The sequence below is a fragment of the Lonchura striata genome, chromosome 2, assembly GCF_050655825.1.
Source record: "Lonchura striata isolate lonStrDom1 chromosome 2, ASM5065582v1, whole genome shotgun sequence".
Taxonomy (NCBI): Eukaryota; Metazoa; Chordata; class Aves; order Passeriformes; family Estrildidae; genus Lonchura; species Lonchura striata.
In genome coordinates this window covers 75,739,009-75,811,097 of record NC_140704.1, presented here as the reverse complement: position 1 = coordinate 75,811,097, position 72,089 = coordinate 75,739,009, and positions in this window count along the sequence as shown.

Genomic DNA, 72,089 nt, shown 5'->3' with positions numbered 1-72,089 from the left:
GCCTGCGGAGTTTTTCTTTGGAAGCACGGGTTGGAGGAGGAATTTCACCACCACATGTGGCCCCAAAACAAGGCTGGGGTTCCCACAGACTGTTACCAGTCTTTCGGTTCTCATTAAAATGACCCGTTGAAAGGTGTCAAATCACATCTCTTCCTGCAGCTGACAAAGGAAAGCAGTTGTTGAGATTATGGTCTTTCCAAGGACTGGTAGTTCTCTTAGTTCCCTTGAAAAAACACTGACAATTGTACACCTTCAGTTCACATCAGTTAGGCATTTTAAGGGCGGTGTCCATACTCAGTGCTAATTCTTTGTGCATGAACAGTGTGTCTGGGTAATAGGTATCTAAGGCTGTTTATAGGCATTATTAGGATAGTTATGCAGGATGTTCAGCTGGGGCAGCTGAAGCTCTTTACCTGTCAAGTGTTCAAGTTCCATACTGATATAATACTCAGTATTTAAAAGTGTGCACCTATAGTTTGAATGAGAGCAAGTTCATTTTTTAAGTTGTGCTTTTAGAGTTTAATTAGTTTTATGTTAATTTAACTGGGATTTTTTGCTTCTTTGTCCTTCAGTGTTGAAAAGACCACTATAATAAAACTAAACTTAAAGACAAAAGTAGATTTGAAGGGAAAAGTATATTAGAAAGAATTAATTGCCTTGGTTATATGTACAGGTCTCTTAAAAAAAATAAAATTAAACCTACTCTAAAAGTTCAAAACTTGCTTTATATTTATTAGACAATTTTCCTAAGAAAAGTCATATATCATATTTTGGAAAATATAGCCACTTTCAGAAATTAACTGATTTAAAGAGTACAAATATGTCAAATGTACCTTTTGAAATTAATTGTACAGATTTGCACAGATAATATTGAAAAAACCCTCTGTCTTACTATATCCTTCTTTGGTACTATGAATTGATTACATGTCAGATAGACATACAGAACAGTCATGAAAATTTACAGCTCCTTAAATATTTTTATGTGCTGAAACAACACTTGATTTCCTTGCTGTTTTACTATTGTTCTCACCAAAGGGAGACACGGTGTTTTTGCTCATTATGTCAATAGAGCTGTAACTGTTTCTGTGCAGTTGGTGTCCTCTCATGTTTTTTGAAAGTAGCGGAAATCTTTAAAATCCTTTAGTTGGCTTGATTAGACAGTGACCATTTGCCTGTCATTGATTTCAGGATCTAGAGTTTATTAGCAGGTCACCAGGGTATGTTTTTCCCCTTTGTTTTGTTGGCCATTACTTAATTTAAACAACTAAATAATAAGCCAAATCAGAACCATTGTTGTCCTCTTTATAAGGTTTCAGGTTTGTTTTTTTTTCCTTTGTATAGTTACAGAATTTTCATGTATATACTAGTACTTTAATATATTTGACATGCTTATGTGCTAATTCTAGAATTCTTATTGATTTTTAAATAAAGGAATGCATGTGAAAAATAAATGATGACTCAGTATGGATTTCAGTTAAAGGTTAATCCATATTAAAGGCTTTTAATGAAAAACGAAACCCAAGTCCCAAAACAAACTAAAAACAAACCAGATGGAAAAAGCCCAATAAGACATCATTAAAGTAAAACTCATTAAGTAATTTGCAGCATACCATATCCCTCCTTTCTGAAAACAGAAGCAGAATGATAGATTTTCTGTATAGTACTTACACGGAAAGAGCATTCAGTGACTAAAGTGCAGAGGAAAAAAGGTTACAGTCTGCAGATTGGTGGCTGTAGCGTGGTTGTGCATAAAGCATTGATGGAAGTCATTGGAAGCAGAGCATCTAACTGTGTAAACAACAGAATAAAATGGATACTGTCCAGCACAGCTTTCAATACCTCCTCTTTCAGTGCAGTTTGCATACTCGCTAAATGCACCTGCTATTCCATCATTATGGAGCGTGCAAGTAGTGAATAGTAAAGAATTATGGTCCAATATCCGTATGGTCCAAAATCCACACTTAATCCATTATTTGTAGTTTTGACTGTGATGTTCAGTAGGCTACTCTCTGAACAGTTTCCTGATAAGTTCTGCATGCATTTGATTGACACTGCAGTCAGGTTCTGGTCCCCTAACCTGCTCATGAATATCACATGAAAGAGCATCCCAGTCTTTACTTGTGTAAAACATTGTATATGTGAAACATTTTCTTTATTCATAAAAGTCAATGCATTGTAGAAGGTGGAATATTGGACAGACAGAGAAATATCTTCACCAGCTGAGTTTTGGCTGATAAAAATAAGATGTAAGACTATTTTCTTCAAAGTTCTGCTGTGAATTGCACCTCAAATGATTGATACCAGCTGATTGAGTATTTTGAGTGTTTTTGTTTGCTTGTTTCAGACAGGCAAAACCATAGAAAGATAGAATGGTTTGAGTTGGAAGGGACATTTAAAAGTCATCTAGTTCCAGTGCTCTTCCAATCGGCAGGGACATCTTCCACTAGATCAGGTTGCTTAGAGCCCTGTCCACCCTGCCTATGAACATGTCCAGGGATAGGGCATCTACGACATATAGACAACATACCCCAGTGTCTCACCACCCTGAATATCTAATTCAAATTGATCCTATTTCAGTTTAAAACCACTACCTCTTATCTTAACACAGCAAGTCCTGCTGAAATTTTGTCTCTTTGTTTCTTTAAAGCCACTCTCAAATCTGAAAGGCCACAAAAAATCTCCCAGGTACTTTCCCTTCTCCAGGATGAGAAACCCCAACTGCCCCAGCCTATCCTTATAAGAAGTTTTCCATTCCCTTAATAATTTTTTTCACTCTCCTCTAGACCTGCCCCAAGAGGTTCTCATCTTCCCTTGCATTAAAGGACCCCAGAGCTGGATGCAGTATTCCAGGTGAGATCATACAAGAGTGGAGCAGAGGGGAAGAATCCTCCCCATCGCCCTGCTGGTCATGCTGGTTTGGATGCAGCCTAGGACACCAATGCTTTCTGGGCTGCAAAAAGACATAATTGACTCATTTCCATCCTTTCATCCACCAGCACTGCTAAGTCTCTCTCAACAGGACTGCTGTGAATTTGTCCATCCCCCAGCTGAACTATTTCTAGTTTTCTGAGATATTATTTACCTTATATTGATTTTAAAATAGAAATTAATATTTAGTACCATTAGTTGTGTAAGAGCTTTATCTCATAAATGTAGTCAGTGAATTTCCTAATAAATATTCTGACAAAGCAGTTACTTTGATTTTTGTCCTAATGTGCATGCTATCCTGTATTGTAAATTCAGGTGAACCCGATGGGAAGAAATTATGGTCTCTGACTCTAGTTCAGAAGGCTGAATGATTTCTTTATTATAACGATGATATAATACATTAAAATACTATATAAAGGAAGATTCTAAGTCTACATACATACTTGTTCTAACTACAATATCTCCCCAGGTAAACAATTCTCCAAACACATTCCACATGAGAAAGACAAGGAGAAGAAAGAGAAATTCTTTTCTCTTTCTTTCTCTCTGTGCACCCCTATGAAAAATCCTGAGAGAGAGAAAAATGTGCTTACCACAAACCTACAGAGTTTATTCTTAGTAGACGTGATTATCCACTTTGTAAGTTGTCTGTAGACATCTGAAGTTCATGAAAAAACATCTTATCTCTCATTAGGGCTCCCATATTTCTTTCAAAAGGGGTACTTTGAAGCTGTGCTTTTAATATAGTTTCTTCAAGAAATTCTTGGTTGTTTTTGATAATTTTTCACTCTAGAATAGTTTTATTTATTCTGAGGAACTTTTCAAAAATCTCTTTTTTTTATTCTGGACTTTCATGCAAAAGGGAATACACCTGAGCAGCTCTGACTACCACCCCTGCAGCCTATCTTCAACTACAAAAATCTTGCAATGTAAGATAAATACACAGATTCTTATCTGTTGCTTTTGATGAATAAATTGACAACACTGTTCTCTGCACTTTTTCTTTCTTATTTAAAGTTTTCATCTCTAAATGGGAGAAAGCAATAAACTCATTTGATTTTTTCAACAATTCATGTAATATTTACATTATGTTATGAATATTATTTTAATTTGTCATCAATAATGAAAAAAATTTTTAACAGTTACAGTTTTTCTATATTATAATTGTTTTTCTTTCCTGTCCTGGAGAAATATAAATTATATTTTCCTACACTCATTTCTCCAATTCATTTCAAAACATACATTCTTTTTCATTTATTGAGGGAATTGTTTTGACACATATCTTAAATTATGAGGTAAGAATTGTAATTTTGAAACATACTTCTTTCTTTTTTTTTTCATTTGGTTAAATTATCTGGGGCAAAAAGGAAAATATTTTATCAAAAAAGACTACATTTGTTTATAATTCCTCTGGTAAAAGCATTCATCATACCTCCCTGTTCTCTCCCATCTTTTCATCCTGAGCTATAATCCCATCATTTGCTTGACTGTCTTGCTTGAACTTTGACCTCACTTTTAGTCGTGCAGTGTGAAAACTATTAATCTGGCACATGCATACAGGTGTGCTCTGCTTGCCTATGCAGTCATAGCTTCCCTACCTCTCATTTGTCATAAAAATACAGCTAGAAGCATGAAGAAGCCCAGTCTTGTTTCAGACCAAATTTTCTTGTTAGAGGCAGAAGGGAACCATTTCAATGTTAGATATCTTCATGACATTATCTATCTGTATACTTTCCCCCTCCACTGCAAGTTCTTCTGTCTAAATTATCACTGGTTTTAATTAATATCCCCTCTATCTTTCTTTGAGTCAGTGAGCCAGCAATAACCTATGATGTGTCATTTTCTGTTAAGTTATACTATTTGTATGCTAATATTTGAGCATGGCATTAGATCCCACTCTGCAGCTGAAGACCTACTGTTTATTGTTATAGACCATTGAAAAGATAGTCAGAGTATTACGTTCTAATTTTTTTTTCTTAAATGTGGCATATTTTTTGAAGAAAATACCAATTAAATTACTAAGCAGTTTATTATTCATATTAGTGCTGAATTCACAATATAAAATGATAATACATATAGATCCTAGTAGCAACAGGATATGATCCCTAATTGCACTACAAAAAGTTGAATTTCAGATGATTTTTTTCATTAACATAGTAGAATGGGGGGATACATTCTTTAATTTTATTAAGATTCAGATTAAAATATAAGGAATCTTGGCAAGAAACATGATTGGAAGTGGATGAGAAATCTTTTCCAGCACTGGTCATTCTTTTTATAATTTAAATGGTGTCTTTTTTTTTTTTTTCCCTGCATTTTTCATAGCTCATAGCCTGCTTCCAACCTTGCTTTCAGAAGACAAACCTTTTCTCTTGTCCTGGTTTTGGCCAGATCAGCAGGAGGGGGGTGTGGCCAAGACTGTAATGTTATTCAGTAGAGAGGATGTTCAGAATGATGTAAAGTCCTTGCTTCCTCAGAGACTTACGATGGGGACACTAAATCTAAAAAAAATCAGTACTGAAAACCTTAACCATGGTTGATTTCAAGACAAATTATAAAGCTTCTTTAGAATTGATTAAAATTTAAAACTGATATTTACTTGATTAACGCAAGAGAGTTAACAAATTAGTTGTCATATTGTAAGTCAAATGTTTAATTTTTGAATTATTCATTAATTATTATTCATGAGTTATAATGTCAAGAATTTTTGAAGCTTTTGCTGATTGCCAGATATATCTCTGACATATGACTGGTTTTGTTTAGCTATTTCTATCATTTGCTGTTTGAGAAAGCATGAATGTGTCTATTCTACTAAAGGATTCCTTCCCATATCAGATTAAGCATCTATGTAAAAGCATTATACAGTCATAAATCTATGCAAAATATTAGTGCTGTTTTATTTCTCAGGCTGAAGAAAGCAGTGTAAGTTCAGAAAACTATGAACTTCACTGAACACAGGCAAACACCTGATTGATCCAGTCTCACCATCACTGCATAGTTGGAATTTTTGTTTTCATCTAAAAGAGCAAAAGGCAGCTGTGTAGCAACACAGTACCAAATTCTGACTAAAAAATCACTTCCATAAACACAGTCAGACCTGCAGATTAGATTTTTATCTGAAGAGAGAACTTTTCATGCAGGTAGGCAGAGAATTCTCATTTCACCTTTAGTGCTGAAAAACTAATAGGTCATTGTTTCTGCTTAATGAAAACATTTTTGGCTTGTGCAGTTAAGCATAGATGAATAAATAATATAATTTTTAAAAGTTATTTATATGTTTTACATAAACTTATGTCTTGCATTTAATAGGCTATAATGCATGGATAATCAAACTACTTGTAGGACTGGACTATTATGTTTTGAGAATACTTCTGGAAATACTTTATGTTGCACAGCCTGAATAATTTGAACTTACATAAATATAGTGCAGTAGCATTTAAAGAAACTCCCTATATCTTATAAACTTAGTGAAATCACAAAGAGCTCAATATATATTAGGTGGATAAAAATACTTTTGTCCTTTTGACATACCCACATTTTGGTAGACTTCAGTTTCTAAACTGTTACTGATTGAGTTTTCCCTGAGTTATCTAAAATACTTACTTTAGGACTATCTACCATTACTATATGTATTATTTCTGCTACAGTGATTTGCCATTCAAAACCAGGTGACAAGATAGTTTTTAAGAACTGATCAATTGAACCATTATTTTGTTCAGCTTCCAGCACAGCTAGTTAAACAAAAAGAAGTAAAAATAAATTTTAAAAGCATCTTTTGTAATATGAACAGTTATTAAATCTCCAGCAGAGGCAATGGAGACTTTAATTTAATTTAAATAGAAAGTGGATGGTAGTGATGGAGAGGATAAAACAATATGAAGAGGTAAAATCTGCAGCAGTACCTCTGTCACACAAAGATGATGAAGTCTCCTCCAGGAGGAAGAAAGGGGAGCTGATCAGCTGAACAGGAAAGATAAAGTACAACGCTTCTCCCTTAGACAAAAGCATTCACCTCCTCTTGCTTCTCACCCTGCATTGTGGTCTACCAGCTAGATCCCCTCTTTCCTTTTCGGACTACCACAAACAGTTTGACACGTCTTTTGGACACATCTGTTGCTTCAGTTATCACTGGACACGGATTGGTCTGCTGTCATCTATTTCATCAAAATTAATGTTAAATAGTAAGTATAGTTCTATAGTAAGACCAATTGTACCTGCAAAAGCTGACATATTTTCTGTTTCTTATTTAACATAGCAAATTAAATCCTTTCCTAAGGAGCCAGATAGGAGCACTGGCTCACCATTGCAGGATATGCATCTGGTCAAACCTAGAGTCTGTGTCTGGGATGAGAGCTGAACAGTTTTACTCAAATAAAATTTAGTACTACACTTGCCTTTTTCTCTAAATTCCAAAAGTTTGCACTAATTTCTAATAAGTTATTCTGCAACATGAACACTATGTCATGCTTTCTATATTATGCTAAGTGCATTTATTTAAATATCATCAGCTCAAGTGAAGCTGTATGTGTGACAGATATACTGAACTGATCAGAGATGCTTCCCTGGAATAAGGTCAAATTAATGATGCAAGTGTAAAAAATGTCTCATAAGTTGATTTACAGATGATGTAGGTATACGTCTATGCTGTAAATTATGCAAAGAATTATCAGAAAATAAATGCATGGTACTTGTAAAAGTTTCTGAAGCACTATAGAAAGTAGTGTTTTCTAAAAATTCATAAAATGTTCACTTGGCTATCCAAATCAAGTCTGAAATTTGTTGCTTTTTTCAAAAGTAAGGAATAAACAAGCCAGCTGAATTGATGATATTTCAAAGAAAATATGTAACCCCAGAAGCTCTTTTTAAAGTTAATATTTGTGAATGTTTTGCTGTTTGTTCTTCTTTATTATAGTGAAGTGCTTTTCATACTGTTATCTAAAGCTACAAATATCACATGTGAAATACAGGCACATATATATGCATACAGGCTGTAGTGGCATGTCATTCTTTTCACTTATAAAACTGAAAATTAATAAAAACATTGCAATTTTATACACTTGTTTTTATACACAGAAGCATACTTTTGAAGGGTAAAAGTTCTTAATTTGCCAGTCATCCATTCTTTTCTAGGAATACACTTTCTAGAAGTGTGAAATATATTAGCTTAATACTTTGCTGTAGCCCAGAAATCATAATAAAATAGAAATAAATTCAGCAGTTTGCATATATTCACTAGAGATTAAATGTTCTAATCTATGAGACCGTGCAAGTGTTGGCATTATTAACTGGAGTAATGACCTGAACCTGTGGGCAAAGAGAATTTAGATATAGAACTACAGATACTGCTAGCATCATTCCTTCCTTAATAACTAATTTCAATGTAAAAATATGTGAAAAGGGTCTAGTCGTAGAAAAGGGATTTTACCCTTCTGTAGTTCTCATTCTTACTACAGATTCTTCATTACTCATGCCTTTACAAATTCTCTGCCTTCAGAGTAATTGCTCAGTGATCTGTCTTGGATGCCTGGTGTTTTGTGTCTTACTAGTTTTCTGTCATCTTGTATTTTACAAAACTGTTTTCCAAAAACCCAGGTAGTTTTTGTCACATGAACCATTTTTACCAAACTTGTTTGGGTTCATACCTCCATTAATACCACAAAGTAGTTAAACAACATCTCTAAGATTTTTAGAAATGCTTCCTCTTCTTACTTGGTCCTCCATCTTTTCAGTGCTTTTTGAACTAAAGATACAACCATCAATATTTCAAAAGAAACAAAAAAAAAACCAAAAAAAACCAAAACAGACAAAAAAATCAGAAAAAACCTTCTGTCTAAATTCCATGTACTTTCAGATTTAAGAAATGCATATCTCAACAATGGCTTCTTTCTAGGAGCTAGAAAGTCAGAGAAAGAACCTATTTAGAGAGTTAATATTTGCATTATTCCAGAGATGCAATATGTATAGGTAAACCCAAGGCATAGACAAACTTTCCATTTAGTTATTTCAATCTTTTCTTCTCTTGGAGACATCTGTTTTTGTGAGATTCTCAGATACTATGTTATATCTACATTAGTCTCTAAGAAAGATTTCTGGATGTGTACAGGCAAAAGAGATGAGCAAATGGTCTTGGTGCTTTGGTTGTCACTATTAATTTTCCTGAACTTGTTTGCTTACTATTAATTATGCATCCACTAGAAAAGATGTTATGAATGTCAGACCAGTTTTGCTAAAATGGTAAGTAAAGTTGTAACAAACTCAAAGGAATGAAAACACTGAACAAGTAAAAGGTTGTTATTCATAATAGATGGGCTTTCTTAAGTGTTATTGATTTAGAAAAGGCTCACTTGACAAGAAATATCACTATGCTTTTAACAGGCATTAGTCACCAGATGGCAGGGGCCTTTTAGAAAATGTTTATTTGATTATATTATTACTAAAGTCCAGATGATGGTATGATACATTATACTCAAATTAAGTATTTGCAGAAACTTTCCAGAACATTAATGCTTCCCCTATAATGGTAATTCCCACCAAAGACTATGGGTAAATCTCAATTTCTTTAGACAGTTTCATCCACTTGTTTTTAATTTTTTGGACAGAATATCATGTATTACTAGCAGAACACAAGTCTGAGTGAATTCAAATGAAATTTCTTCCCTGAAACTCTGTACTCTATGGGAAAGTGACAAACATATTAGAGTAAACTTGATGTCTGGAATTGTCTTGATTTGTTTTAATATTTTATTGCACTAGCTATGAAATATTTGTGTGGCTAAAGTTTACTCGAAAAACAAAATGGTGTTTGCTGTTAAACTACAGACCTTGTTCAATATTATTAATCTCTGCACTTATTCAAACTTGTTTTATTAAATGGTTTTATCCAATGCTTAATTATTTGAGCTAATGCAAACCAATAGCATATATGACAGTACTTTCCTGTACCATTTCTCTAAGGCCCAGCATGCAATGATAAGAAAACCATTTTTGCACTCTATAATTGCAGACCAGATGGAAAAGATGCATATTGACAAACACCAATATAAAAAAGAAGAAAAAAATCTAAAATTTTGAAGATGACCTGAAGAAGTTTTCTCTGTAAACATGGAGCTAGCATACCATTATGGATTCCATGTACCTGCCTAATAAGGGGTCATGAAACTATTTGCAACCAAACAGTGAGAAAGAAGTTCAGGTTATAGTGACATCTGTAAAGTACACTACTAATAATTTAACTGTGTGATTAATTTCCCCTCTCATTTTGGTTAAACAATTTTGCTTACTGGTGTGTTGTGTGGGTATAGCTTTGCCAGGGAGGGTAATGACTTCTGCCGCATATCAATATGAGCCATAATAATACCAGTGGTATCACCGGTAAATCCATAGTTCTGCATATGAGATATGCTTTTATTTTGCTCATAACACACTTTTGGACATAAATCCATGGAGCATGGAGGAAATACCTAGCATTTTGAAAGTCTGGAATACCTCAGAGGACTAGGAGGAGGAAGAGGAGATGACATGTTTTCTCTAAGCTACTTGGCAGAATACCTTAACCCCCTTTACTGTCTGAATGTTCAGAAGTCAGTCATATATATTCATATATGTCATTAGATGTTTTCACCTATGTGTGCTAATGTGCAACAATCTCATTCTGATTTTACTGTTCGTATCTTGCTGAGGGAAAGATCCAAAATTTAAAACTCCCCACAACCCAATATATTTGCAAAAGTGATTTTTTTCCACGTAAAGAAACATATAATATCTGGGAATAATCTTCTCTTCAAGATTTTTAATAACAAAAATGTTATTAGAGTTATAGCCTCCCTGAGGCTGAGGTTTTATTGTTTAGCTTTTGTCCTAAAAATCATCTCATCCAAGATTTATGCACTGGTTCTTAGTCTATGTAAATAGACCTGGATGGTGATTAGTCATTCTGTTCTTTCTCCTTTCTCTGCTTTTTTTTTTTTTTATTTTTCTTATAAATTATTGTATTAGGACTCATCTCAATAAGTACTAGTCTCCCCTGCTTTTTCTAATTATTAAAAATTCTTCCTTGTGTTGCTTCTCATATTATCCTTCCCAGCTTTTAAAAACAGACTTTTTCATATTATTCTACTACACACTTGTATACACAAAATATATATATAATATACATGTATACACACACACATACACATACATATATATATATATATATATATGTATGCAGAAAATCACAAATGCTTCTAGACAAAGTTCAACAATGATACATAGTCCTAAGCTTTGTCTGGAAATGAAAAAACAAATGGGTAGGTTCCCTAATGATGAACACCAATGCAGATCAGAATTTAATTTCACTCAGTTCTCACCACTTTTTCATACTTACTTAAGCAGGGGAACTTCAGCTGAGAGGTGACTGCATCATCTAAAACAGTAATGTTCTAGCATGATGTTTCTGCACTATAAGTTAATAGGTTTGACTCAACTTTTTCCTGGGTGGCAGTGGGGGGATTATCTTGCCTTTCCTTCTGGGCTGATTTTCTGCTAGACCACAGCTTTTGGCCTTTTGGCATACTGGAGGTGAAAGCAGTGAAATTCCCATCACTATCCATGTGTACCTGCTGTGTACTTCTAAAAAACTCTCAAGCCCTAAGTAAGATAGAAGGATAAAAGTCCTTCCATTGATTTCAGTTCACTGGTTGAAAGATAGAAACCAACACAAAATTCTGAACAGCTCCATCTGCATCATGTAACCACCTGCAAGTTATGCTCTAATAGGAGCAGATCAAACAGGATAAAAGAAAAAATATGCTTATGGGATTGTTCAACCGTAAAATACTTCTCTGTTTCAATTTTGTCATGATTACCAAGTACAAGAATTAAACATTGTTCTGGTTTAAAAGCAAAGCCAGCGAGACACTCCAAGTCAGAAATCCAATTTATTGGGAAAAGGGAAAAAGACAAAAATACATGCAATGATATAAAAGGAAGACTACTGACAAAGTCAGAATATAACCTGACACCACTCTGGCCAGTGTGCTGGTAGCAGTCCAAATTAGAGGGGCAACTGCTACTCGGATGGTAATAGGAAACATTTTGGTACTTCAGTCTTGGACATTATCCACCCCTTTTCCTATTTCCATCTGCATCATGATGAAATCTTACACATGGTTGTCATTTAAGACATACGTTCCTTGTGGTACACAATGGGTTTTCTCATCCTTCTGCATTACCCACTAAGTATAAACAGGTCCTTGAGCAAAAACAATCCCATGGATGGGTTTGTCTTTGCATGGGGTGGGACTAATTTAAACATTCTTTCATAAAATACCTTTCATATGTACCACAGGGACTTTATCTACATCCACTGTGTGCAAGGGTTCAGATTGGGCAGGACCAGCTCAATTGATGGACCCCCGGGTGTTGACTATCCAAATACCTTTTGCCAAGTTCAATTCTGAATTCTTGAAGGTTCCCCCACTGACTGCTTAAGACCACCCCACCAAGTGCGGGTGTTCTTAAGCAGTCCATTGCATCGTTCAACTTTCCCAGCATATGGTGCATGATAGGGGATATAATATATATCCATTCAATGCCATGTTCTCTGGCCCAGGTGTTGATAAGGCCGTTCTTGAAATGTGTTCCATTGTCCAACTCAATTCTCTCAGGGGTGCCGTGTCTCCACAAGACCTGCTTTTCTAGGCTTAGTGGCATGAGGCACAGGGTAGGTTTCCAACTATGCTGCGGTTGCTTCTACCATGGTCAGTACATAGCGTTTGCCTTGGTGGGTTTGGGAAAGAGTGATATAGTCAACTTGCCAGGCTTCCCCATATCTGTATTTCAACCATCGCCCCCTGTACCAAAGAGGCTTCATCTGTTTGGCCTGTTTGCAGCACAGGTCTTGCAGTCGTGCATGACCTGTGAGATGTTGTCTATAGTAAGGTCCACCCCTCGGTCATGGGCTCATCGGTATGTTGTGTCTCTCCCCTGATGACCAGAAGCATCATGGGCCCAAAAAGCTAGGAATAATTCTCCCTTATGCTGCCAATCTAGGTCTATTTGTGATATTTTCACTTTGGCAGCTTGGTCTACCTGTTCGTTATTGTGATGCTCTTCAGTAGCCCGACTCTTGGGTATGTATGCATCCGCGTATCAAATCTTTATGGTCAGCTTCTCTACTCGAGTGGCAATGTCCTGCCAGATCTCGGCGGCCCAGATGGGTTTCCCTCTGTGCTGCCAGTTAGCCTTTTTTTAGCGACTCTGCCATCTCCACAGAGCATCAGCTACTATCTATGAGTCAGTGTAGAGATAGAGCCTCGGCCACTTTCCTCGTTCAGTAGTATGTAAAGCCAGCTGGATGGCTTTAAGCTCTGCAAGCTGACTCAATCCACCTTGTCCCTCAGTAGCTTGTGCCACTTGTCATGTGGGGCTCCACACTGCAGCTTTCTATTTCTGGTTAGTGCTTATGATTTGGCAGGAACTATCTGTAAAAAGGTTATACTGTCTTTTAGTTTCTGGTAGCTCATTATATGGTTGGGCCTCCTTGGCACACGCCACTTGCTCTTCTTCTTCAGAAGACAATCCAAAAGTCTCCCCCTCAGGCTAGTTTGTTATAATTTCCAGAATCCTAGGGCAATTCAGATTTCCAATACGGCGCACTGAGTGATAAGGGGAATTTATTTACTCCATGTGGTGTCTGTGGCATGATGTGTGGAAGGAAACATTTCTTTAAACATCCACTCTAGCACTGGTAGCTGGGGTGCCAGAAGCAGTGCTAATTACTCCTGAGGCAGCTTGGACTCTTTCATAGGTAGCCAAGATTTCTTTTTCTGTGGGAGTGAAGTTTGCTTCAGAGCCTTTGTAGCTCTGGCTCCAGAATCCTAGTGGTCGACCTCAACCTCGAGTCTCCCCAGGCACCTTCTGCCAAAGGCTCCAGGATAGACCATGATTCCCAGCTGCAGAGTAGAGCACATTCTTTACTTCTGGTCCCATCCTGATGGGGCCAAGGGCTGCCGCATGAGCGATCTCCTGCTTGATCTGGGTGAAAGCTTGTTGCTATTCAGGGCCCCAGCGGAAATCATTCTTTTTGTGGGTGACCAGGTAGACAGGGTTCACATTCTGGCTGTACTTGGGAATGTGCATCCTCTAAAAGCCTATGGCACTTAGGAAAGCTTGTGTCTCCTTGTTGGTAGGTGGAGACATAGCAGTGATCTTGTCAATTACTTCTGTCAGGATCTGATGACGACTATCTTGCCACTTGACTCTTAGAAACTGAATTTCTTGAACTGGTCCCTTAACTTTGCTTTGCTTAATGGCAAAACCAGGTTTCAGCAGAATCTAGATAATGCTTTCTCTTTTTTTGAAGACTTCCCCTGCTGTGCTCCCCCACACAATGGTGTCATCGATATACTGTAGATGTTTGGGAGCCTCGCTGTTTTCCAGTGCAGCCTGGATCAGTCCATGGCAGATGGTGGGACTGTGCTTCTACCCCTGGGGAAGTCAGTTCCAGGTCTACTGCACTCCCTTCTAGGCAAAAGCAAACTGAGGTCTGCATTTTGCTGGCAAAAGAATGGAGAAGAAGGCATTTGCAATATTGATGGTCGCATACTACTTTGCAGCATTGGACTCCAGCTCTTACTGAAGCTCGAACATGTCTGGCACAGCAGCTCTTAGTGGTGGTGTGTCATGGTTTGACACTGGCACAATGTCAGTGCCCCCATGAAAATGCAGTCTCCCAATAGAATGCTGTGAAATGCAATTGAGAACAGAGCAAATCAGGCCCAAGCTTAATAACAAGGAGAAAAAACTTTATTAAGTTACTACTACTATACTAGTATAAAAGGAAAAAGGAAGGAAAAAAAACACACACAAAATTCAAAATTAAAACCTTCCAAAGCATTCCTCCTCCCACCACCCAACTCCAACAAACCACAGTGAGACACAACCTGGACCCCAATCAGGTTCCCACCCTCCAGACAATCGATACTCAGTCCATCAAGGGAGAAAGGAGCCCCCCCTGTGCCACAGACCCCCCAAGAAACACAGATGCCACGTCCTGTGCTTCCATGTCACACATAGCACTGCCCAAAGAAAAAAAATTTGCCATGGTGACCCTCTCCTTTCCATGCACAGTGCTCTCACCACCAATGCATGGGTGGACAGACTACTCTTAGGATTTTTCCTTTCAAGGATGCCCTGTCAAGAGGGGAAAAAAAAACAACAGTTCAGTTTTGCATTTTTGGGACTGCAGTCCCCCCCATTTTCCCTTGGGGCCGAGGGTCCAAGAACAGAGATCTTCTTCTTCTCTGAAGACAGGGGGCACCACCACAAACCTCCTAACTTTTCTCTGTTCGCTCCACTTCTGTATTTTCCCAGCTGAAGCATGGTCTCTTTGGCTCACCAGCATCCTCCTTAAAATACAGTCTCTCTTGGAGGAGAAGGTCGGTTCAGTCTGTGGCTACCAAGGAAAAGTCCAGCCAAAAGCCACTTCAACATCCCCTCCCACCTAGAATTTCTCCTTCTAACATCCTAGGGTCCAAGCTGTCTCTCTTCCTCTCTTTCAAACCAAGGAGGAGAAAAATTTCACAAAGCCTTCATTTCTCAAGGAAGGGTTAAAAGTCTTGACTCCCAAGGATGGCTCACTGCCCAGGGTCCAGCTCCCACAGGCAGCTGGACACTTTGCGCCCCCCCCCACCCCCCGCAGCTCTTCTCTTTCCCCGCAGTGAACTGCTGAAAAACTGCTGCTGTCTCTCTCTCTCTCTCTCTCCCTCTCTCTCTCTCTCAAATCTGGGGGAGGGGAACGGAGACATCCCAGATTTCTCCACCTTTCAGATTGAGGGTTCCTGAAATAACTGAAAAATCCTGACTACTACTATCAATTCTACAATTTGTGGTGAATCCTGTACCATTTTGATATTTGATTCTCATTTCCCCGTTTTTGGATTTTTCCATGTGATCACTGATTTGAGTTTTCCCTGAACCATCAGTGAACACTGTCACCCTTTCCACTGGTTCCTGACTTAGTTTTGGTTTTTCTTTAAAACTTAGTTTTGCATTTAACATTCTGTGAGCTGGAAAGTGAACTGTGCAAAATTCTGGATACCCTAAAAATGTGATTGGAAAATCTTGTGACTTTGCATAGTCCACTCAAAATATTTTTTCTTTAAAGGTAAATGAATGATTGAGAAATCTTTGCCTGACATTGTCAGCAACCTGGTTATTGCCTTAATAATGATCTGAGCTATCATCTCTAAATTATTTTTGAGGGTCTGTAAGCTAAAAAAAAAACAAAACAAAACAAAAAACCAACACTTTCAACTCCTGTGAAAACATTAACACAATCCTTGCCCAGAGTTATTAATATGAATGATTTTTTAAATTTGATCTGTCCAGTGTCTGGGACTCTCCTCACATTTCTCTCAATGATCAGCAAAATCAGGTCTACAAAAGAATTATTTCAAAAGATTAAAATATACATAATCTTCATCCTCATTCCAGCCTTATTTCAGTCACTTCTTCACTCCTTTTCCTTTTTCTTTCTTTCTCTTCTTCCCTTTTGAAACAGGAAGGTTGAAATATAAAACAGAATATAAAATAAGACAAAATACCTCAGTGATAAAATGCATAAAACCTATCAAAATCGATAACAATTTAAGAAAGTTCAAAAGAAAGAGATTCTAAATAACATATATAAAACTGAACAAAGCATGATCATTAGAAACACTGTGCCAGCATTTCAGAGTCTGCAGACAACTGAAACATTTGTTTCCAGTGAAAATTGGCATCCCTTCCCAGGCAGGGCTTGACAAGTTTCACCTCAAAGCTGTGTCAGCTGTCACATTTGTAGGATCGAATTGGTAGATCAAAGTGATCTACATATCATTAATTTTTGTGCAAAACCTCTGGATTTTGCTGGCAAAACTCATCCATCCAAGTTGAAATCAGGGCCTGGCCAGTACCCAAACTTTAAATTGGAGTGATGTCCTTTAACATATTATCTTAAACAAAGCTTATATCAACAATACATATATGATACTTAAAACATAACAATTCATTATAACATTTTCACATAAAATAAACACTTGAAGTTCAAGCTGATAAATTGATCAAATGACACAAGGATTCATTTTTCTTGAAACTTCTTTGAGGGAAAAGGATGTCAATTAGAAGAAATTATAAGATTAACAGTGACAAAAAGTTGTCAGAATGCTTTAGGCATCTCTCTCTGAGATCTTCTGAAAATCATTTGAGAATGATAAAAAATAGAAATGCAATAATTCCATTCACAAGAGATATAAAAACAAACCAGAAATTCCACCTAGAAAAATGCACAATATAGTTAAAATCCAAAATGAGGCTTCAGAATGGCATGCAACATGGATAAGATTATATGAACAACAATAAAACATATGAAAATTTGCTATGAAGAAACAAAGCACAAAGCTTCACCTGATAACATGATAAAATTTCTTAACAATAACATTTATAAAACACTTAAATAGTTAAAAATAAAATAAAAGATTCGAAAACAAACACCCTTTGGATCATTATACAAAGAAATAACAGACTATAAAACTGACTATTAAACAACTAAATCAATCTCAGAAAACTTAAAATAAATTCCTTTAAAACTCTTATATACTGATAAACTTATAATAAAACAGAAAAGACTAAAACTAAACCAAGGATCCAACAAATTGTGTCTGCTCCTTAAATCAATGGTCATTATTATTTCATGAGCTCTCTCAGTCAAAACCTTCACATCCTTAAAATAAAAACAAATAAACTTTGTTAGCTAAATAAACTTGACCTTTGAAAAACTTAAAATAAATTTTGAATCAAACAGTATTTAAACTAAATATATAAAAAATCTTGGTAAAGAATCCCTAAATTATGTTAACTTTATGAAATCCATATGTATAAAATGAAAAATATATAAATCCATTATCAATTAAACCTTTATAAACTTAACTTCTTCAGGGCCCAAACCTAAAATAAACTTAAAGTGATATACTCTAATTAAACAATACTTAAATTAAACTCAAACCAAACTATATAAAAATCAACTCTGTCATTAATAGAATGTTAAAATGCAACCTAACTTAAACCTTAATATAAGAAATTATTAAAATTTTATGCTATTTAATTTTCTATTTTAATTTTCATTATGATAAGATGTCTCTTTGTCACATTGTGTTCCACACAATCATAACCTATTACGACACCAGCTGGGTGTGTCTGCTTATCAGGTTCTGTGACTTAACTGAAAAGTCTGGGGTTAGTGTTTAGAAACATTGGAGAAGTTTGGAGAAACTCTTATGTTGCAATGATTTCAAAGGGCGACTTGACTGAGCCTCAGTTTTGGGGTGAATAGGAGAATGACTTCATGGTATATGTTTTACAGCATTGAATAAGTAAGAAGGCAAGAGTGAGAAAACATTCTCAAATTTATTAAACTGAGAAACACAGGGAAAATTCAAAAAATTCATATTTATTAAATAATTTTTGTTTTTTTTAAAGAATAACCTAAAAAAAGGATAAGCTTGGAATGTCTTCTAAATCTTGGAGCCTTTACATTGCAGTATAGTAGCAAAGCACCAATTTCAGATTACGTTCCACTCATCACATTGCATCCTGAAGGACTACTTGAGCACTTTTTACTGAAAACACCTAAAAGTCACTGCTTTGGTGCTTTCTGGCAGATAGGACCTTTGATAGATTTCCAAAACCAAGCAAATTGTTGTGTTCTGATGTGTGTTCAGTACCTATTAATTGCAAGCAGGACAAGTAGATTTTAATGGCTTTTCCTACTATTATTAACATTTAGCAGTAATCCAATTATATCACATTCTCCATTTTTTTTGCCAGACTTTCTGGGTATTTTTTTTTTTTTTCACCTGGATGCAGCATTCATTCCTTCACTTCAAGAAACATGTTGTCCCAAGTACCACTGTTCCCAGTTCACATTTGGCCTACTGTGTGCACAATAGAAACTATGTACTACTGACGTATTGAGGAGAAGAGGAAAAGGCTTATGCAGGAGCAAGATGTACAAGATGTGTACTGCTCATCTCTTGACACAGGGCTCTACCACAACCCAGGGATAAGAACAAGGCTTTCTCTCGGTTTTTCCCTGTCTGAAATTCCTTTCATGTATGTCTGATTTCATCATATATAATATTATTTTTAAAGAAATTTCCAAATGTTTATCAAAATATCCACACAGACCTTGTAAACTGACACTTTACCATCAGCAAATGGGTAAGTATTCCTCCTCTGGCCTTGATTCCTTGAGAGACTACTTATAACAGAGATTAGACAGAGTTAAAGAATAAAGTAGACATTTATTAAAAGGCCTTCAAAGGATACAACTTGGGCAGTACAAGACCCTGGTCGATGCTACACACAAGATGGATGATAGATCACACGTTTTCACATTTTAATAAGATTTGGTTTGTTTACATATTTGGGTTAATTTTCCAATTACAGCTTCAGGTTATGAAGTCCCATCCTCCCAGTATGGTCTGCTCAAATTGTCATTGTTTATACTTTTTGGGCCTGGAGCAGCAATGGTTGTCAGGCTGGCAAAGGATTGTTTTGTCTAACTAAACTGTGAAGAGAACTTGCTAACACTTTATATGAAGTTCAGACTTATATACAAATGCAGTACAGAATTTGGAAAATATGAAATCTAAATCTTAATAAGCCTACCTATAGTGTCTACCTGTGTACTTTCCTCTGGGACATTATTTCTCTCTCCTACTGGAAACTCAATCTTAGTGTCATCCTGTTAGAATCTTTTCTGTGTTATGTCTGGTATTTTGTTGCCGCCTTACCAAGAATGTTACCTTCCTTATTTCTTTCCCTTTCCCTTTCCCTTTCCCTTTCCCTTTCCCTTTCCCTTTCCCTTTCCCTTCCCCTTTCCCTTTCCCTTTCCTTCCATTTTACCATAGCCATCTCCTTGTTTGGACTGCTCTTTTTGCTTCAAAGACTACTCATTAGAGTGGCTTTAAGGACATGTTCAAATGTTGTATTACAAAAATGCCTGAACAAACCCTGCGTGAGATTCAAAAGCCATGTAGTGAGTCTGGCTCTCTTTGGCCACAGGTTGGAGGTTTGCTGGCAGCTGTCCTGCTTGTGGCCACAGGGGCCACAGGCGAGCGGCCGCCCTGAGTCTCTGCCGAGACTGTTACAGGTGGCAGTGATCGCTGCAGTGTGGGCAACAGAGCAGAGGCACAGAGCACGAGGAAATCGAGGCAAAGGAATAAGGGAAATACACTTGTCTGAGTCTCCAAAGATTTAATCTCAAAGCGGAGAGGCAGAGCAAGTGACAAATCTGAACATGAAGGGGCTACTTTTAAAGAGTAGGAGGAACATGGGGAGGACACAACCTTTGACCAATAGGAGGGCATTAGGGGAGGGGTGCAGGGTAAGGGCTTCCCAAAAGAAGCGAACAGGGAGAGGGTGCAAACCTCACAATCCAATTCTGCTTTGAGGAAAGGATGAAAGACAGGGAACACTCCAGAACCAAAGAAGTGTGCTATCTTTGACAGGCAGGGGTAAGACAAGGGAACAAGGGAGGCATGCAGGTGGATTGACATATAGATTGACATACATTTTGGCGGGGAAAACTGTGGTAAGCAACTCAGGACTGAACCATTAGGGAAGCCAAATGGGCTACTAGACTGAACGATTACAAACTTATATCAAGGAATATTAAAATCTACTACAGAAGAACAAACTGTAAAATAACAGACTACCACAATATAGACTGGCATTTAATCTAAGGTAGTATTGCTGAGAGTCAAGGATTTCGGCAATCAGTCCTTTCTTCTGTTCGGAGTCCCATAGTTTGATGAGATTTCTATTCTTGGCAATGAGGTAGAACAATTCAATGTCCAGAGTTGGTGAATCCCTTGATGACATTTACAGGAACACTGCATTCACATGTATCTGTCTGGAGCATTTCCATCATATCCCTCTTGGGTTGTTCACATGATGATCAGCGCCTGGACATCCCATATTGCTTCAGATATAGCCCATCTCCTGATGAGCCACATCCTTTTACGTGTAAATTGGGTTTCAACATACACCAGGTTGTTGCTTCTCTTTCGACCGCCACTTTGCTCTCGGGGGTTTCTCGCCGCTGTCCCCTGTCCCTCCCCGGCCCCCCGGGACCCTCCGGCTAGCTGTCCCCTCCGGGGCCGGGGTTTTCTGCGGTCCCGCTGCCCTGGGCTTACCAGGCAGCGTCTGGGTTAGCACGGTCCGAGCTGCGGCGCTGCCTCAGTCACCGCTAGGGTTCGAGATAAAGAGACCAAGAGAGACCAATGGTATGCTTGTCCAGATAGATTGTATTGCCTGAAGCGTTGCAGTGACCAAAGGCCCTGGGCTATTGCCCAGATACAGTTTTATACAGCAAAATTAAGAGATAAGGTCTTAAACAATAGAGACAGTGTTCAGCTAAGGCACATCAGAACCACCCCAGGGGCCAGGTCCAATGGGAACTGCTCAGGGGTGGGGAGAAGGGGGTCTACAGAGGAATGCTGAAGCGGGACTTTCCCGAAACAGTGGAGCATACATAAATGTATCTTTTACCTCGGTTTACCATTCCCAAGGCCTTTCTAATATAATGGGGCATACATGAATGTATCCTTTTCCTCAGTTTACCATTCCCAAGGCCTTTCTAAAACCTTCCTCCACGCTACCATGCCAGCATGACTGCAACACCAGGTTTCGCCTGCAAGGGTAGGGGGGGGACTCCTAATATAAACCAAACAAATATTAAATATCACATATATCATACTAGAAATGGCACTAATTATATCTACTACACATAACACTATCTTACTAATGATGTGTATGTCAATTCCCTGCTCATATATATTCATTGCAGTTATGCATGGAAAAAGGCAGTAGCAACAAAATTAGTAAAATTTTTATGAACATTTATTTGAGGAAAGCCTGCACTGGCTAAATGTCTTCAGCATGGTAGGTGGATTTGGAGTATTTATTAGATATCAAAAAAGGCAACATCATAGAGAAGATCAGTAAGGAATACTTTATATAAAAAAAAATCTATAAGGTTTGTTTCCCCACTTTCAGCTTAGTCTAAACTGATTTGAAAAAGTACTAAACACATACATGAAGGAGAGACCTAACAGTGAATTTTGAAAATAAAACTCTAGGTAAAATTCAAATCTCTAGGAGACCCCAAACTAGAAGTTAGAAAGATAAAGCAGAAGGGTATTTCTTTAACTAACCAAAATTGTTCACTCTCACATGTATGAAACTGGGTAAGCTGCAACTTTTAGTCTGATCATGCAGACTTTTCATCTGTCACATACTGTTTATTAAGGTGAAACCAAATAATTTGTCTAACATAATACATACTCAAAAAGCATAAAGAGGAAAAAACCCTGGGAAAACATACTTGTTTTCTTCTTTTGTATTTTATCACCTCCATTCTATATTTACAGTGTCACTGACTGAAAAAAATTTCAATCAAACAAGCAGAGAAGTTATTTCCAATACAGCTAACAAACTATTTCCACTAATCAGAAACTTTTGATAAAATAATCCCAAATTTTATGTTGGAATAAAACTAGAGGATTTTTGTATTCTTTAAGAGTACATTCTGTTAGTCGAGTGACTGTATAACAGAGAATAATACTTACTCAACAGTTTGCAGCTATAAGTTGAAATAAAATAACAAGGTCTTGCTGAATTTGACTTTCTAAGCCCTCTTGAGGAAATACAGATTAGAACAGATATATAAAAACTGAAGTAATTCTTAAGCTTTATGTCATATATTTCTGGGAAATTAAGTTCAACTTCCATAATACTTTTATAAGCAAATTATTTAAAAAATTCTAGCATTCTAAAAAAATCTGCATCAATAGTTGTAGCAATAATCATATTTCCAGTTACAAGAATAAGTCTGATACACTTAGTCCACTTTATTAGGGCATCATGTGGAAAAGGAAATAAAAGTTTTAGGAAAATCCACCCAACCACTGTTTTTCCTTCGCCCCACTCATATTTCCCATGTAACCTTCTTCCCATGTAAAAAATTGACACCCTCCATCTTAAAGACATGGTAATTTACTGATTTTTTATCATGAGTGTGGTTAATCCATTTCAGGATACATTTATATTCCTGAACTTAATAACCTTTGTTAGGAGGAAAAAGGGACATGTAGATATAGTGGCTGTATTTTAAATTTAAATGAGCTATATATTCCGGCTCTTGACTATTTAATAGATAGAATGGGAAGCAGAACTTCTATGCATATGCAAAAGAGTATTGCCAAAAATATTAGTTGGCCAAATAGCTTAGCATTTCAAAAATCAGTTTTCTTATACTGTGTCTGTAGAACAGATATGGTGGTGTGAACCTTTTATTCTGCAATCTAATTTTTTTATTATGATTTGTCACAATAAAATTTAAGATTGTGTTTTGTAACATTTCTTGTAGGATTTTTTACAAAATGTTTAGTTGCTTCAAGAAATCTGTCTGCACACTCCCCTCTAATGAAAACCTGAGAAGCTTTTGAAAAAAAGTAGCTGAGGATGTGAAATTGTGTCTACTGTTTTTAAACATATTATTTAAAGAAATAAGGATAATTGCTGACATTCATGCAGACAACTGCTTATAAGGAAAGAAAAATGCAAAACCTAAGAACAGAAAATAAGGGAAAAAATAAAGAAATACTGATTTAAATGGATTGCTTCTTTTGCAGAGAACTATTGAATAATAACAACATTCCAAGCAAGGTAGTCAAAGGAATGTCGGAAATACTCCTGTTTAGGAATTTGAATTTCTATTTCAAAGTTTATATATTTTGTTTCAAAATCAGTTGAGATTGTGGGAGTTTTTTGTTTTGTTCAGTTTGGTTTGTTTGTAATTTTCGGACACAAACTGCCAGAGCAATTCATACTGTCTAGTCAGACGTATATTTTTTGAAATGGTTGATGCAACATTTTTTTACTTGCAACTTTTATTTCTTAGACAAGATGAGAAGCTGGGGATAAAGGATTGGAGTTGATACATTTAATCAAATAGTAGCTGGATTATAAAGACTTATGATGAAACAAATGGCAATTATGGTGTAAAGCAATATTCTCCATATTCTGTGTTTTGCATAGTAAGATATCTGGATGGCTTGGACAAAAACTAACAGCTGAGATCTGGCATATTGACAATGGAGAAGAGCCTAAACAGCTAACAACAGCCAGGTCTGAATATTTGGTTAAAAATTGGCATTTCCTTAATTTTTCTGTCTCTGAGGGTGTATTGCAGATGAAATCTTAAGGATGCATACACTGCAAAATTTATAGTTAAATTTGTAATTAAGTTAGCAAAAGCTAACAACACTGTCTATGTGCTCCATATGTTATTGAACTGAAAATCAATAGTTTGCAACCTAATGGAAATGAGGCACAGGAGACTCAATATATTTGCTTTTTTCTGTGAAAGCCATATTCTGTGAATAAGGAAATTAGATCTTAGATTGTTAGATATGATATTTAGTATTAATTTTAGCTTAATGACTTGCTTGATCCATTTAGCAATGCAAAAAACTTTGACTCAGGGATTTGGAGGATTTGTTATTCCTTTGTTCTGCTCCAGGAAAGCTTTGAATAAGACCTCAAAAGAAAATTTAAAAATTAAAGCATTATATATTTTTAAAAATTCAATTAAATGGCAGGGAAGTGTTTGAAGATTATTCTAGAAGGTTAATTTTTCTGCATGCCATTAGATGCTTTGTCACTGCTGGGTGGTTAAAGCTGGAATCTCTAAGAAAGCAAGAAAGCTAGTCTCTAGTGAGACTATATCTCTTGCTGAGATAAATGTTTATGCATATTTCCCTGCCTCACAACAATTTGCATGCAAGGTCTTAGAGATCTGAGATTATGATTTTTACCCAAATTTGACAAGTGAACAACTGGAGTTAGAAATTTCTTTATCAAACTGTATGCCTGGATACAAGAGTGATGCTGCGGGCAGAGGGAAGACAAGCACAATGATTGATAAGCAAGCTTCGTTTATTCAAAAATCCTGTCAGTTTATATAGGGTTTGCTACAAGCAAAGTCAGCAACAGATCTCATCGGTCAAGTTTACAAAGGTCTTTGTTTTACTTCTCCTATGTGCAGTTACAGCTGTAGCTAAGTTCTCCAAGCCAAGTTCTCATTGCTAAGTCATGCCTTACAAGGACAAAGCATATCTTCGCTGCTTATGCCTATCCTTATTATCTCATTCCGACCTTGTTCTATTTCCCCGGCCTAGACAGACCTTGCACAGTTTCCCAGGCCTAGACACAGAGCCTGTTTCCCAAGCTCTGTTCCTGACCAGACACAGGCTGATTCTGATTCTGGGGTCTTAGACAGAGGTATCAATGAATAACTGTTCCATTGATCCATGACCCCTCTCCTGCAACCATTCTTCAACACAAGAGGGTACCCTAAATAGAGGAAAGCTCTCTCTGTTCTGGAAATAATCCATCCCAGCTCACCAAAGAGTAGTGCTGGTGCATAAGGACATTTTGTAACACACAATAGAGACTCTTCTTGTAAGTGTAAGAAAATCCTTTGAACCGTAAATTTAAATCAAGTCAGGATATATTAGTTCTCCTGTTCATAGAAAAGCTTGTTTCTATAACCACTTGTTTGTGCCAGCAAAAAAATCCCAGCACACTGACCAAGGGATTCTTATCTATCAAGCCTGATAAGAGCTTGGCACATATAATTTCTTCCTTGGATAAAAATTTAAGTCAGGAGGTTGGACTTTGACATGACACTTTCTTCAAATTTTACAACTCTCTCTGAAGTAAATATATTAATGACAAGGAGACGGTTAATAGAGTCTATCTCAATAATGGACATCAGGCACTGAACTCTGAATGAATTTCTAAGCCTAATTAAAAACAAAATGAAAGGACTGAGGTACTATGGGGTTATTTCTTTGTCCACACATTTGTGCTTTACAAGGTTCCTTAACACTTTCTCTTCCAGTAACTGCCCATCGACATTAGGCCAGATCCTATTTAAGAGTAATTTGGCCAAATACTATCATTACCAAGCCACTCATTATGTATGCTTGCAGAACAGAATCCAAGCCCCAATAAAGATGTAACCCTTTCTGTTAAAACATAGTTTCTGTGTTTCTAGCACCCATTTTATGGCATAAAAGCAAATGTCCTGATTTACACCAAAGAAATACACTGTGAAAGAGAAAGCAATAGTGCCTAGTCAGCCCTCCACACTATGAGGTGTGATGTCTTTTGCAGCATATATTATTTTAATTGATTTTATCTTGAACTGTTGAAACAATTCTGTCTCTCTTGGTCTTTTGACTGAAAAAAAAAAAAAGGTTGTTTTATGCTCCAAGTAGCACTAGTTGTGCATAGCACTGCTGGAGTTTCCTGAAGAGATTTGAAATGAGACCTGTAGGATGGAAGCTTTTCTTGCTGTTGATCTTGTGTATGGAGACAAGTGGGGTCTTGCTTTTACACTCCTACCTTTATGCTTTCATTTTTTTCACCAGTTTTGGAAATCAGGAACTCCCAGTGTTACATACCTGGCTTCAAACATATATCTAGAAAGAATGTAAATTATGTAAAACTAGATCTGATGTGAACCAGTATCAGGGTGAGTTCAGCTTATTAATAGCTTCAAGACTGAAAAACCTGTGGTTCTTGTTGAGACCTCCAAATATGACTCAAACCACCAGAAGAAACTGCTTTAAATTTCAAATATTGTAGAGTGAAAACATAAATCTAAACACTTATCATCAAGAAAAGCAAGGTGTCAGAAACATTACCAGTGTTTTAACTGAAACTTAACTTTATGCATTTTTCACATGCATAGGGAAATAAGTTTTTTTTAAATTTTGGTTTCTTTTGTAACCCAAAATAATAAATCACCAAGAGCTCTTCTAATTGTGAATCTGATGATAAAAGCAAAAATTATATCAACTTGGATCTCAGAAATATTTACAGGCTGACCTTTTGGTCAATGCCATTCTGAGAGCTTTGTTTAATCTCTGGGAGTCTGTATGCAGTGGTTGAATTGGTCTATTTTTTCTAATATTTTGAAGTCTATTCATTAATTCAATAAAGATAATAAAGTAAAAGTATTTGTGCAGAGGAGCAGTGAGATATGGGGATTATATTTCCCCAGATATTTAACTTGTGTACCTAAATTAAAACTCTATTTTGCTGTAAGCTCTTAACATAAGTCATGAAGTTAAACAGAAATGCACTCTTGTCTCTTTTCTGAGGAAGTCTGCAGTGTTTAAAAACATAATTTAAGTATCTGGTTTGCATACAACTAAGCAGTTAAATCTCATGTTTGGTACTGTTATCTTCCAGCTCTTACTGTCACATCCTATGGCCAGGCATAATGAAAATTCACCCTGTTGCTGGTGACTGACCTTCTGAGTTACCTGCACTGAAGCACATAGTAAGGTTTTCAACATGAGATGAAGTGCATCTTACTATGAAAAGCTGTTAAAGACCTCTGTAGCACAGGAATCCAGACAGATCTGATCTGAGGCTTCCAGCAGTGACTGTCTGTATGCTTGATGATGAAAAGGCTCCTGGATTGTATCCCTCTGGAAAAGACTTGGATGGAAATAGTCAAGAATTTTGTTAAAAAGAAAAAAAAAAAACAACCCACTCACAAAAAAAAAAAAAAAAAACCAAAAAAACCAACCAAACAAAAAAAGCACCAACCACAAAAACTACAACCAATGCCAAATAAATAAATAAATAAATAAATAAGTAAAATTCCAAACTATACAAGAATACATTTATCTAAATGTGACAAATTAATTGGTCAGATGAGAGAGAGACACAGACTATCTTTAAGGCATACAGATTTATTAGTCATTGTGGGTATTGAAGACCTAAGTTCTGCCTCAGATCTTCTCAGATGACAGAGGTTACATTCATTATTTTGGTGAGGGTTTTTTATTGCTTTTTCTTTCTAGCATGAGAGATTGAGAATGACCTTATTCTGACTGATCAATAGATAAAAGACAAAATGTGAGGAAACTTCAAAATATGATCTTCCCTCAGGGTCTTCTACACTGCCAACTAGGACTCCTTTTTGTACAGATATTGTCGTTGTACTTCTAGGAGAAAAAAAAAGGGAAAAATAACAGCTTAGTGTTGCCTATAATTTTTTTTATCAGTTGAAAAATCTTCTTAGAGCAAAAGAGGATGATTCACAGTGAAAAAACTGGCCAGTGTTGCTGCAAATTGAGCAGACACCTGATAGCCTGTGTCGTAGACTGCAGAGGAGATACTTTGAGGGTGTTGTGAGAGCCCAGTGTCCAGTCTGGGGTCTGCTGCCCCAGTGTTGCTGCTGCATTCAGCTATCACTGACCTTATGACTGCAGCTTTGTTAGCACTGGGTTTTAGTCTAAAAAAAGCACAGGAATGGCTTATCCATCAGCTGCTCTTTGAAGTGAAATAAGTGAGGAGACTGCAGCATAAACTAAAAGTTAACTGCGTGGTGTCAAAAGAAATTCAGTCTCCTGGCATGAGTTCCTTGAAGTGTCTACTAAAATAATTTTGTGTTAAGGATTCTTTGCCAGTAAGTAAAATATTCTTGCAAATAAAAATATTCGCACACAGGTCTTGAAAAAACAGCTTTGGAAATGCATACACCAACACACTTAAGTGTTCATTTTTTTGGGTACAGCAAGAAGTAAATTCTCACAATACACCTTCTTCCTGATCTCTGTGTACTGACACATCAGGAGTCTGAGCTATGAGAATTTTTAATAGGAGAGCCTATTGTTTTTACTGGTGTTCAGAGTGAAAAGAACAAAGCCAAGGACATAGTTTGCATTCTGGATTTAAACAACAGCTGATTAGGTGATAACAGCATTAATTACTCACTGGCAGGCAAACCACCCGAGGTAATCAAAACTGTATTTTCTGCAGTGAGATTTGTATTGTCATGAGAAAATAGGTGCCAGACACAATGTTTTGGAAAGGAATCTGGACAAACTCAGGCTCCTCTCACTCTAGATGTAGTAGCAATACTGCCAGCAGGTAGGTTGATTGTTGCACACCATTGAGCATTGGGCTAAGGCTGCACCTTCCTACTAGAGGAAATGTCATTATTGTATGAGTACTAAAAAGACTTGCACAGAAAAATGATAAAATAATAGATACTACTTTCTAAAAAAATATAAAAAATATTATATTAAAGCTAATATTAAACTATAATTCCTAGATTTTTTGGGGGGGGAGATAATACGGTTTCCTGTTTTCTTTTAAGTATACAAGATGTAACTTCTGGCATTGATGCAGTTTGAAAATGAAGTAAAATTTTACAATGAAGTAAAATCAAGTACCAAAGTAAAATTACAGTTAAATATCACAAATATTTACTAGGAAATCCATGACCAACAATAATTAACATTATGAATTAGGTACATCCTACATATTATCTCTGGAAGGACACTCCAGCTCATTCATTTTCACTGATACTTTTTTGTTGACATTTCATTGAATCCTTATTTATTTACATTTTATTGAATCCCTCTTTTCTTTTATGTTAAAAAAATGCAGTTCCAATTGTGATCAAGTCAAAAATGTGTTCATTTAGAAACATAATCTGAAAATTAGACAATATACCTCTCTAAAGAGTTTAGTTTAGTTAATTTTTCTTATATTTCAGTTACTAGTTTCAGAATTTTTTATTTAAAATAAAGCTAAATTTTCATTATAACAAAGCTGTCAAGAAAATTGAGAAGAAAAATTGTCCTGAAAGTTATCTACAATGTACATTTTTTCAAGGACCTATTGATTGCTTCTCCTTCAAGATGAGTGAGGTTAGGTGAACCCACATAACTAGGACTTTACTTGTCCTCTTCTGAAAACAGTTCCAGAAAACAGAGGAGTTCTTCTTATGATATTCAGAAATTGAAAGAAATATAACACCCATTCAAAAAGATGGGAGAGTACTCTAAATCTCAGGAGACTGAAAAAAATTTTAATCCTTTATGATGTGGCTAGCGCAAATTTTTTTTTTTTTAAATAATGCCTTGCATGTGGTATTTCTCTTTTGTTTGGTGTTTTATTTAATTGCAGGTTTTGTTTCAGTTTTAACGGGAACTCCTCATTTAGGTTTCATTAGGTGTCATTGTGTTATTAGAATCATTGTATTAATGCCAGGGTCTTGTCACAAATTCAATTACAACAGCTGTTGCATGCAAGCAATTAGACATCTGCACAGCAGCTCCCTCCTTGCCGTTGCCTTTTATAATTCTGTTGCTGCAACTAGACTCATAATTTATATCTGTACAGTGCCTTCCGTGCATGGTATCTTGAACAATTAACTGCTCATAACCTCTTCCAAGGCAGGTAAAATGCCAATATTTTCACCTTCCCTTGTGGAGCAGCTGGCAGAGCATTTGGAGCCTGATTTGCATGTAGAAGGACAAAGGACAGAAGGCAAATAGCCAAGACCAGTTGCATCAAACCTTGTTTTAAATTGAAAAGAACAGAGGGTCAAAGATAGACACTCAAGCACATCCTTGCTCACCAAGGGGGAATAAAAATTAGTTGAGAGAAAGATAAAAGATTGTTGGATTTTTTGTTGGAAAGCTGTACAAAATTGTATTACAAGTGATATATTCTTTCTTTCCCTGCAGAAATATGGTGGTATTAAAAAAAACCCTTTGTACTGGTATTTTTATTCTGCACAAAAAAATCCCCATCACTGCTCATCATGGTTACACAGCCTTACTGTATACATATGGGGGTTTATTAGTGCAGATGTTTGTCTGAAAAGAAATCACGGATCAGATTGAAGTAGATCTTCTTAAAACCATTACGCTATTTAGCTGAGGGTTGTTTAAGATGGAATGAAGGAAATTAAGCAATATTTTTTCTCATAAAATTCATATTTGTCTAAATTTTTTTGTATATAATACCCCTCCATCTCCTGTTTGTGCCATTAGTCACTGCAGGATGGGATGAACAGGTGTGTTACACAAACATACTGTGAATGATACTGAATTCCAGCAGTGTTGCCCTGGATCAAGACTTCACAAACAGCAAGTGAGTATCCTGTGATTCTCATGTCATGGTGCAATTCCATGAGCCAAGGGACTCGATAGCAACACCAAATAAACGAATTATTACCACTTCTCAGTGCCGACTCTGCACTGGAGTTTGCATCCCCTTTACTCTTTCTTGGCAGACGCCAAATGGATACCTAGGGAATGTTCACATTTAAGTGAGAATACCATAATACTAACCTTCCTCAATCCTTGGCTCTTCAGAGTTTGCTTTTTAACCAAGATCAACTCAAGTGTTCAGATTACAGCTATTTTAACAAAACGAGGAGAACTTTAAAGGTAAGCACATTCAAGCAGAGGAAGGAAGTGAAACTCTTAAGGTGAATGTGTGGCCAAATCACACATTCACACATATGACCGTTATTATGTGTTATAAATTACTGTCAGACACCCTGTTTCTTTGATAATGAATTTTGAGAAATGACTTGGATATTTATCTGACAGAGAGGGACACTGCTGCAACATGACATAATCAACTATTCCTGGTGTGTTTATGGGAAAGAAACAAGATTAGCACTTACTCTAACTCTTTCCTTTGAAGCAGAACTGATTTTTATATTCTTGTCACTTAATCTTCTAAATATATCAGGGGTAGGTCCCTACTGAAGTTCATGGTTTTAGAACTATGTCAGAATTCTGCAGAAAATTTTCATACACATTTCCATAAATTGAATGTACTATAGCTCTGCGTGTCTGGAGATAAAGGTTTATTGTAACAAAGGATTTCACTTTTCTAAACACAGAGACTTAGACAAATTAGTGGGAAGATTAACAGTAAATGAGTTGAGACTAACTATTCCATCTCTTCAATTCAGTCTTTATATTTTAACTAGTTCTATATTGTTTTTCTATTTCAGCAAAAATCATACTCTTTGTCTAGTTCTCTAACAGTTTTTCCATCCTGTCACTTCTGACGTTTGCCTATTTCTTCCATTGTTCTCCCAAGTCTTTCTTTACATCTTACAGTTTCTTCTGTTCATTTTCTGTTGCTGCCTGTCCCCTGTATGTATAGGACAGTCACCAACTTGAGCAGTGTGAGGCATGCTCTGCAACGGTATTACTCACCCTTGCTCTCTAGAGGGTTTTTCTGAATGCAGAGGTTAGCAGGCAAAACAAGGAAAACAGGATTCTTTCTGGCCAGCCATGCTCTTTATTAGAAAAGATTAACTGTGAGAAGATCAGATAACACTCCTCACAGAGAGCAACATTTGCAATTGGTTTTCGAAGGGAAAATAAGAGTGTTGTATACAAAACCATACTTTTTTTGCACTTAGAATTATGATCATTCACTGTGATAGCTCTTTCTGCAGTGAATTCTGTTTTTCTGGAGGAGGAGGAAAATGCATTTATCTTCTGTTGGATTTAAAACTGCAGTACAGTCTGATTGCAGCAATTTCAAATCTAAATACATGATTTCTATGGTAGCCCTCTGTGAAAGGTTCATTTTATGAATAGTGTAATCATGTTTAACGTAGAAGATGTTTGTGCTGCTTAGTAGGCAATGTTTCAAAGAAAGTTTAGATAAGAAAAAGCATTGGGAAACAAGACCTGTTATAAAGCTTCTTCAATTTGTGTGGAGTTGATAGGAAGAAGAGACTTCATCACATCATATGATGGTTCATTGCTTGATAAATGAGCCATAAATATGTTCACTTGTACATGCAGCTCACACTACTTTCAAAATCACAGCAAGATTTTCTCTTGGTGAGGCTTATGGGCAGTTATTTTATCTTCATTGCTCTAACTCCAGTCTCATGCACCATAGGATTTTTCTTGCCACATATTTTATGATAAAAATGAGAGCCAGCTGGAAGCAATAGCAATTCTGGCACCAGAAGTCAAGCACCAAGGTTCTCTTTTTCAAATATCCTCTGTTTTCTCTTGTTTTGCCAGAGTGACTCCATTTATAATTCACAAAAGGACAAAACATTGTTCTTTGCTATGAGTAGGTAACTTCAAATATGTGTTGCTTTGCTAAGGAACATGAAACAAACCGCCTAAGTGCCAGGCTTGCTATCATTTTCCTGCTGGATCTCCACCCTTCTAAGCACCATTTGCAGCAGATTTTTTATCTATATTGGCAGATACCAATAGTTGCCAATAGTTGTCATGATAGGACAATGCCTACCAGCTGCTTTGGAAAGAACCCTTTTGGTATGGAGTAACATGTCTACATATGCTGGTATCGATACACTAATATCTGGGGGGCAGGTTTTGCTATTCTTTTATTTTCTCTGTTATTTTGGTTTTTGTTTGAGGTTTTTTTTTACAGTAACTGCTGATAAGGGAAGTAACTAATAAGTGCTTATGGGACAATCTTTCAGATGTTTTCAGAATGTTATGAGCAGGACAAAGACATTCTCCTTAAAAAAACAATGCCCATAGTGATGAACACTGAATGCCATGTGTTCCTGCAACAAAAATAACAGTCTTTGCAAATTTTCTTAATTCACATGATGTGAAATATATAGCCATATTTCATGTAATTTTGTCAGAACTTCAAGGACTATGAAAGAATTATTTATGTAAAATTTGAAAATAGGTATGTCCTAGATTTCTTCTGTTGGTGTGTTTAAATATATGCAATTTAATTCCAAGTTTACCTACTTTAAAAGGCATACAATTCATTTAATTTGTATTTTTTTTGAAATTTAAAAAATATATTTGATTTTATATTTTATTCATTCTTTGCTATTGCTGAGAAAGCCTATTGCTTAATGTTCCCCTCAAATCCAAATTAAAGTGTATATAAATATTTTTAGTAGAAAATGTGTAAATATTTAATTAAAATTCAAAACTAGAGCAAACAAATATAAAACTGAAACATACCATTTCAGATCTTATTCTGTTGGAAGCCCTTACTTGGAAAGTTCCACCCATATAGCAGAAAGCAAAAATAAACCCAAACTGTACTTTTTAGGAGGGATGGCATAATTTCTTTGGAAGAAAAGCACAACTGTCTGATATGGAATGACCTGAAAAACAATTTTCTGCTTGTAACTTCAAGGATGATCACATTAAGTACCTTATAGTTTTATACTTTCTTCAATGTACCTATCAAAATTAAACTAGTAGATGTTTTCAATTATTTACAACTACTGAGCCTTAATTGAGCCCTTATTATACTTCATACCAGTTACTTTTACTGTCTCATTTTTCGTATTTTGTTTCCTTTTGCAAATGCTTCAAACACCTATTTTGTAAAAAGGTGGGATTTTCTGTTTGTTTGTTTGTAATTTTTTTTCTTTTCTCACAGTGACCTCTTAGGATGACAAGGACATTCGCAATCCTTCAATGGCTTTAACAGAATGTATTTCATCTGGAATTGCATCATAGTGTCATACAGGTATGGACTTTGGATGAGTACAACAATCAGCCAACCAAATCTGAGGGAGACCAGATCAAGTGAACGGGATTTCAAACCATGAACGCACACTTAAACAAAAGTCCTGATAAAATGCTTCTCAAAATCTGTGTTATGTGCAAAGGAGTGTGAGATTACAGGTAGGCAGCTGTCCAAGAAGCATTCTTCCATCTGTTGCCAAACCTACACTAGGTTATCATTCACTGAAGAGAGAGTCCAGAATCTGCACCATCTTGTCAAGGACTATCAGTGCAAGTCATTCCTATGTGTAGAAACTAGGCTTTGACTCCTGCAAGCTAAGCACAAGACCAAAGGCAAGAAGCAGGTGAAAAATAAGAGACTTTTTAAAATGGCCTAACTAATCTTTCTGGAGTAGGACAAGCCAGCCAAACAGTCGCAGCTCTGCTTCTAAATTTTCAACCTGCAATGGGATTTCCTAGGAAATAATTGCTTACTACTAAATTTAAAAAAGCAAACTGCTATTTGGTAGAGGACTGTTTCCTTAGTCTGTTTGCTCTAGGTCTTTGAAAGCCCTATTATACCTTCAATGCTGATTGCACTTTCCTTCCATTTCTGGCACTGCAAGACTGAACAGAGGAAATACTGTTCAAGACTGCTCCTTGGGACTCAGTCTCTCATACTCAGAAACCTTGAAAAATCATAAAAATATGTTAATGCATCATAACATATTTTAACACAATTATAATTTTCAACTTAATGGAGGGCAGAAATTCAGGCACATCATTTAGAAGCATTTATTTTTCATTTCTCAGAATTGAGGTAGATATTAATTAACCTTTTTATCATTCACTCTTGGCATACATACATGGTGAAGATGTTACAGTTTTGTTCTACTAATTCAGTTATCTTTACAACAAATTTGGAAGTTAATACTTAGAACTCAAGATTGACACTAAAATTGCCCAGAGGTCATGTATCTCTGGGTGAGGTCTTACTTGTCTGACACTCCCTAATGGGCCTCATCCATAAGATTTCAAGCAAGTATTGGATTGTACTTCTTTACCACAACTTTCCTTTCTGATACCTTTTTGTCTAGGGAGTTTCTGTTCTATTCTTTTGTCCTTCAGAATTGCAACTTTAATTAAAACCCCCAGTATATTATATAAATTGGAAAAATTATTTATTTATTTATGTTGAAATAAATACCTTGATGTTCATCAAGATTAGAAACATATTTAACTTTATCTGCCTAGAGTCAGTGTCTTCTTCAATGTTTTCATGTCATCTGGTATTCTCTTCATCTAGACAAATCCAGAAAAAAAAAAAATCTCTGTTCCCGTCTTCAAGAATATTTCATGAAAAACTATATTGGGGTAGCTATCTCATCCCTAAAAGACATCTAAAAATGCATGAAGTAAATAAATTATGTCTGTGTTAGGAAAGACACTCATCTGAGTCCTTGAGTAGCCCACACACTGAATTATTTGTAGAAGTTTGTGTCCAGGCAATTTACCTCCCAGAGTTGTGTTCCCCAGCACTTTGTATAGTACCTGCCTCATGTTCATGACTAGAATGCATGTAGAATAGACCATGGGAGCTGTCCACATTCATCCTCAACTCTGCTCTGGCTCATGGCTTTATGCACTTTGCAAATAGAGCACTGAGGAGATCTAAAATTAGAGCATTTGCTGTAGAGTGACAACACATCCCACTACAGGATACCGAGGTTGCCATGTGTTGGAAACAAAGACAGAATTATGAGCGTGCTTTACTATCTTATTCAGTGAACATCTGGTTTAGTTTGGGGTTTTGTCAAGGATTACTTTTCTTTTCCTAGCTCTTATTTTATTCTGATTAGGCTGGCAGAATACTTATTGTTACTATCGTTAAAGAAATCTGCTCTGATACTGTTCTGTTAAACCACAATGAAAGCCTTAGGCAAGCATGCTTAAAATATGCCAGTGCAGGTCCACTGAAGAACAACAGCAAGTAAATTGCACCAGTGTGAACTTACTAATGCAGATGATGTTTGAATTCAGCACAGAAATATTCCTGATAGGCTTGCTAAGGAATGCTTGAGAATATGACAAGTATGTGTCTAAGGCTGACCCTTATTAGTAAACCTCCCCTGAAATTTTACACATTCATTATCCAAACCAGTCCAGTGAAGAGGAACTTTAAATGAAATCCTGTGGTCCATTATGTCATCTGAATATGTCTCCTACCCTTTCATGTAGACTGTCTCAAACATTAGTTTAGAGAACTAATTCAAACCCATAAAAGTTAAATTTTGAGATTGGAGAAAGCTGAAAATGTTTTGAGAGACAATCAAACATTCTATTATGTCTGATCATATACTCATCTGTTACTTCATTGTAAACATTTTATCACATGCTGTGGTGACCTGATCAGCTTAAATGATACTAAATATCTTGAAAGAAGGGTAGCAGCTCAAGCCCTGTAGTATTAAATTAAGAAGCATGTTATTTATTTTTTGAAACAAAGCCTTAAGGAATTGAGGATCTTCATTCTGGCTTCCTCCTTCAAAGTCTCTAATTCAATCTTACTCATTTTACTTGTCCTCAGACCTTTCTGAAAACGTCTGCTTCTCCCATCTTGATAGCTGCAGTGTTCCTAACATGGAATAATAAGCATGCTTCATTACGGATGCACAAAAAGGATAGGGATTTGCCAGAATGAAGATGCATATGCAGCTTTAACCCTGCTATTGCCCACTGAACCAAGAATGCCATTTAAAAAAATAGATGAATATCCTCATGAACAATAATTAAATTACCAGGGATGAAGGTCAAGAATTGGCAGACCTTCAAAAAAAAACTTCAGTGATTTTCTTGAATCAAGCTGTATTTTCATTTCATCAAAAAAGGTTTCTGATACTTGCAGTACATTTTCATAGCTGCTAAGTCATATCCAGTAGATAACAAAGAGGAAAGGTTGCTCTCATCAGACTAAAGAACTGAAACATGCAAAATAAAATTATTCATTTAATGGATTAAAAGTCTATGCTGCTGCGTGTGGGAAAAATAACAAAGGATTTCAGATTTCAGAATTCTGAACACTTTTTAATTTTTTAAAAATTTATTTTTGTGGGTAACATCTTGTAAAAGGTAGAATCTCATGCATCAGGTATACATTCTACTCCTTACAGAGATTATCATTTTACTCTTTTAAGAGGAAAAATATTATATTTAAATCAAAAGCTCTTTTGTTCTGAAGATTCCCATTATAAGAGGTTGGCAATAAGAGGGGATTATAAGATGCTGGAATAAGAGGGGATACTGTCTGTTTCAAAGGTCAGTAATAACTTTTTGAAGCTACTGATATTTTAATTGTATAAGTGTTGCCACTTTCATTTCACACAGTTTTATCATACTGAGCCCCTATAGTAACATCAATTATTTATTCTTCCATTAAGTTTTCCAGTGGTAGGATTCTTAGGTCATCACACATTTCAAGTTTGCCCAGAGAATGGTTGGGCACTGGAATAGGCTCCCCAGGTCACAGCACCAACCTTGTCAGAGTTCAAGTGTTTGGACAACACTCCCAGGCACATGGCTGGAGTCTTGGGGTGTTCTGTGCAGGGTCAGGAGGTAGACTGATGATCCTTGAGGGTCCCTTCCAACTCATCATATTCTGTGATTCCATGAAATATCAGGAATCATACCCCAATTTATGACAATGCCTTTGTACTTTTTTCTTTGTGTATGGGGGAGAATACTTTGTTTCTCCTTTGCCAATTACATTTTCTTAAGCTTAGTCTGAGTCTGTTTTTATCCTTACTTTGTGCTACAAGTTTTCAAACTTCCAACTCCAAGATATTTCATGAGGAGCAGAACTGATTTCAAGTCAAATTTCATGTGAATATATTACACAGGCTTTTTAGCTGTTTCTCAAATTGTTAATACTTTGTCTCTAATCTTGCCTTCTAGCATGTTAGCTTTGGTCCTCACCTCTTTTTCTCCTCCACAAAAGCTTTTATGTTCTGTGTGCTTGGCAACACGGCTGAGCTGAACTGAACTTTTTTTCTTGTAGGAGGGGCAATAATCTTTATATTCCTGTGCCTGTTTTCATGAGACTTATTGGAACTTAATAACTGTGAGCTCTCTATTTCTGTACTAAATGTGGTAGTGATTGGACAAATGCTTCAAAATTATTAGGGAAAGAATTAGCAGATCACATAATCCATACGTCACAGAAATAAAATGTGTTTTTTATGAGGATAATTATGGTTAGGACACAAAGAATAATAGTTTTCAGGATTTTATTTTGTTGAAGAAAAGTCAAATTGGTAATTAATAAAACTAAAAATATATTTTTTTGTATGATATACAATCAACCCTCACTTACTAAGGGTTTCTGTACAACAGTCCTATTTTTTGGCATATTATTCACTACCCTCAGCTTAGGTTTACCTTTGTATTTTCTGAGGTTGTTTTCTTTTCCATCAGACCATAAATACAGATTGTAAACAGTAACAGTGCCAGTATCAACACCAGATAAATATCAGCCATAATGATCTTAAAACATTTTGAGATCACTAGTTGAGCCAATTTCCCTCATAGCTCCACTATCCACTTAGTATTTTACAAATCTAGACATGATTGGTAACTAAGTTTATTTAGCCTGAATGCAAGTATTAATATAGAAATCTATGGTTTTACTGAGCTGTGAGACAAAGCAGCTGCTGCAATTGTGTGGCTATATCCCAGAGTATTTTTCCCTGTACTGATCTGAGGCACTTTATATGGTATCTTTTCCAATCCAAGTGTGAAAATTTTATTTTAGGTTCATGGATCATGCCAATGAGCTGTTACAGGTCTATGAGACCCATGGTGACTTGCCTGTGTTGCCACTGCAAAATTAGCAGACAATAAGCACAAATTACTTTTGTCCTGCCAGGAAAGACTACATGGGATTCATCAGACCTCTAGAGGAATCTGCCTCTCCCTGAGGGTATGAAGCAGCAAGCACAATTCCCTGTGACAAAGCTGGCAGAATCTTATTTGAAGCAGAATGATTTCCTCTGTGCTTTTTGTGACTAGAGTTATAATAATGACATGACCCTGCTAGTGGGGAGCCACAGAATATAAGTAAATACCTCATCTCTCATAAATTATAGGCACTACTGTTTACCTTGAACACTGCCAAAACATTTTCCTGGAAAAATGGACAAACCTATTTTTTTCAAGTATCCTATCTCAGAACACATATAACTAAGACCTAACTGAAATACCTCTTTATTGTGATAAAACAAGTCCTGCAAAAAACACTTGTGTTAAAATAAAAATATAGAAATTGCAGCAAGATTTCTGCTATTTTTTTCTATACATCATCTTTGCCGCCTAACTGCAGTTGCATTGCAACTGATGCATTTTCCTAGATCCAACCCCTACAGGAGAGGACTGGACATTTGGAACATCTGTCATTTAATATAAATAGGATAATTATTACATTTTTTCTGGTATTCTTAGTTGAGAAAGTACACAATAGCTTAGAAAAAAAAAAGGTTAGGAAAATATAGGAGACCAGTGGATGTTTTAGAAAGAGTAACTCACCTTATAATTTCAATAAATGATAGAAGTGTGCACATATATATTTTTATAAATGGACATGAAATTCAATTTCCTTTGGGTGTGAATAGTTTGTGCTCCTCTTACAAAACTAGCTTATTAGCTCTACGGGTGATTATGAGACAGACAAAGAAAAAAGACTGATATTCTGCCTTTGAAAAAAATAAATTCAAATTAATAAAATTTTTTTAAAAACCCATATTTTAGTGAGATAATAAAGTTACCGCTGGATAAGAGAAGCAGGAATGTTCTTTTGTTGTATAAACAAGGAAAACAGACAGCAAATCAAAACTAATTCAATAAAAACATTTTGGGGTAAATGAAAATCTCTAAGGTTTTTTCTTTCTTTTCTCCATGGAAATAAATAATCTATATAAATCCCTGCTTGAGTATGTTGCAAAATTTTTCCCACAGAAGGAATAAAAAAAATCAGAAATAATATTAGTTTCTATTGGACTCCCAAGGATTTTGAAATACAGAAGCCCTGTGTTAGAATTGCATTTGCAGATTACATATATGAACAATGATGTCAGCATTTATTCATTATTTTGACTGAGATGGCTAGCATGATGCAAATTATTTATTTATACTCTTTCAGAATCTGTTGACATTTAAGGTTTTATTGGAACTCAGCAAACATCTGTTGACAGAATTGCTACTTACAACCTTGAATACATCATGCCTTATGAGAGAAACTTAATCAGGACTATGATTCAGTTTTCAGGACACACCAGCTGGTCTCCACAAAACATCTCATTTATCCTCATACCTAAGAAGATCTCAGAATATGAATATGTAGTTGGTGTCTTTGATACCTTTCTTCATGCTTCTTTAAAGATGCTACAATGGTGTTTACAGTATAGGGATTCTGACAGCATGACCCCATACAAATCTACTTTTCAGCAACTTGCTTTCTTTATTTGTATCCTCAAAAAAATTATTTCCAAGAGAAAACAGGGTAGGTTTTGTTCTCAATGTTTTAGGTTTCTTTGTATCCATTTCTCAAAATTTTGGGCCATGAAGAAATAGGGCTTAATGAACTTCACCAGAACAGTGATTCTGCCTTCCTCAGTGTCCTGCCTCTACCTCTAGATTTGCATCTGATACTTCAAGAGAAGGTGAAAAACTACTCTCTCTTTGCCTGCTCAGTTAAGGTTCTGTGGATCAAACACCTTTTTATTCCCAATCTTTTCAGAAAAGTACCTAGACCTCTAAAGTATGAGATTTTATTCTTAATCCTTAAAGTCAGGACCTCAGGAACAGCTTCAGTCTTTACTTCTCTGTACAGAAGGAATACAGTAATGTTGCTTATTCTGTCTCACTCTATACTTCTAAACGCTTTTCATTTTTTACAGACACTGACTGAAAATAGTTTATAGATTGTAGGAACCTATGGAAACCTGCTATGAGCTTTAAGACAAAGGGATAGAGGAGAAGAGTAGGAAAATATCTTCTCCATTGTCAGTTCCAGTGATTACATCTGAGGGATAGAACAGATGCTATAGGAAGTTCCTTAGAACCATCCTCCTTTAATTCCACATTTCAGTCTATTTTCAGCTTCAAGAGATAAAATACATTTTATTTGTATCCTAAAACAAATACAACTTTTTCTGGATGACAGAAGCCTTTTAATATCCTATGGAAACACAGACAATTTTGCATGCATACAAGAAATTATTTGGACATGTTTTCCACTCCTTTCTGACTGCCTTCAGAAAAGTAACTTGATTTGCGACTCAGTACCTGGATGAAGGACCCCTGGTTTATAGTACCATATAATTTATTATGGGTACTTACCAACTAAATTAAGGAAGGGAAAAAAAGAAATTAACCCCTAGCAAGTTTCAAAATGTTTATCTCACATCCAGTTATGATCACTGAAGACCCCTTGAGCAAAAGTCAGAGCTCAAAGAGCAACTGCTTTTTCTTCTTCTTCTGACAGTTTTGGACACTGAAAAACTAAGAGATGTGTCTGAGATGTGTTCTTGCCAGTAAAAGTGTGTAGAGAAGATGAAACTGCCATGCAACCAATCAAGTCCGGCATTAGTTTGAACCAAAGCCTCCCTTCCTGCCAACATAAAGATCATGCAACTTTTTCAACCCATTTTTAAATTATTCCCTTAGGTAAAGAGCTGCTTTATCTAGATTCACAGTTTTTACTATTCACTCTAATGCTTGTCTTCGGTGAGAATCAAGATACATCTCACTGTCTGGTTTGCTATTCAAAAATATAATAGTAAAAAAGCCAGAACTAAAGCATGTCTGAAAAGTGTTGGATGTGGTTTTCTTGTGAAACTGAGTGCCACTTCCTCAGGAAGCACTGTCCTATGCTTCTGTTAGTAAATATTTATATTGTAGATTCAGCTTCTCTCTTCCTTTCTGTGATAAACACTAACCAAACTAATTTATCTATTGGGTGGAAAATTTAGGCACAAGTAATTTCACTTTTTTTTAATCGAACAACATTGGAAAAATATTTCAGAGAATCAAAGAATCATAAAATATGCTGAGATGGAAGGGACCCATCAAGATCACTGAGTCCAGCTCCTGACCTTGTGCAGGATACCTCAAAAATAACCACGTGCCTAAAAGCATTGTCCAAACACTTCCTGAAGCCAGGCTTAGTGCTTTCGTCGCTTCCCTGGGGAACTTGTTCCCTTCTACAGAGCATTATGTTATTAATATGGAATCCTCATTATACCATTCTGACAATAGTTTTAAACATGTAAACACTTGATGATATTAAGCTGAGAATCCTGGAGTCTGAATCAACCCAGGCTTTCCTAAGGCAATTTTAGGAGTTCAGTGCATGAAAAAGAATTGCAGCATACCATATAATCTTCTCACTTTTTACATGCTTGTAAGAAATCTAGGAACTGCTTGATACAGATGTAAATTTTTTAATTATGGAAAAGCATGCTTATAATGCAATCACTATGTCATCCATACTTTTCTATGTCCTCCATCCAAGTTTGTCTAACAACTTAAGTCAACAGAACACCTTACAACAAAATGCTTTCAGCCACTGAGGACATAAGATTTACTTGAAGAAAAGTTTGCTTTAAGTCCTTTACTGAGTTTTTTACTTTTGTCTTACTATCATTTTTAATGTACTCATACTCATTGTCACAAAGATCTAAAATTTATAGGATTAAATTTCAGTTCCAGTAGGAAAAAGGGTTTGTTTTCCAAAGCAACTACATTTGTAATTTTGTATATTCCCCTCAAAGATAATTTCTTGATTGCATTTGCAAAAATGAATAATAAATATTCTTTGTAGTACTTTTGGTAACATATACCACATAGAATTTACTGTACCAATGTTTATATTGTAAGCTGTCTATTGTCTATACTGAATTGAAAATATGATCAGAATTATATATATTTTGAGTGTGTAACTTCTAGTAATCTTCCCAAGATCAAATTGGACAGAACAAAAGACCACAATCTCATGTATATTTTTCATATTGTAAAGAGATCTTATCGAACTCTACAACTAAGTGAAACAAGATTGTAGTGGGGTGAGCGTCAGTTTCTTCCAAAAACAAGCAATTGGACAAGAGTGTGCCAGCAGAAGTTTCAGTTGGATACTAGGAAAAAAATAAGCAAAAATGTTGATCTTCAAAATGGACTGTTCAGGGAAGTAATTGAGTCACCAGCCATGAAGGCATTTAATAGTCAAGGCTGTAGATGTAGTTGTTAGGGATACGGCTTAGTCGTAGACTTGGCAGTCCTGGGTTAATGTTAGATTTGGTGCTCGTAGAAGTCTTTGCCAACCTAAATGACTTTATGAGTCTGTGATTGAAAAGTTTGACACAGGAAAGATTCCTTTGATACTAAAAGACACCACCTCATTAACAAAATAATTATCATGCAGGTAATCCTCCTACCAATCCTTAGGAAGATCACCTTTCTAAAAAGTCTGGTTTATCCTGTCAATTTTCATTTTGAAACAATTTCCTTTTTATGTATTTCTGACAGAACCTTGCTTAGTGGCCTCGAGATGACAAAGTGACATGTTATGAATTAGAAGAAAAAAGTTCTTTTTGTTTTTATCTTTTTAGTGACATTCATTAGTGTAAGCAGCTTTTTGTGTCCTTTGTAAAATTAATGAATTGATGCAAAGGAAATCCTTTACTTTGTTAAAATCAATTTCTCAGCACTACTTGTGAAGGAAAGACCAAACACAGTACGGACTTTAAGGGACGTTCAGCATTAGATGTTAGATATAAAGAAGAGAACAAAAAGATGGAGAAGAAAATATAAACTATAAAAAATGGCAAGATTTGTTAGGAAGTCACTGAAGGACAGGAAAAAATAAACAGGTTTTATAAATTTTAAGAAAAGAAAAGAAGAATGTTCACAGTGAATTCTATGACGTGTTTATTTTATTTGTATTGCATAAATAATGATATGCTCTTCCTCTAGTCTTCATAAATCTAGCTGATATGATATATCCACTGAAAAGTACAGGACAAAAGTAGAATAGTGGTATGGATTTCCACACCCATGTCAAGGACATACTAGATATACAGCAAATTATTTACATCTTATGCCTAAAAACAGTGCAAAAGAATTATCTGAAATAAGAATGTGAGAATTCTCTATCTCGTGTTTTTCCATACTTCTAATTTCACTGGATAAAAACCTTTTATAATGGGGCCTCTTACTGTTGTTGTTGTTACTGATCTGTTCTAGTTGATCAGGATTTTCTTGGAGTTCTTTCTTAACATCATTAATTTCTTCTATTTCTTTCATTTTGAAGCTAACAGATCCAAAAGATACCTGTATGGGTGTTTTGGTTTGAAAGCAAAACTAGTGAGAGACTCTAAGTCAGAAATACAATTTATTGGGAAAAGGGAAAAAGACAAAAATTCATGCAATGATATAAAAGGAAGACCACTAACAAAGTCAGAATACAACTTGACACCCTTTTGGCTACGTGCTGGTAGCAGTTCACATTGGAGTGGCTGCAGTCCTCTTGGGGTGGCAGATGTGGTTGCTGTGTTTTCTTGGAAACCTGTGGAAAGGCTACCTCTCTGTCTAGAAATCTCCGGATTTATCCAGGTGGGAATGCCTAGCTCCTCCCCCTGGGCAGAGCATCTCATAATGGGTTGATGTTATTCTGAGTCACAAGGTGTGTCCTTAATCACCTGTTAAACAGAACTGGCTCCTGGAGAGTGTTATCTCTGAGTCATGTGGCAAGACATTGATGGGCAAATAAAGAGGAGATTAAGAAAACTGCCCAGAGGCAACTGCTACTCGGATGGTAATAGGAAACATTTTGGTACTTCAGTCTTGGACATTATCCACCTCTTTTCCTATTTCCATCTGCATCATGATGAAATCTTACACATGGTTGTCATTTAAGACATAGGTTCCTTGTACAAAATGGGTTTTCTCATCCTTCTGCATTACCCACTAAGTATAAACAGGTCCTTGAGCAAAAACAATTCCACGGATGGGTTTGTCTTTGCATGGGGTGGGACTAATTTAAACAGTCTTTCATAAAATACCTTTCATATGTACCACAGGGACTTATCCACTGTGTGCAAGGGTTCAGATTGGGCAGGACCAGCTCGATTGATGGACCCCCGGGTGTTGACTATCCAAATACCTTTTGCCAAGTTCAATTCTGAATTCTTGAAGGTTCCCCCACTGACTGCTTAAGACCACCCCACCAAGTGCGGGTGCTCTTAAGCAGTCCATTGCATCGTTCAACTTTCCCAGCATATGGTGCATTATAGGGGATATAATATATATCCACTCAATGTCATGTTCTCTGGCCCAGGTGTTGATAAGGCCGTTCTTGAAATGTGTTCCATTGTCCAACTCAATTCTCTCAGGGGTGCCGTGTCTCCACAAGACCTGCTTTTCTAGGCTTAGTGGCATGAGGCACAGGGCAGGTTTCCAACTATGCTGTGGTTGCTTCTACCATGGTCAGTACATAGCGCTTGCCTTGGTGGGTTTGGGAAAGAGTGATATAGTCAACTTGCCAGGTTTCCCCATATCTGTATTTCAACCATCGCCCCCTGTACCAAAGAGGCTTCATCTGTTTGGCCTGTTTGCAGCACAGGTCTTGCAGTCGTGCATGACCTGTGAGATGTTGTCTATAGTAAGGTCCACCCCTCGGTCATGGGCTCATCGGTATGTTGTGTCTCTCCCCTGATGACCAGAAGCATCATGGGCCCAAAAAGCTAGGAATAATTCTCCCTTATGCTGCCAATCTAGGTCTATTTGTGATATTTTCACTTTGGCAGCTTGGTCTACCTGTTCGTTATTGTGATGCTCTTCAGTAGCCCGACTCTTGGAAGATTCCACGTATCGAATCTTTATGGTCAGTTTCTCTACTCGAGTGGCAATGTCCTGCCAGATCTCGGCGGCCCAGATGGGTTTCCCTCTGTGCCGCCAGTTAGCCTTTTTTTAGCGACTCTGCCATCTCCACAGAGCATCAGCTACTATCTATGAGTCGGTGTAGAGATAGAGCCTCGGCCACTTTCCTCGTTCAGCAATATGTAAAGCCAGCTGGATGGCTTTAAGCTCTGCAAGCTGACTCAATCCACCTTGTCCCTCAGTAGCTTGTGCCACTTGTCATGTGGGGCTCCACACTGCAGCTTTCTATTTCTGGTTAGTGCTTATGATTTGGCAGGAACTATCTGTAAAAAGGTTATACTGTCTTTTAGTTTCTGGTAGCTCATTATATGGTTGGGCCTCCTTGGCACGCGCCACTTGCTCTTCTTCTTCAGAAGACAATCCAAAAGTCTCCCCCTCAGGCTAGTTTGTTATAATTTCCAGAATCCTAGGGCAATTCAGATTTCCAATACGGCGCACTGAGTGATAAGGGGAATTTATTTACTCCATGTGGTGTCTGTGGCATGATGTGTGGAAGGAAATTTTTCTTTAAACATCCACTCTAGCACTGGTAGCTGGGGTGCCAGAAGCAGTGCTAATTACTCCTGAGGCAGCTTGAACTCTTTCATAGGTAGCCAAGATTTCTTTTTCTGTGGGAGTGAATTTTGCTTCAGAGCCTTTGTAGCTCTGGCTCCAGAATCCTTGTGGTCGACCTTGAGTCTCCCCAGGCACCTTCTGCCAAAGTCTCCAGGAAAAACTATGGTTCCTGGCTGCAGAGTTGAGCACATTCTTTACTTCTGGTCCCATCCTGATGGGGCCAAGGGCTGCCGCATGAGTGATTTCCTGCTTGATCTGGGCAAAGGCTTGTTGCTTCTCAGGGCCCCAGTGGAAATCATTCTTGCAGGTGACCAGGTAGACAGGGTTCACAATCTGGCTGTACTCCGGAATATGCATCCTCCAAAAGCCTATGGCACCTAGGAAAGTTTGTGTCTCCTTCTTGTCGGTAGCTGAAGACATAGCAGTGATCTTGTCAATTACTTCTGTCAGGATCTGATGACGTCTAACTTGCCACTTGACTCTTAGAAACTGAATTTCTTGAGCTGGTCCCTTAACCTTGCTTTGCCAAATGGAAAAACTAGCTTTCAGCAGAATCTGGATAATTTTTTCTTTTTTCAAGACTTCCCCTGCTGTGCTCCCAGACACAATGATGTCATTGATATAGTGTAGATGTTCGGGAGCCTCGCTCTTTCCCAGTGCAGCCTGGATCAGTCCATGGCAGATAGTGGGACTGTGCTTCCACCCCTGGGGCAGTCGGTTCCAGGTGTACTGCACTCCCTTCCAGGTGAAGGCAAACTGAGGTCTGCATTCTGCTGCTAAAGGAATGGAGAAGAAGGCGTTCGTAATACCAATGGTCACATACCACTTTGCTGCCTTGGACAGCAGCTTGTACTGAGGCTCTAACATGTCTGGCACAACAGCTCTCAGTGGCAGTGTGACCTCATTCAGGCCACGGTAATCCATTGTCAGTCTCCATTCCCCACTGGATTTCCGCACTGGCCATATAGGGCTTTTGAAAGGTGAATGGACTTTTCTGACCACCCCTTGGCTCTTGAGTTTACAAATCATCTCATGGATGGGGATCACAGAGTCTCTGCTGGTACGATATTGCCGATGGTGCACTGTTGTCATGGCAATTGGTACCTGTTGTTCCTCAACTGTCAGCTGTCCCACAGCAGAAGGGTCATCTGAGAGACCAGGCAAGGTATTCAGTTTCCAGATGTCTTCTGTCTCTACAGCAGCTATCCCGAAAGTCCAACGATGTCCTTTTGGGTCTTTGAAATGTCCATTTCTGAGATAGTCTATGCCAAGGATGCATGGGGCCTCTGCGCCAGTCACAATGGGGTGTTTCTGCCACCTGTGTGCAGTTAAACTCACTTTGGCCTCCAATACAGTAAGCTGCTGGGACCCTCTTGTTACCCCATAAATAGAAATGGATTCTGCTCCTACATATTTTGATGGTATCAGGGTACACTGGGCACTGGTGTCAAACAAAGCTGTGTATTTTTGTGGTTCAGAGGTGCCGGGCCATCAAATCTACACAGTCTAATAGCTCTGATTGTCCCTGTCCTCTACCTGGATAGAGGCAGGGCCCTGTTGCAGATACTAGATAAATATGATTGCTCATAAATAATACAGGTAGGATGACAAAAATTCTCCCAGATAGCTGAATGACACCCCTGCCTTTGGATGGGTCCTGGGGTGAAATGGACTGTTCCATCTCACCCCCCAAAAGATGTATGGTTCACCCCACACCTCTATCCCTCCCCTAAAACATCAAGTGCCTGTAACCCCATTGCCCATGCCTTGTTCCAACCCACCTTGAAGCCCCTTAATAAGGAGGCTTCAAGGGGCCACGCGGTCTCTTGGAGCTTCCTTCACCCTTGGAACCTTCTCCCTCCTTTTGTCTCTCCCCTCCCCCACCCTCTCAGGCCTGGTCACGTGCTGCATCTGGGAGCACGAGGCAGAACCTTCTGCACCCCCAATAAACCTCTTTCCCCAAGAGCAAACTTCAGAGATCTCTGCCTCCATTCATCTAAACCATGCTGGAGCCTGATATTTTCTACAGAGCCCCTCTATTCTCGGTCATGGTACACGTTGCTCTCTTCCAGTAAATAGGTTCTTGAGGTTCCTTCAAGAGGATCAGTTATATCATCATTCCTATGTCTGGAATTCTGTGTGTGAGAGACTGGATCAGCATTGACTCTAGATGAGCTTTTTTGCGGTGGTGTGTTTTTATTTTATTTGATATTTGTTCAGTGTCTGTTCACCCCCCAATCTCCTCCTCTCCCCGGCTGTCAATCTCCCCAAGCTCTTCCCTAACCCACTCCTCTCCAAGTTGTCAATCCTCCTTTTCCCTGCCCCTTTCCCCAGAACATTCCCTGTCATTCCTCTCAGCCTCCTCCCTTGCTTCCAGACCATTCCCTGTCTATTTAGTGAGGCTCAACACCCTATTGGTTACTTTGTGTTACTCCACTCCCCTGTTTCCCCTGATTAGTTTGTGCTATGTTAGTCCCTCCTTAAACTCCTCCCCAGCCCTACCCTCATTGGTTGCTGTTCCTACTCCCCTCCTCTTGAGTTCTGTATAAAACCTTTGTTCACCCTCTCCACAAGGTCTTGGGGCTCACCGAATAAATCCATCTTGTTCACCCCCAAGTCCCGTGTCGCCTCCCTCTGTTCCCGCGCCACCGACTGGGACAGCAGAGCACCCCAGGGGGAGCGGCCGCCCGTTCTCTTCCCTCTCGCCGCCCAGCACGCCACCGCTCGGGGTATCGCAGCGAGGGGGGGCGCATGCCGCGACGCGACACTTTTTGTGTTAGGTGTTCTTTTTAGTTCACGTACTCAGGCTGCTAAGGAGGAGGTGGATTTTCCATCCCACTTCCTCATGTCTTCTCCATGCTCCTGAAAAAAAAACTAGAGGTTTCTTCATGGAGTGTATCCTCTCTCCTTGGCTTGGCAACACTGGCTCCTAATGGCAGAGACTTTTGTTGGTTCTGGTGAAATATGGTAGCCTTCTACCTTAAGATCCTTTTTTAGTTTCTGATGACTCTCTTCAATCAAATCCCAGACTTGCTCAGACAACCTTGTTTCCACGGATGAAACATGGGTACAAAATGGGGCGGTGACAGTATCATAAATTCTTAACTTATTGGCTAAGACGCCCACCCTCTCCTCACCTTCCCTCCACTGCAGTTTTGCCAGGTAATGGGAGTACATCTCTGGTCCAAGCCGTGCAAATCTCAACCACATTTGCAATGTGCACTGGACACAGTCTGGACTCTTAGGAAATCTCTCTTCTTCTGAGAAAATTATCTTTAACACAGCCAATTCCCTCAGGCATCGGATACCTTGTTCCATAGTGTTCTATTTTCCTTGGAGCACCTGGAGGTCTTCTTTACAAAGGTATCTGTCCCTCACACTTGTGAGCAGTCGCCGCCAGAGGCTGAGAGTTTCCTGGGTTCTCCCAATCCCCTGGTCAATGACCACATCCCGGGATAGTGATCCCAGTTGTCTGGTCTCACTTCCATCCAGAATGGTGTCATTGGCTGCAGTGTCCCAGATGCGGAGCAGCCAGGTCAGGATGGACTCGTTCATCTGGCGGGTGAATTCTCTCCGACGGTCACGCAGCTCACCCAGGGACAGAGACTGAGTGATGATTTTTGACTCTGTCTCTTCTGCTGGGTGTGAGGGCCCTGCAGCGTCCTCTTTAGTCACTATGTGGACTGATTTGCTCCTTCATTTCTTCTTCTGAACGGGGGCAACTACTATTGGTTCAGGCTGCTCTGGTTTGCTGATGGTTTGCGTGGAGATGCTGATGTCGCTTTTGGTTCCACCAGTCTGTGTAGACATATACACTTTTGCTTTGCTTTTGGTTTCCTCCTGCGTGACAATCTGCATAGACACAGACACTGTTGTTTTGCTTTTGGTTCCTTCCTCCTCTGTGACGGTCTGTGTTGACATGGATGCTGTTGTGGCATTCTGTACGGACACAGACACTGCTGCTTTGCTTCTTGTTTCCTCTTCCTCAAGAAGACGCTGCACCACACTATGTATGTTTTGCTGCATCACACTATGTACTGTTTTGTTTCTAAGTATGTTGCAGACTGTGCAGAGAAGACAAAGCAGAACTTACAATAACATTATGCTGTCCTTGGCATTCAGAGAGAACTTAACATTTTCAAAAACTGCTGTGTCAAGCCTGAAAGGTTGGAAAAAATCAGTCTTTACCCGTCCACCCAGGGGCTGAGTGTGGTTGCCGAGGCCCCAGACGTATTAGCCTAGATTAGGACAAGCAAACAGAATTGAGTACATGTTGGAAAGGATGAATAAATATAATTGCCTGGCAAAAGTTTCACAATAGTACAGCCAGGATGAAAACAATTCCCCCTACTGGCTGGACAATGCCCTTACCTACAGATAGTTCCAAAAGTCAAATGGACTGTTCTATCTCACCCCCCAAAATGTATGGTTCATCCCACACCTGTAACCCTCCCCTGAAACATCAGGTGTCTGTGACCCCATTGGCCCAAGTCTTGTTCCAGCCCACCTTGAAGCCTCCTGATAAGGGGTCTCTGAGTGGCCAGCCACCCTCTTGGATCTTCCCCTCTCTTGGACCTTCCCCTCCCTTGGAATCCCCGCTCTCTTAGAACTTCCACCCTTTCCTAGAGCATCCTCTCTACCCCTTGTCTCTTCCCTCCCCCATCCCCTCAGGCCTTGTGACATGCTGCATCTGGCAGCTCCAAGCAAGACCTTACACCATCCCTAATAAACCATATATTCTAAGAGCAGCCTTCAGAGATCTCTTGTCTCCATTCATCAAAGCTGTCCTGGAGCACAGCCTTCCCTACAAGTACGTATTCCAAATCATGTTCATTGCTTCGGAGGTTATAATGCAATAGACAATAGATCAATAAAGCAATTCTCATACCATACCCTGGTCTACACATGAGCATTATAACCACCAGATAATTCCCCACATTCAGGAAAATATAGAGAGCTAGGTATAAGACCCAAAAGAGCATGTTAAGCATGGTAGTAAACAGGTATCCTCTACAATATAAAATTGTAATTCTAACTTCTCCCAGTACCTTCTTGGCTCACATTGGGCACCAAAAATATGTTTTGGTTTGAAAGCAAAACTAGTGAGAGACTCTAAGTCAGAAATAAAATTTATTGGGAAAAGGGAAAAAGACAAAAATTCATGCAATGATATAAAAGGAAGACTCCTGACAAAGTCAGAATGTGACCTGACACCCCTCTGGCCAGCGTGTTGGTGGCAGCCAAATTGGAGTGGCTGCAGTCCTCTTGGGATGGCAGATGTGGTTGCTGTGTCTTCTCAGAAACCTGTGCAAAGGCTGCCTCTCTGTCTAGAAATCCCCGGATTTATCCAGGTGGGAATGCCTAGCTCTTTCCCCCTGGGCAGAGCATCTCACAATGGGTTGATGTTATTCTGAGTCACAAGGTGTGTCCTTAATCACCTGTTAAACAGAACTGGCTCCTGGAGAGTGTTATCTCTGAGTCATGTGGCAAGACATAGATGGGCTTATTAACAGGAGCTAAGGAAAACTGTCCAGAGGTAACTCCTACTCAGATGGTAATAGGAAACATCTTGGTACTTCAATCTTGGACAATGAGTACTGGAGGTACGTGCATGGAACAGAACATCTGCTTCTTAGAAGAAGCCTCATGAGTGATTTATTCAATGTCACAAATTGTGCAGAAGGAACAAAGGCAGCCACAGGTTACTTACAAGTGTATGTATTTTAAAAAACCTTTACAAAATTAGATTTTATTCAATATATAATATTCAATGTATAATAAAAACAGGGGATGATACAGTGGCTGATACCTAATAAATGAAAAAGGGGGACAGAAGAAAAAGCTACAGGGAGAAACAAAGTCATAGCAACATAATGTCCATGGAGATGCCTGCATAATTACAAAGATTTCAAAATTAACAGTATCCAGATCAATAGTCAGCCAGGCACAACATCAGAGTTGTGGCTAATACTCTGTTATCTAGTATTTGCACATTTTGAAATGAAAATGAGAAAATACACACTCTATCACTAGTATTAGTCTGACAGCATAGAAAATATCACAACTGGAGGCTCGATAGAAAGTTTCAAGAAAGAACAATGGGCTGTAAAATGTACTGGTTAACAATCAGAATTAACCACTTGGCTAAAATTGAAAAAGATTAAGCTATTCCTATTTTCTATCAAAGATAATGGATTTTCTTGTTTCCCTTAGGAATAGGATGTCAATTTTTTCTATTTGAGATTGAAATACAAACCCTAGGGACCTGTAGAACTTAAAGGGAAAAGTAAATTTTTATTCTTTTCCCCCACCTCTTTTGTACAGTTCTCATTATTTAAATAAGCCATATAAAGAAGATAAAATAGTAGCTATGTTTTATTAAAAAAATAAATAATGATAGAAAAGTACTAGTCAAAAGAAAAACCAGCTGATTTTATGTAAGTTTTATATAGTTAACTTGCAGAAGTGACAGTAGATTTGTTGAAGTTTGTCTCTATTTTCACCTCTTCAGCACACAAACCACACTAGATGCTACTATCCAAGAAACTGTAGGCTAACATAGCAGTGTCTAAAATAAAGGTAATTTATCCATTTGGGTTTTCTTCTACCACTTGGACTTTCACTGAATTAAGTTTTAGAAAACTCTGCATGATTTCAGTCTCAAGGTATGTTTATCTTATAATCATGCAACTTTGGGAAAATGCTTTCATTTGCTCTACTTTTTGTACTGCTGGATTTAAAATGACAATTTTTCCTTCTCAGCAGCAGTGATGAATCTTGTATACTAATCACAGCCTATAAATTACTGAGTGCTAGTTCCTCTGAAATAGATTGCAATAATATTCTCTGATTCCTTGTAATGACAGAATGGTTGGGATTGAAAGGGACGTCTGGATATCATTTAGTGTAAAGCCCTGCTAAAGGAGGTTCACCCAGAACAGGTTGCACAGGATAACATCCTGGCAGGTTATTAATTTCTCCAGAGAAGACTCCACAGTCTCCTTGAGAAGCCTGTTCCAATGCTCTGTAAGCTCACAGCAAAAACATCTTTCATCATATTGAGTTGGAACTTCCTGTGTTTCACTTTGTGCCCATTGCCCCTTTTCCTGTCACTAGGCACCACAGAAATGAGTCTCACCCAATCCTCTTCACACATGCCTTAAGATATATCTATATATGTTGTTAAAAGCCTCTCTCATTCTTCTCTTTTTGAGACTAGAATGTGCTTGTAATGAGGGATTAAATCATGCATCAGACCTTGGTGAACTTTTAAGTATTTTGTATTCCACAGATAAACAGCTAGTGTATTCCACTATTCCAATCTCAGAGGTCTGAGAACTATACTGAGAAGTTCACAATGAGTTGCTAAATATGTAACAACCAAGAGCAATGCATGTTTTGTCTAATCACTCTTAGCACACATTTCTTTTGGACTGCAAATTTGTGTATCTCGTAACAGAACCTACATGCAATGAAGTGGCTTTGGCCTCAAGAAAGTATTTTAAAAGCAAAATCTGAACTTGGCCTTCCCACTGAATGGTTTTAAGTCTGGTATCCTTCAGAGTATTTCAGGTTGAGGTGCCCTGAAAGATCATGACACCTTTTCCAAAATAGGCCTTTGCCATATTTTCCTGCTTGCCATAACACCTGTCCGTCACTGAGCCCAACCCTGTTGATGCTGCACACAGTACTATACACAGGACACTGTGTGACTCATGCTGTTATCTCCCAGAATAGGAACAAAAGGCAAGCAAAAAAAGGCAATTTTGACTGGGAAGCAACTTAAAAAAATTTACTCAATACTGAGCTATGAAATCTCTTTACTTGAGGGATTATCAGTCCCCATATGATGGAGATTTTTTCATGGGAATACAAAGACTTGACCCAACGAAATATAAAGCAGAACAGGCTGCCTGTCCCTTACATGGTAAAAGTTCAAGTACATACATGTCATAGGCTTCATCCATTTTCTCTTTCAAGTTCTGCCTGTTTTTTCTGATTGTTTGTATATATGTTAGTTGTACATTTTCCTGTCCAAAACCACCACAGCTAGTTGAGATGATCTCTCTAACTGAAGGGGTCATGGGGGTCATAAAGGCAGGGAGCTCATGCAGAGTAAGAGCTGTGAGCAGTGAGTGCTGAAACATAAAGTTCTGTCAGGCATGTGTGCATGTTTGTATGTGTGCAAACTGTCCATCTAGGTATCATGTATGCTACTCATTCATGTATCCATGGTGGCAAGGCAGTAGTGGTTCAGTTTGCTTAGGTTGCAGGTTTCCTTAATAATAGAAGCTGAAGACAGGTTTCCCACTAACAAGCAAAAAGCTCAGTTCTGTCAAGTGTAAGCTGACAACAAGAGATGCAGAGGTTTTTATGCACTCACTGCAAGACCAAAGTACATTTCTGCTATCCTGTGGGTTTAAGAACAAGACAATACAAAACTGTAGCATAAACAGGTCCTGTGAAGATGTCCGACTGGAGACTATCTGACCACATGGAAGTTTTTTTTTTCTCTGCTTTTAAATGCAGAGGTTTTGGATTGCTGCTCAGGGTCTTGAAAATAAAGAGTTTGTATCTGGGCAGAAGGCAGGGCAAGTGTACCTCAGAGAAGGCTGTCAAAAGGTAATATAGATGCAAGAGTATTTCATTTTATTTCCTTCCACTTTCAATGTAGAGTTATGGTCTTGATGTTCAAAACAGTCAAAGAAAAATAAAGTTGCAGAAAAAAGTTACAGCTTCACCACTAAACACAAAGTAAGTTTTGTTTCTCTAGATCTGTACATCTCACCCTGACTTGATGACTCAGATTCCTGGCTTGACTCAAAGCTGCCCCATTGGGATGGACATGCCTGGTGACACAGACTCTTGGATACACCTGACTACTATGAGCAGACTGGTTCTACTTGCCTTGTTCATGTACTATGAGACTGCTGCAGATCACTCTGTGAGGAATTGGTCCTATATCAACTCTATTCCTATGCAAATTGTGCTTCTGCTCCCTACAGTAATGGGTCTACAGTGGACAGTCCTTGTGTGAAGTGTGGCATTTGCCCAGATTCACAGTAATGTAATATCTATGCAATATTTCAGCCAGGAGAACACATAGGCAGAGGAAAAGAACCAGTTAGAAGAATAATGATTGAAATGTGAGAAGAAGTGAACACCTTTATGTCAGACAAGCATTACTGCAAGAATATTCATTGTCTTGAGATGTCAGGAAATCTCTGCCTGCTACTGTAACTACTTTCTCTCTCAATCCACTTACCTATGTTTGGATCAATACTACTCCCTCAGGACAATGTAGTGAATTAACTAACTTTGCTAATGCCAGTCTTACTTTGTCAGCAGATTTCTCATTGGCTCAGAGAATGTATGGAGCATTAGTCCATGTGTGTGCTATTTCAATTATATTATATATTATATAGTGGATACACTCCAGTGATATTTCCAAAATAAAAATCTTAAGAAAGGCTATTTTGTCATGGAAGGTAGACCCACCCTGTCAAGCAAATATCATGCAGGTTTTTTCATAAACATCAATGTAGCATTCACACACTGGCAACATCAGGAGTGCTGATACTATTAAACTATGCCATATATCTCTAAGTATGAACAAGTCATTTTCCATTGAATGCTAAAAATGGGGAAATCATAGAAAATATTATTTTATCTTCAAACTAAATTTTAACAAAAACAAAAGAGAACTTTGAGCAACATCAAAATCACATCACCTTCATGTGAATAATAAACATTAATATTATTATTGTAGTTGACTGAATCCAAAGTGTCTGTGTAAATTAATAGTTAATAACAAAGTACATTTACTAAGAAATTAAACACTTAGAGTCAATTTAAACAGAATACCAACTTAGTTTCTTCACTGGTAATGTCATGGCATAACTATAACTCTAGAAAATAAAGAGAAACTTAATCTTATATCTATTGGAAGGTTTAGCATTTTTCATTTTCTTTAATTTACAGGTTTATTGGGCAAATAGATTGAGAAGGAATGTTTTTCTGGACTAAAATGGCACATCCTAATGGCTCATTGATTCAGCAGTAGGAATGTTTTTTTATTAAACAGTTGTCTATATGCAAATCTTCCTAACTTTTGGCAATGTTATACTTTCTAAAAGTTCACAGTACTTTTCTTTTTAGAGGTAGGTTAGATGATCTGCTCAATAAAATCCAGGAATTGTGCACAAAAGTCTTGCCACCTGTCATCTTGCCACCTGTTGATCACTACATAGTTTCTTTTTAATGGTATTAAATTATTTTGTTTAATATATTGGTGCAGGCCCACTTCAGTAAGATGTGTTGCATCTGCATTATGGGTTCCTAATCTAGCCATTGTGAAGTCAAACTGAAAATAGTTCTTCTAAGTAATGTAGAATTAAAATTTTTAAGGATTTTTCTTCCTACTGCTGCATGTGCTGCACTGCAGACATAATTTGACTTCATCTCTCTTAAATATTATAGTAGCAACAAAATACATAGAAACATTATGGAACATTATGGCAGGTTATTTTTTTCTTTCTGCCTCTCTGGTACAGCTACCATTATTATTTTTTTAAATGGTAAACAATATTAAGCATTTTATTGCAAATATTTGGGTACAAGATGTAGAAAATATGAACATATAAATTTGACAGTGGGTAGTGTTTTCCTGGGATCTACTATTGCTTTAAATTTTATGTCAAGTTGTCCATAAAGCAACAAATTATGCACACAGACAAATGTACAAAAATAGTTAAAGCTTTAGGTGAAACAAGTCAGTTTTATTCCCAACAGAGAGAGAAATAAGAGAGTGTAAGACGTGATGTCCTACCTTAATCCTGAGCTGCAGCTAAACTGTTACAAGCATAGGATCATAAAAAAGACAGAAATTCAGACTCTGTCTCTGGAAGGAGAGACTTCATTTAATCAGTCTGCAAATTAGTATGAAAGCCATTTAACTGAGAGATCTTTCAGGGGAACAGATGTAAACCTCATAATACTGACAGTAATGGTGATTTAATGTCAGACATGTTAGTACTTGGTAGGTTGTCTAGGGGTATGATAGTGAACATTACACCTTTTGGCCGTCTCATGTTTGTTCTCACCTTCTTGTCAATTTATCAGCTCTGAAGCCTTCCTTTGACAGTGGGCAGTGAAAAAAGCCTTCCTTTGAAAGTACACACTATGGGTAGAGTTTATATTCCAGCTGCTGAGCTTGCAACCAGAAAACCAGCTGTTATCTGTATGTGTAGTCAGGCCAAAATCAGCTGTATGAAAATGTTAAAAAAGAGAAATCAAATAATACATTAGAGCAACAATTACTTGGTATTTCCTACACGTAATTAATATGCAAACTTCAAATAGTAAAATTGGTCAGGGCATTGGTAAATGTACACATCACTGACATGCATTATTAATAACAGAAATATTCTTGCAAAGAGCAGGCTTTAGCTCCATGCCAGCTGCTGGACATGGTACATAACACTTTTATTTTACAGCTTGTCGTGGTTTGACACGGAAAAAGAAATTTCTCAGAGGAAGAGGTCAATTTGGATATTGACCAATTGAAGGTGGACACGCCTCTGAGAACACAGAGGGGTTAAAAGCAGAATTCCCAGGAGAACTCGCTCTCTTTGGTTCCGGTCAGCGTGCAGTGCAGCCTCTCCCCTGCCTGGCCTGTGGCTGGGTGGGGAGGGGAAGGCCCATGGCCTGACTGAGGTGGGCCCAAGGGTGGAGGGACTGGAACCCCCCTGCAGATGGAAGGGTGGAGGAAATCTCTGATGTCTCTGTTCCCCCTCCAGAGTCCCTCTTTCTATCTCTCTCTCTCTCTCTCTCAAGAGACAGCAGCGGTTTTTCAGCAGTACACTGTGGGGAAGGAGAAGAGCAGGGGCGGGGGGTGCCGAGGGCCGCAAGTTGCCCAACCACCCGTGGAAGCTGGAGAATCTGGGCAGAGACCCAGCCAGGGAGTCGAGACTTTTAACCCATCCTTGAGAAATGAAAGCTTTGTGAAATTTCACTCCTCCTTGGTTTGAAAGAGAGGAAGAAAGACAGCCTGGACCCTGGGATGTTAGAAGGAGAAATAATAGGTGGGAGGAGATGATGGAATGGGTTTTTTTTGGCTGGACTTTTCCTTGTTAGCCACAGACTGAACCGATCTTCTCCTCCAAGAGAGACTGTATTTTAGGAGGATGCCAGTGAGCCAAGAGATCATGCTTCAGCTGGGAAAAGACAGAAGTGGAGCAAACAGAGAAAAGTTAAGGAGGTTTGTGGTGGTGTCCCCTGTCCTCAAAGATGAAGAAGAGATCTCTGTTCTTGGACCTACGGCCCCAAGGGAAAATGGGGGGGGGGGGGGGACTGTGGTCCCAAAAAAATGAAAAACTGAACTGTTGTTTTTTCCCCTCTTGGCAGGGTATCCTTGAAAGGAAAAATCCTAAAAGCAGCCTGTACATCCATGCATTGGTGGTGAGAGCACTGTGCATGAGAAAGGACAAGGGTCACCATGGCAAACTTTTTCTCTGGGTGGTGCCATGTGTGACATGGAAGCACAGGACGTGGCATCTGTGTTTCTTGGGGGGTTTGTGGCACAGGAGAGACTCCTCTCTCCCTCGATGGACTGAGTATCGATTGTCTGGAAGGTGGAAACCTGACTGGGGTCCAGGTTGTGTCTTGCTGTGGTTTGTTGGAGTTGGGTGGTGGGAGGAAGAATGTTTTGCAAGGTTTTAATTTTGATCTTTGCATGTGTTTTTTTCTTTCTTTTTTTTCTTTTATAGTAGTAACTTAATAAAGTTTTTTTTTCCCCTTGTTATTAAGCTTGGGCCTGCTTTGCTCTGTTCTCAATTGCATTTCACAGCATTCGAGAGATTGCATTTTCATGGGGGCACTGGAATTGTGCCAGTGTCAAACCATGACACTGCCTTCCTTACTTTCCATAGGCAATGAACAAGGTATGCCTCTGTCCAAGTGCATACCCTTGCCTACTCTGCTAGAATGTTTGTGCCCTGAGACTGTCCAGCTGATCAGTTATTCAAGCTTTGAGACTGAGCACAGCTCCAGGTACAGACTGTAGGAACCTCCCAGGTCATGCAGGTCATTGTGTGCAGAAACACATCCAATGGGTTTGCAAACTCAAACAATGCTCTCTTGGTACTGTGACCACCAGTCCACACACTGTTCAGGTGTAGTTCTGCAGATGGATCACAGTTATCACGCAGGAGATTCCAGAACCCATTTTATCCATGTATATAAACTCCACACCATTGGAGTCTCCCTGGCTTCTCAGCAAGTCATAGTGCAACTTTCTTACTACAGGTAAAAGGGAATTGGAGTTGAAGAGTGTAAAAAGGGGGTTATAGACCTCTCAAATTCAGAAATTTCTAGAGGATGAAAATGTTTCAAAATGGATGCAATAATTAACATCAATGTTGAATGATTCTAAGGTATTATTAAAATTTGCTAATTCTAATTCACTTTCAACTTACCAGCACAGGCCATGAAAAAGAGCATGAATAGGCTTTTGTTGTATAGCTTTGTTGGTTGACTGAATTCTTGGATGTTAGATTATTTAAATCTGATACCATTATATTTCAAAGCATTATTATTTCTCTTTAATGAATATTATATGTGTATTTAATATTTTATTGTTATAATCTCTGCCTTTTACCAGTAGAGAAGCATCAAGTCACACTAATGTCTGACATTCCCAAACAAGCTACAAGTGGCTGCAAAACAGGAAAAATAATTGAATGGCTGAACAATGAATATATGTATGCAATATAAAAGAATCCATCCAATTTCAGGAAATGCTGCTCTTTACCTCTTTGTTGGGTGGACTTTTTGTAACCCTGCTATATTTATTTTCTCAATAAAAAGAAGATATAATATGAAGATGTGGTAAGAAAAATTAAAGAACTTAAAAAGTGCCAGAAACTGAAAGATAATCCAGTTTTCATAGAAATAGGTAATTAACATGTCAACTACAGTATATTTGATGTGAAATATAAAGCATTCTTTAAAGGGTGCAAGTATGTATTTTTCTTTAGTATTTCCTATAATGTTTATTTGATGTTGCCATTAATATAGGTGCTCTTACAACAATATACACTGGAAGCCAGATATCTGCTTTTGAGGCAATTTGCATATGGAATATGTTTTATACAAATATTACTACTTGAACAATTTCTTTTACAAGTATATTTAAAGGCTGGGATATGGGTCTTAAACAAAGAAGGGACGTTATCTTGTCTCACTATTCATCTATAATCTGTGGATAAAGATGTTTATCTCTTTAGCAATATGTGTACAGATCTACTAAAAAGAAGATCACGATATATTTGAGTACTAGTAGTTCTCATAAAGGGATGCAAGGAAGTTATTTGTTGAGATGTCAGATAACTCTGTCCTCACAGGGAAAAAAAATATTTAAGAATGTTGAATAAAATGACCATTCCGATTTTATTATTTTTATTTCCTTTTTAAACCAGTGTATTTCCATATTACAGGGGGATTTATGTACTTCCAGTTGCACACATTATTGTGTTCTCTGAAATTTTTAGCATCTTTAAGGTGACTGGGTTCAAAACAATTATCCTTATGTTAACTAGGGCTAGTAAAATAACCAGAAAATGCTAAGAAATTTTTGAAAGTTAATGCATTTTCCAAAATTTGAGAATGAACATTGTCTGAAAATGCAATGCCTGCTATGAATCACGTGTTGTTATGCTTCTTACATTTGCCAGTGTCAGGACTGTGCTGAGATTCCAATGTTGCCATGTGTACTTGGTATGCACAAAGTTCCACTGAAGTGTCTGCTGGTGATACATGGAAAAAACAGCTCTATGACTGCAGGGCATACTGAGAGAAAGGATATGGGATCACACTGTCACATCAAAAACACTAGGACTGTTTCATCATGGCATACACACTCTGTAGTCCAATACACCTGTGAAAAGGATTAATAAAATCCCATCAGTGTCTTTTGACAAGTTTTTGCAATGAGCACACGAGTATGTGTCACTCACAGTAATAAACCTAGGGAGACTAGAACATTAAGATTTAAAACTTTTTCTGGTCTGTAAAGAACTACAAGGAAAAAAACCCTGCCTGGAATGCAACAGAGCTACTTTTACACATCCTATAAGCCCATGAAACTTTCTGATATTTTACACCATATCTAAAAATTCATCTTGCAAAATATCTTATAGGAAAAGTGGCTTGGATTTTGACTTGAGACAGCAGGCTTATTTAAGACAATGATTCTTCAAAAAATGGACCACATCTAAATGCACTTTTTCACATGTTCAACTTGAATAACTGGTAATATTCTACAAATGTCATTATTACAATTAGAATGTTAGTCTAACATTCAATGGCTTCAATGGTTTAATTCAGGTGCTGGCCGTATTGTTGGCATTTAAAAACAGTAAATATCTAGCTATAAATGTTTATCCATCTGAAGTTTGCCAAATCTTGTGTAACCAAGCAAAACACATTTTTTCAAAAGTTTATATAACCTCAAAACCCTGTTGCTACTGTTGTTTTTTTCTTCACACAAATGACAAGTGTATACTCAATTTTGTGAGTTGTTTAGAGCTGTTTGCGTCAATTGAGCAATTAAGTATTTTTACAGTGAGATTAAAAAGGCAGTGAGTATACAACACAGCGCAACAGACATCATTTACATTGTATTTTTATGAGTACGGAAATATATGTGTCCTGGGTTGTAAGATAAGCTTGTATTCTATTTGCCATCTGTTGGAGGTTGGGCAGGTTTGTTATCTCTTCCAAGAACAATGGTTTGCTCCGAAGAGGTAATGGTTTGTTAATGGGCCATTGACTGACTCAATGCAGGGCTGGTAACGTAACACCATCCCATTGTGAGATGCTCCACCCAGAGGGGGAAGCCAAGCACTCTATTATTGGATAAAGGGGTACCTTTTGGGGGACAGAGCAGCTCTCTCTTTGCGGGATTTCCCAGAGAAGCAGTTCCTTCGGCGGGAAATCCCAGAGAAGCAGCTGGAGCGCGGTGAGGCGGCGGCAGCGGAGCTCGAAGGCAGCCCTGGTGCAGAGGAAGACCAGCCCAACTGCCACCAGATCTTCAGAGAAAACTATACCCTTCTAAAGATCACCACTGCAGCTGCAATTCATCAGCCACTGCAAGAGGAGCAGCTATCATTTCAACCGGACTGTTACCAACACCCCGAATCCTCAGGTTTTGGACTTTATCACTAGTTTTGTTTGTACCAATCGCATTTGCCTTTTTAAATAGTTATCTAGTTTTCTCCTAGTAAAGAATTGTTACTCCCATTCCCATATCTTTGCCTGAGAGCCTTTTAATTTAAAAATCCTGGTAATTCAGAGGGAGGGGGTTTACCTTCTCCATTGCACAGGAGGCTTTTGCCCTCCTTCACAGACTCCTGTCTTGTCAAACCAAGACAGATTTTGGTGCTTCAACGTGGGGCTCGAGGGCATTGAGAGGGAAAAAGGATTAACAGCTCTTAAGTAATTTGTTTTTTGTTGTGTGTAGAAACATCTTAAGCATCACCATGTGGTCTAGTTTACCTTGGTTTGGGTGGCATGTGATCGTAGCTATACTTTTCCCATTTGCAGACCCTTATCTAAAAATGGGTCCTATAATTAAGGCTAATGTGTCTGTTATCAAATTTGGCTTCTGGGTTAATTGGGTGAGGAATTCAGGGATCTTTAATTTCCTCTGGGAGGCAGGTACATGGATTCATAGCTATCACACACTAAATGTATGTTTTTGGGGTTCCTTTAATAACGGTACACACTGCGAGGAAATAGCACCTGGGGAAACTTTCTCCCAACCTTTTAACCATTTTTTTTGGTCTGCTCTACCAGTTCTCAAAGGGTTAAGATCCTCTCTAAGTGCTAATTATATCATACAATGGGTGGTGTTGCTGATAGGCCTGTTATATTTAGCACTCAGAGATAAGGGAAGATTAACCTGGATAACTACCCTCACACCTACACCAGAGGCTAGGGATGCTCCTGCAGAACCTGACACTGCCCCAGAGACTTGAGATGCTGCTGCTCCAGAGCCTGACCCTGCCCCACAGCCCACCTCAGAAATGAACTGCCCAGATTGGGTGAGGGTTCTGGTTAAGGAGATATGAGAGATGCTGAAGGAGTGCATTTCCCCAGCTGGTGAGAAACCGGCCCTTTGCCTTGAGGAGGGACAGTCTAATAGTACAGCTGTGGAACCCACAAATGTTACAACTGTCTGGGTTCCAGCTGAACCACAAAGGCAGTCATAGCCAGCAGCAGTTGCCCCAGTAGAAACAAGGAAGTCTAAGGGGAAAGCAGAGCACCCTGCAGATAGGGACAGGAATGGAGGAACCTCACAACCCACAGGGGAGCCAGAGATTGCTATCATCACCGAGTCCCTGACGTACGAAAGTCTTCGTAATCTGCATAAAGACATTGTGCGATGAGGGCGTGAGGCTTATACTACTTGGTTACTCCGGGTTTGGGATCTTATGGGTACAGGCGTGCAGCTGGACGGTGGTGAGGCAAGGAACTTGGGACCCTTGACCCAGGACTCGGGTATAAATCAGACTTTTGTAAGGGAACCAGGGTCCCTTTCTCTCTGGGAGTGGCTCTTAATGAGTGTCAGGGAGAGGTTTGTCCACAGGGAGAGAATGCAGGAGCACCATCATAGAATGCGCTGGAAGACCCTTGAGGAAGGGATCCAACAGCTGAGGGAAGTGGCAGTATTGGAGGTACACTTTGGGAGGGATGGACGACACAATAATGACCCCGACAAGGTCAGGTGTACAGGACAAATGCTGTGGAGTCTAGCAAATCTTGGGCCATCTCAATACACCACTTTCATTGCAACAATTGATGCTGACGCCCACCGAGAGACAGTGGGCTCTGTTGCCAACAAACTTAGGAATTATGAGAGTATGATTAATGGCCCAATGCAGGCTCATATCTCAGCCGTGATTAAGGAGTTTAAAGATGAGATGAGGGAGGAGATAAGGAAGGTTAATGCAGCACCCGTGAGAGTCGCAGGCCCCAGAATCAGCGCCCAACAATCCCCAGCTAGAGAGAGAGGGTACACCCCAAGGGCTAATCTGTGGTTCTTCCTGCGTGACCATGGGGAAGACATGGGGAGGTGGGATGGGAAACCCACTTCTGTCCTGGCAGCACGAGTCTGTCAACTCAAGGAGGGAAACTCCAACCGGGGGAGTTCCACCAAAGTGAAGGTAGCCTCAACCTCCCGTGACCAAGCTTGTGGGTACGATCTGTCAGACCCCCTTGAAGGGTCCTCTAGTATGTATGCCCAGGAAAGGAATAATAACCAGTGTTAGAGGGGCCCTGTCTCTAGCCAGGGAGAGGCACGGGAAAACCGGATCTTCTGGACAGTGTGGATCTGATGGCCTGGCACATCAGAGCCACAAAAATATGATGCTTTAGTTGATACTGGTGCACAGTGTACTCTGATACTATTGGGACATGTGGGGGCAGAGCCTGTTTCCATTGCTGGTGTGACAGGGGGATCACAACAATTGACTCTGGTGGAAGCCGAGGTGAGCCTGACTGGGAAAGAGTGGAAGAAACATCCTATAGTGACTGGCCCAGATGCTCCGTGTATCCTAGGCATAGACTTCCTCCAGAACGGCTATTACAAAGACCCAAAGGGACTCAGGTGGGCTTTTGGAATAGCCGCTGTAGAGGCAGAAGACATTAAGCAATTGAACACCTTGCCTGGACTGTCAGAAAACCCCTCTGCAGTAGGACTCCTAAGGCTGGAAGAACGACGCGTGCCAATTGCGACCTCAACAGTGCACCGCCGGCAGTATCGGACGGATTGAGATGCCGTGATCCCCATCCACAAAATGATTCGGGAGTTGGAGAGCCAAGGGGTGGTCAGCAAAACCCACTCACCCTTCAACAGCCCCATCTGGCCTGTGCGCAAATCTGACAAAGAATGGAGATTGACTGTGGACTATCGTGGCTTAAATGAAGTGACTCCACCGCTGAGCGCTGCTGTACCGGATATGCTGGAACTCCAGTACGAGCTGGAGTCCAAGGCAGCAAAGTGGTATGCCACCATTGATATTGCTAATGTGTTTTTCTCCATTCCTCTGGCAGCAGAATGCAGGCCTCAGTTCGCTTTCACCTGGAGGGGCGTGCAGTACACCTGGAACCGACTGCCCCAGGGGTGGAAACACACCCCCACCATCTGCCATGGACTGATCCAGGCTGCACTAGAAAAGGGTGAGGCTCCAGAACACCTGCAATACATTGATGACATCATTGTGTGGGGGAGCACAGCGGCAGAAGTGTTTGAGAAAGGTGAGAGGATCATCCAGATACTACTAGAACCTGGCTTTGCCATCAAGGAGAGCAAAGTCAAGGGACCTGCCCAAGAGATGCAGCTCCTGGCAAGACGGACGGCGCCAGATTCCCACTGAGGTCATCAACAAGATCACAGCTATGTCCCCACCAACCAGCAAAAAGGAAACACAAGCTTTCCTGGGTGCCATAGGTTTCTGGAGAATGCACATTCCCGAGTATAGCCAGATTGTGAGCCCTCTTTATCTGGTTACCCGAAAGAAGAATGATTTCCACTGGGGCCCTGAGCAGCAACAAGCCTTCAGACAGAACAAGCAGGAGATCACTCATGCTGTAGCCCTTGGCCCAGTCAGGACGGGACCAGAGGTCAAGAATGTGCTCTACTCTGCAGCCGGGAACCATGGGTTGTCCTGGAGCCTTTGGCAAAAGGTGCCTGGGGAGACTCGAGGCCGACCACTGGGATTCTGGAGCCGAAGTTACAGAGGGTCTGAAGCCAACTACACTCCCACAGAGAAGGAAATCTTGGCTGCCTTTGAAGGAATTCAAGCCGCCTCAGAGGTAATTGGCACAGAAACACAACTCCTCCTGGCACCCCGACTACCGGTGCTGGGGTGGATGTTTAAAGGAAAGGTTCCTACTACCCACCATGCCACTGACACCACATGGAGCAAATGGATTGCCCTCATCACTCAACGCGCCCGTATTGGAAACCTGAATCGCCCTGGGATTTTGGAGATAATTACGAACTGGCCAGAAGGTGAAAACTTTGGTCTCACTGATGATGAGGAGCAGGTACAAGTGGCAAGGGCTGAAGAAGCTCCACCATACAACCAACTACCAGCAGAGGAGACCTGCTACGCTCTTTTCACTGACGGTTCCTGTCGCATCGTAGGGATGAACCGGAAGTGGAAAGCAGCCGTATGGAGCCCCACATGCCAAGTTGCACAAGCTACCGAAGGAGAAGGTGGATCAAGCCAACTCGCTGAACTCAAGGCCGTTCAGCTGGCTCTGGACATTGCTGAAAGGGAGAAGTGGCCAAAGCTCTACCTTTATACTGATTCGTGGATGGTAGCCAATGCTCTGTGGGGCTGGCTGGGAAGGTGGAGGAAGGCCAACTGGCAACGTAGAGGAAAGCCAATCTGGGCTGCTGATATATGGAAAGACATTGCCTCTCGAGTGGAAAAGCTAACGGTGAAAGTCCATCATGTAGATGCCCATGTCCCCAAAAGTCGGGCTAATGAGGAGCACCGAAACAACGAGCAGGTAGATCAGGCAGCAAAAATAGAGGTGTCAAAGATAGACTTAGATTGGCACCATAAGGGGGAGTTGTTCCTGGCTCGATGGGCTCATGATGCCTCAGGTCATCAGGGCAGAGATGCCACCTACAAGTGGGCACGAGACCAAGGGGTGGGTCTAACCATGGACAGTGTTTCCCAGGTTATCCATGACTGTGAGACGTGTGCTGCCATCAAACAGGCAAAGAGAGTGAAGCCCCTATGGTATGGTGGGCGGTGGTCCAAGTACAAGTATGGGGAGGCCTGGCAGATTGACTATATCACACTGCCCCAGACACGCCAAGGCAAGCGCTACGTGCTGACCATGGTGGAAGCCACCACTGGATGGCTGGAGACTTTCCCTGTACCTCATGCCACTGCCCGGAACACCATCTTATGCTTGGAAAAGCAAGTCCTGTGGAGACACGGCACACCTGAGAGAATTGCGTCTGACAACGGCAACCATTTCAACAACAGCCTTATCAACACCTGGGCCAGAGAACATGGTATAGAATGGATATATCATATTCCCTATCATGCTCCAGCTGCCGGCAAAGTTGAACGGTGCAACGGACTCCTTAAGACTACCCTAAAGGCAATTGGTGGGGGAACACTTAGAAACTGGGAAATTAACCTGGCAAAAGCAACCTGGATGGTCAACACCTGAGGGTCTGTCAATCGAGCTGGCCCTGCCCAGTCAGAACCCTTACACACAATAGATGGAGATAAGGTCCCTGTAGTACATATGAAAGGTATTTTAGGGAAAACTGTTTGGATTAATCCCACCTCAGGCAAAGACCAACCCATTCGTGGGATTGTCTTTGCTCAAGGACCTTGTTACACTTGGTGGGTAATGCAGAAAGATGGGGAGACCCGCTGTGTACCATAGGGAAACTTGGTCTTAAGTGAGAACTGGGTGTAAGATTTCATGGTGTGCAGATGGAAATAGAATAAGGGGTGGATAATGTCCTGGTTTGTAAGATAAGCTTGTATTCTATTTGCCATCTGTTGGAGGTTGGGCAGGTTTGTTATCTCTTCCAAGAACAATAGTTTGCTCCAAAGAGGTAATGGTTTGTTAATGGGCCATTGACTGACTCAATGCAGGGCTGGTAACGTAACACCATCCCATTGTGAGATGCTCCACCCAGAGGGGGAAGCCAAGCACTCTATTATTGGATAAAGGGGTACCTTTTGGGGGACAGAGCAGCTCTCTCTTTGCGGGATTTCCCAGAGAAGCAGTTCCTTCGGCGGGAAATCCCAGAGAAGCAGCTGGAGCGCGGTGAGGCGGCGGCAGCGGAGCTCGGAGGCAGCCCCGGTGCAGAGGAAGACCAGCCCAACTGCCACCAGATCTTCAGAGAAAACTATACCCTTCTAAAGATCACCACTGCAGCTGCAATTCATCAGCCACTGCAAGAGGAGCAGCTGTCATTTCAACCAGACTGCTACCAACACCCCGAATCCTCAGGTTTTGGACTTTATCACTAGTTTTGTTTGTACCAATCGCATTTGCCTTTTTAAATAGTTATCTAGTTTTCTCCTAGTAAAGAATTGTTACTCCCATTCCCATATCTTTGCCTGAGAGCCTTTTAATTTAAAAATCCTGGTAATTCAGAGGGAGGGGGTTTACCTTCTCCATTGCACAGGAGGCTTTTGCCCTCCTTCACAGACTCCTGTCTTGTCAAACCAAGACAATATGGTATAAGTAGAAATTGAGAAAGAAGTGATCTAGAAAGCTTCAGCAGGAAAAAAATAGGAAAAGACAGCAGAGTAGATATATATTTACTTTGTTGATTCATTGACTAGAGAAATGAAATAATCTCATATAGATAAAGGGAGGTTTTAATGGATGAAATTATTTGCACTTCCTCATAGATGTAAACATGAGAAATATCAGATTATTTTAGAGTTTGCTAACTCAAGACTACTAATACAGAAATTAAGAAGGGCAACAAAAATGACACAAAGGTGGGAGGGAAAGATATATGACTGAATGAGATTTGTATATATTAATAAAATGACAAAACATAATCAAGAAAAGCCTGGGAGTTAGGAGTAGCAAGCAACTAGGGGTATAGCTCCTGTAGAAGTCACCTACTGGAGGGACCAGCAGGGTGTTTGACATATGGACAGGTGAGTGGGTTGTGCTTTAAACATGTAAGGTACAGTGAAAAGAAACAGTACTTGGGAAGACCACAAGCAAAGTGTCTCAGACAGGTCTCCAGGAGACATTTTTATTTTAAATTGTCTGTTCCCATCTGTAACAATGGCATAATAAATATCAGACTTCATCTCACTCAGATATTGTGGAAATGTTTCATACTTGTGAAACACTTAATTATAGTGTAATTATTAGTTTTATACAAAACCCCAGATCTAAATAAATATTTCTGAGTTTATAAAGAGGTTGAAAACTGTGCAATAAATACAGTATAGATCAACAAAATGCACAAGACCAAAACAAAATATTGAACAGCTGTTTCCTAACTAACCATTATCCTGCCAGTGCACAGAACTAAACACAGGGGAAAAGTCCATTGCAATCATATAATTAAGATTGAATCAAGATGTAAATCTAATAAGCCTCTGAATTAAGAATATATAGGAGCTTCAATTTTGCATTTCTTACCACCTGGATGGTGAATGTTCCAGCACGAATAATTTGTGTGCCATTTCCTAAGCTTTTTTTCTAAAAACCTCACAGAGACAACAGTTTTCTTAGTTTTCTTTTTATAACATTGCATTGATAGTCTTTGGCTCCATGCAGAATGTTGCTACTTGGTCTAATAAGGAACCTGATAACAAGTGTTTAGCTTTTATGGAGACCAGAACAAGAGCAGTATGAAAAGCAATGCTTTGCTGGCATGTGTCACAGAATTTGATCAGAAGAAGAGCAGGGTTTGGAGTAGGGCATTTTCTGAACCGAAAACTCTGCTAGACACAAATGCCTCTTCCCTGTCTCTTCAAGTATGACCCCATTTTATCCTAGGGGCTGGAAGAAGCTGTTTTACACATATGTGAAGGGTACATGTCCCTTCCTTGGCTTCTCCAACAAGCCAAGCAGGGCTGAGGCCAAATCCAGGGCCCAGTGTCTGTGCCACAGGGATGACACTGATCAGTACGACCCTAATGAAGTCCTACCCAACAAATCCTTGACTCACTCCTGTAGTGCTGAAGAATAGCCAGTGCTGGATACTTAGAAAGAGTACAACAAATGAGCTTATTAGTGATCCTTCTTATTTTCTGTGTTTCTGTCAGTCCCAGCTCCTCAGGAGTTCCCTGAGCTAGAGAAACCTTGCTTTACAAAGAGATAATGTCCCCATGAAACACTGCTGTCCTTCTGTGCCCCTCAAACCCATACCCATATCCAAACCTAATTTGTATTTCTCTGCTTCTTTCCTTTCTAATAATGCATTTGTTCTGCTTTAGACTCCAAAGCTATCCTCAGCAACATAGGACAGATGGATGTCTGTTCTCAGATAAGCATCCTGGAACCATCATAAACTGTAGCATCAGCTCAAAATGGCATTAAATATAAATAAATCTAGTCTCTGAGTTTAAGTAGGCCCAAGACTGAGAAGAAAATGTAAGTTTATAATTTCATAAGGCCTTTTTAAGGTTTACTGAGTTTATGACTTTTAATGCAAACAGATGTCAATAGTTTTCTCCCTCAAAAAGTTCAAAAAGCTTTAGTAAAAAAAGTAAAAGTGAAAAATTTTTTGATTTCCTTTAGCATTGTTCTCTGAAATAACTAATCAATTCAAACTAATGTAAAATTTTAAAAAACAGCCTTTCAGACATACTCCCAAACAATTAAGATTTGTGAGGCTTTTTACAAAATATCTTTCAACCTTTCTGACAGGGTGATGAGGAGCAACAAATCTTGAGGTGGAAGATGCACTCTGAGGAAGAGTCCTTGTGAGAAGTCTCTGATGAAGGTTGCAGCATGCTTTGGAGATTTTTATCACATGAACCCTAGTGTTTATGCAATTTTTTGTATAGCAAATCTAGCTTAAATGGCCTAAAGTGTGAGTCCAATGCATTAAGTTTTTCTAAATTTCCAGGTCTATTTACAATGCAAGGTAAAGTAAATATAAGATGGGCTATTCTGGGATGATCACTAAAACTTTAAAAATAAAAATGTCTTTCAGGTCTAATTAAAAGAATAAACCTTTAATTAATGATAGACAACTGATGAGTCCTTACCCTGTATTATAGTGAATGCATATTTTTCTATGGAAGATACTTGAATTCCTAAGAAAGCAACAAGAAGACAGATGCTCGTGCAACATTTACTTCTATTCACTACCTGACACAAATCAGATGTCACCTTTTTGCTTCTTAGGAATGCAATTAGCAGACATGTGAACAATCAGTGAAAGGCCATCCTACAAAGGTGAAAGAAAAAGATTAATTTGCATAATGTCTTCTCTGGAGACTTTGTAGCTATTTAGTAGCCTAAACAATCAAGGGTAGTGTAGAGGAGAAGTGACTAAATCAAAGTTCTCCTGACTTTGAGAAGAATTTATAGTTTAGAGTTTGAATTGTATAGATGGGTATTGTTGGAACCTTGCAACGAGTTTTTATCTTATTGAAAACTCTAGGAAAAATACATTATTGAAAGAAACCAATG